The following is a 72,089-nucleotide window of genomic DNA, read 5'->3' on the forward strand; positions in this document are numbered from 1 at the left end:
AGGTCTCTCCACATCAGGAAACTCCATCCTCTCTAAGGTGCTGCCCGCGGTGGTAGGTTGATTCTGCTAAAGGATGCTTCCGTCAGTCTAGGGCAACTCCCTTGGACCAGCCAGAACTACCGACCTAACGTCGTCAGCTGCACCCCAAAGACTTTTAATCAACCGCGGCCCTAGCAGCGGAACCCGGATGGCGGTTCGAAAAACAAAAATAAGCAAGTTTCCTAAATGGGAGAGCTGCACTTTCAAAAAGAGTATTGGGAGGAAAAAAAAAAGACTTTATTTGTCCATAGGTCTTGGTCTCAAATCAAAAAAAAAAGGATCACTCTTATCAGTTCGTTTTTCTCGGTCTCAGATTGTAACGTCTTTTTCCTGGTACTGTCTGGTCCTGAAACAGGAGTTCAGGCTCCAAAGAGTTCAATCGTTCTGATGGTGGCACAGTCTCTTGAAAAATGTTCTCGCTTTCACATTCAGGGTTAGTTTCTTTTACACGGTCATCGCTGAAAGGTATGACACGTGGCACAGTTGTAAGTTCTGGGTCAGTGACACCCTTCTGGACCCACTGGTCATGTGGCGGAGGTGAAGGGATTCTTTTGCAATGGACCCCGTGGATCCAGTTGGCCTTCCCCTCCACTCGAACGGCTGACCTCGTGGAAAGAAGGACGAGGTGTGGCCCGGTCCACCTGGGCTGGTCGTTCTTGGTTCTCTGGAAGTTCTTCACGAGTATCCAGGAGCCAGGGAGGATGGAATGGCCTGGAGTCTCAGAGACCGGAAGCAGGGTGTTGTGGACCTGTTGATGCAAAACACGCAATTTAGCCATCAATTCATACAGGTAATCAAGCAAAATAGGGTGTTCTAGCTCACTGAACTTCATGGGCCTAGGCACTCCCCATATGTTGGCTGGCCGGCCAAAGACAATTTCGTAAGGGCTGAGTTTCACTCGCGAATGCACAGTCATTCTGGTGGATAGGAGTGCTAAGGGTAGAGCTTCAGGCCATTTAAGACCTGTGCTCGCTTGGATTTTGGCCAAATTAAGTTTTAAAGTGCCATTGTAACATTCTACTAATCCAGCTGATTGGGGGTGATTTGCAGCGTGGAACTTCTGCCTAATGCCTAGCCCTTCACACACTCTTTTCATCACACGACCCACAAATTCACTTCCGTTGTCAGACCAGACCATTCTAGGCATTCCGAACCTGGGGAAGTACTCTTTTACAAGGGCTTTTGCTGTGGACAAGGCAGTATTGTCTTTTAGGGGATAGGCTTCTATCCATCTTGAGAAGGCACAAACAACAACGAGCACGTATTTTAAGTTGTTGCACCTCTCCATGTGTATGAAATCTAGCTGCAAAACCTCGAACGGATACGTAGGAGGTGCAAAATGACCAGCTGGAGTTGGGGTTCCCCTACCAGGATTGTGTTTCAGACATACCATGCAATTCTTGACAACATTCTCTGCACACTTGGGAATCCCTGAATTCTTCCACACTGGGGCCAACAACTCGCAAATCCCTTTCACGCGGATATGAGCCATTCCATGAGCCATTGTAACCACTGCAAGCACATATGCATCGGGTAACAACCATCTCTGGTGATCTGCAACTTCAATCCAACAACCATTTGCATCCATTCTACCCGTACTCTCTCTCCACGTGCTCAACTCTTTCTCTGTGGCCTCAGCTTGGATGGACTTCACACTCTCTATCGTGTCCTCACATATTCCAACATCACCAGTCCATCTTTCAGGGCCTGCAACATACATTCGGCTCATCACATTCTTTACCGTTTCTCTCGCGATCTCATCAGCAAATGCATTTCCACGACCTACATCATCAGTCACCTTCTTGTGAGCACTAAATTTCACAATCGCCATTTGCAGAGGCAAGGTCAGTGATTCAAGAAGCTCATTCACCAACTGACCATGCTGAATCTTAGCTCCATGCGAAGTCAGGAACCCACGTTCTCTCCACAATCGTCCGAAACTGTGAGCCACGCCAAAAGCATACTGGCTGTCGGTGTAGACATTCACTCTCATTCCTTTAGACAATACACATGCTCTCGTGAGTGCGACTAGTTCTGCAGCTTGAGCTGAACCATGTGGTACTCGTGCAGTTTCGACAACTGTGTGCAAAGGTGTGACAGCATATGCTGCAGTCACGTTCCCATTTGGGTGCTTAAAGCATTAACCATCCACCCATAATGTACCATCACATTCAGCAAGAGGGGTGTCAAAAAGATCAACTCTCCCTTTCGTCTCTTCCTCTGTTCTAAGAAAACAATCGTGCTGTTCTGAAGCATCTGATTCCTCTGCAATTGGTAACAACGTGGCTAGATTTAAGGTACTGCACCTTTTTATGTGCACATGACTTGCTAACAGTGTTAATTCGTAACTTGACAGTCGAGCACTAGTTAAGTGCTGTGTCTTGGTTCTATTTAACAACGTGTCTACTGCATGTGGGACCATCACGATTAGTGTATTATTCATTACTAAACCAGCAGACTGTTGAATAGAAACAGCTGCTGTGGCTCTTAAGCAACTTGGCAATGCTTTAGCTACCAGATCCAAAGTGGACGAAAAATAGGCGCATGGCCGCTGTCTACCTCCAAAGAACTGAGTCATTACAGACAATGCACAGCCCTCCTTCTCGTGGACATACAATGTGAAAGGCTTACTGTAGTTGGGGGTACCTAACACAGGAGCCGAACATAATGCTGTTCGTAATTCGAGAAAACTTTTCTGACACTCATCAGACCAAGGAATGGGATTGGGTGTACTCTTACACGTTAATGCCACCAAGGGTTTGGCCAATAACGAAAAATTTGGGATCCACTGTCTACAGTACGATGTAATGCCCAAGAAAGCACGCACTTCTCTCTGTGTTCTTGGCACATTCAATTTCGCTATTGCCTGAATTTTTTCTGGGGTCAGTTTCCTTCCCTCCTTCGATAAGAGGTGACCTAGGTAGGTCACTTCTTGTCGGCAATATTGAAGCTTGGAAAGTGACACCTTGTGATGTAAATCACATAGATGACGCAATAATGACAAAGTTGCCTTTTTACAAATTTCCTCAGTATCTGCAGCGATGAGCAAATCATCCACATACTGCACAAGAGTAGCACCTGTAGGTAAAACAATCGTATCAAGCTGTGTTTTTAGAGCTTGACTGTATATTGATGGACTTTCGCAGTAGCCCTGAGGAGCGCATTTAAAGCGGAAGCTGCGGCCTCCTAACCTGAAGGAAAAAATATCCCTGCTTTCCTCAGCAATCGGGATACTGAAGAAAGCATTCTTCAGGTCAATCACCGAAAACCAGGAGGCAGAGGCTGGAATCATAGTCAATAATGTGGTAATGTCGGGGACAACTGGGAACTGTGGCACAACTATTTTATTCACCTCTCTAAGGTCAATCACGAATCTGTACACAGGTGGCTGAGAAGGGTCAGTTTGTTTTAAAACAGGCAGAACAGGACTATTGCAAACATTGCCTCGTGTTTCTTCAATTACATCTTTTTTAATCAATTCGTAAACGATCGCTAGCAAAGCTTTTTCACCCTCATTAGATATTTTGTATTGGGGAATTCGTGGCATTTTGACATTGGACTTTAATGTTACAACATATGGTGGAATTTCTAGAAGACCTACATCATTAGGACCAGTGGCCCAAAGAATATCTGGGAGAAGTGACAATTCTGCTGGAAGTGCATCTCTCGACAAATACATAGGAGAAACTACTTTCTTACCTAAAGTAAGTTGTACTCCTGAAGGAGAACAGTACAACGTCGCATACAATCTTTTCAGCAAATCCAAACCTAACAAATTTTCACCACAACCCGTTGTCAGAATAAGGGGTGCTTCGGATTCGCAGGGACCAACAGAAAGAGACAAAGGGTCAGAAATTGGATTTCTAACTGGGGCGCCAGAAAAACCTACAGAAACGTTCATTTCGCCAGACAAAGGTGCGCCAGGGAGTTTGGAGTGCATAATAGAACTCTTTGTAGCACCAGTATCCAACAGAAAAGGCTCTGACACACCTGATGTAATCACCTCAACATAAGGTCCACTCTGATCTACTGGAACTGAAACAACTCCCTCTCTTTGTCTAAGGCTGTCCTAGCAATCATTACCTTCCCAATGCTCATCTTCTGTGTAATAATCATCAACGTAGTATTGAGCTGTCCTGTCAGATACGTTATTTTGCTGATCAAATCTGTTCATAGAGTTTTGTGGTGGAAGAGGACGTGTGTTCTGAGGGGCGTTTCCACGCCCTCTACCTCTAGGTGCTTGCTGACCGCCACGACCTTTCACACCAGAAACTCCATTTGCACGTTGTAATAGAATAGGACAATTATACTTGAAATGACCCTCTTGTTTGCAATATAAACACTGGTTGGGGCCTACAGATACACGGGGTTGGGTATACTCGACTCTCTGCGAGTTCCTCTGATACTGTTGAGGCTGCTGAAAAGTATTTTGGTAGTGATTCTGACCAATATTATTTTGATTGCCACCACCACGTGGCGGATAGGCTTGCTGTAGCAAAACCTTCGTTTTCAGTTCTTTAGTTTTCTTTTCTGCTCTATCTTTCTCGTCTTGGGGCCCGATTCACAGAATGAACTTAAGACTAAATCCTAAACTTACTACTATTTGGTATTCACAGAATGCACTTACTACTTTCGGGATTCACAGAGTGAACTTACTACTTTCGGGATTCACAGAATAAACTTACTACTTTCGGTATTCACAGAATAGATTTAAGACTACTAACTCTAAGTCCGAAATCGGGGAGTAAATTACGGCTCGGGGGCGGAGCTTGCGGCCCGGAGGCGGAGCTTGCGGCCCGGAGGCGGAGCTTGCGGCCCAGAGGCGGAGCTTCCGGCCCGGAGTCGGAGCTTGCGGCCCAGAGTTGGAGATTTCAGCATGGCAAACATCCCCACCTCCGAGTCGGAAGCTCCGCCTCCGGGCCGGAAGCTCCGCCTCCGGGCCGGAAGCTCCGCCCCCAAGCCGGAAGCTCCGCCTCCGGGCCGGAAGCTCCGCCTCCGGGCCGTAATTTACTCCCCGATTTCGGACTTAGAGTTAGTAGTCTTAAATCTATTCTGTGAATACCGAAAGTAGTAAGTTTATTCTGTGAATCCCGAAAGTAGTAAGTTCACTCTGTGAATCCCGAAAGTAGTAAGTGCATTCTGTGAATACCAAATAGTAGTAAGTTTAGGATATAGTCTTAAGTTCATTCTGTGAATCGGGCCCTTTGTCTCTATTTTCATAATATTGTGCAGTAGCCAATATCTGGGCTGAAGATGAGACTGCCCAAGAACTTTCTGAATCTTTTAATTTTTTACACAATTCTGGAAGCAGATTGTGCACGAATTTATCGACAAACAACCTCTGACCACCTTCTGTGGTCATATCTTGACCGCTGTGGTCGACAAACGTTTCTTCAAATCTGGTGAAGAAATCTGAGACTGTTTCTTATTTCTTCTGCTTACATGCAGACAACTTATCCCAATTTACGCGTATTGCAGGCATTATCGTTTTCATGTAATCTACTATTTTACCAGGGAGTTCTGCTATCAAAGGCTCAGGCTTGGCACCACCAACTTGTCGGGCATCTGCAGCAGTAATATTAGCCCATGTGTCACCTAATTCCTGGTCATGATCTATATGACGAATTTTACCCCATAAAGGCTGTGGAACAACATTTCCAAATAACATATCGATGTCAGCTAAATTCATTATACATGACCCAGCAGTTTGCGACAACTCTTTATAGTACCCTGCAGGATTTTTACGCGGATCGGGTAATGTTTGTTTGAGTGCTAAAACTTCAGCTCGCTTCCATGGGACATGTACCCATACACGTTGGAAATGTGGCAGAATAGGTGGGACAGCAGTTGTGTCACCCTCTCTCCATTGTGGGGGAACTTCTCTCATAGGGTATTGTCGCGCCTTTTTCCTACTAGATGCACTAGGCTCAGACTGTGACTCAGAACTGCTCCCCTTACTCCGATATGATAACAATAGTTCAACTGCTTTCTCCACATCTGGACCTACAATCATACCCTCTCCGAACTTAAAACGCACACGACACATCTCTTGTGGGATGCATTCCTGATCATTGTCTTCTAAATCCTCGCAAAGGAAAACACACATCTGTTCGAAAACATATCTCTGGGTCGCTGCTTCCCATTGATGGAAGACTTCCATGACAGACTCTACATCATATTTTACCGTGTCCATGACCCATTTCCGTGCTAAACTATTCAATGAATCTCTTGATAATCAGGCAGTCGACTTCGCAATTGTCTTCTTCCCATGTTAGGGGTCGTAGTAGGCGACCCGAAAAGAGGTAAAAGAAGGTTAGTAACAGTGTTGGCCATTTTCTGCCGAATGGAAGGTGAAACTGAAGGGAGAACGGATGGAAAAACGGGGTGAGATAAGGCAGGGGCAGAGATGGCAGAAGAGGTATCAGGGGAAATAGAGGGGGCACTAGGCAAAATCGTAGAAGGAGCATTAGGCGACGTGGAAAATACAGTAGGCAAAATCGTAGAAAACACAGGTGAAACAGAGGTGGTCGGTGGGCCTGGAGAAGGCTGCACCGAAGAAGTAGGAGCCAGCTGAAGAACAGCTGGTGGGTGCTGTTGAGGAGCAGGAGGCGTAGTTTGCGCAACTAAAGGTTGCGGGGGTGCTGTGGCATTCTGCGCATAGGGGGGTGGTGAATTTAGTAAATGCGACATTAATGGGTCTTTTTCATGCTCTTTTGCTGCCTCTTGCTGAAGAGACGGCAAAACTGGATAACACTTATCTATTGCCATTTTACGTTGCCTGTGCAACTGCTCATTCATCTGCTCTTCTTCATTGTCTTTAAACTGCACAGCAGCTTGCATTACTGAAAGTCCCCCTTCTCTCTTATTTTTCTTAGCTAATTTGATTTCCTTTTGTTTGGCTTCTTTATGCCATAAGCGGAAAGAGTCAAACATCGCCGACCGGGCTTTCTTTTTAAAGAGTTTTACTTCAAGGTTGTCTAAGATTTCGGAATCAAAGCTACCATATTGGGGCCATTTTAGAACACCATCTTTTCTGGTGTATTTAATCCATACTTCATTGTAGGTGATGGGGCCTACCCCGTGTTTCACATATAGCTCGTAAGTCGGAGTTCCAACTGGAGGAACCGGACATGTGTCCTCCAATCGGGAGTCCCTATTATTACCACCAAGACAAAACAAATTCCCAAGTCTGAGACCAGGCATCTTCGCTCTCTAGTCTAGTTCCAAACTTCAAAGGATTATCGATTACGATATTTCTCGTGAATACACGAGTCCTTCGGTTTTGGTGCTTGCAAGTACCAACACAAAACTTTTATATCCCAAGGATACCAAAAGTAAGACCAACTAAGGTCTGGGAGACGCTCCACTTATACTTAACTGAAATATCGTTGACGTCACCAGAAGACTCGTCTTAGTGTTTCGCTCTACCAAACTTCAAGGGTCCAAATCAGGGCGATAGCCAGGGCAGCAGTCCTTGTAGCCGTCGGGAAGCGGGGAACCTCGCAGCAAAGACCTTCGGACCACGTCGACATGCAGGGGTCGATGAGGTGGTTGGCCGTCCTCTGGAATTTCCACACGAAGCTCCTCACGATCTTCTGGCTGACTGGTACCACTGGAATCGCCCCACGTTGGGCGCCAGCTGAGGTACTGGGTTTTTAAGAACCGGCACAGAACCGGTAACCCAGCGGTGTCAGGGTACACCCAGAGACCTCGGGTTCCTCCTGATCCAGACCAACAGAAACTCAGAGTCTTCTAGGTGAAGTCAAGGATCGATTTTATTGGCTGCAACCAAGGTAACAAGTGTCCTAGAATACAACACACGGGGAAGTATATTCTCAGGAGACTGCTGGCCTTTGCAAAATCAGGCGTCTCTTCTTATACACAATTTTGGGCTTCAGGCAAAACATTCTTGGTTGTAAAGTAAATCGTTAACATATTTTTAGTACAAAGAAAAAGCAGAGTCATGATGACATGTCCATATTTCACTTCGTGCTGCCTACAACAAATCATTTGGCAAGGCCCAACATTTCATCAGATATCACTGGACCCCTAATAAAAACGGGCACCTCCCCACCATAAAGTAAGTGAAGCAAAAGAGTGGAGATAGATGCGAGTCGAGATATGGCAGGTGTGCGTGCTGAAATGGTTTTATGGTTTGTTGAGCCTAGATGCTATCTTGCTCGGCCACTGGGAGGGGAACTGACCTAACGAGTTCGGCCTGGGGCAATGGTTCCAACTTGTACAGGTCATGGAAAAGTCGATTAAGGAGTATGTGTCCTTGTGGAATTGAATTCAGCTGGATTAAGGCCTATGTAAAGGGCAACACATAAATGGGAGCCAAGGGTTTAGAAGAATGACGATTTCGAGGTGAAATCGTCACTCGAATATGCTGAAAATATAGGTACATGATGTGCTCGTCATTCTCGGTCTTTTGATACCAAATTCGTCATGTTTCGACGAAGTTTTATTTCTCGAGTCCAGAACTATTATATGAATCCAGATTTTCAGAACCACACATGGTGACGTAACCATGGGCCAACTATACTGCAACATGATACACCCGTGATGACAACGGCCTTGTATCCCATTATTATTTTGATTCTGCGTCATTTTGGCATCTCATTCATCTGCACCTGACAGGTGCTCATGTGCATTAAACATTTGCAAACCAGAACATGTTGTGATGGTTAATTCATACCTGTCTCAGAAGTGATGTTGTGTGATGTATGTCCGCCTCCTTTGTCCCTCAGCGGTGTTAGGCACGTATGCCTGTTGGTGTTGGGGGGGTTGCTGTCCATGTAAGTCATCCTCTCCGTCCACCTCTATTGGTATCCCCCTTCTTGTGGCAATGTTGTGCAGCATGGCGCAGACTGCTATTATCCGGCAGCAGGTAACTGGGTCATACTGCAAGGCTCCTCCTGTCTTGTGTAGCATCTGGAAGCGACTCTTGAGGATGCCAAAGGTTCGCTCTACCACATTCCTGGTGCTGATGTGTGCTGTGTTGTAGCGCTACTCCTGAGGTGTTGCAGGGTTGAGGTAGGGAGTGAGGAGATATTCACGCAAGGCGAAGGCGCTGTCACCTGCAGGGTGGGGAGCAAAGGGTTAGCTGCATGAATACATTTACAAATGTGAGGATGGAGTTAATTTTGAGGCATTTATATGTACCTAGTAAGTGTCCCTCTCCAAATTTACCGTTGATCAGACGCCTGTGGATGACACTGTGTCTGAATATGTATACGTCGTGTGTGCTTCCTGGAAATTGGGCTACGATGTCCGTTATTATGTGCTTGGCATCACACACGACCTGCACGTTGATGGAATGGTGTGACTTCCAGTTGCGGAAGATGTATTTGTTGGCTGAGGGGGGACAGATGGGGACATGGGTGCAGTCAACGCATCCTCTCACATGTGGAAATTGTGCCACCTGGTAGAACTCCTGTTTGGTGCGGTTCAACTGCTGTGGTGTTGTGGGGAAGGTGATGTGGTGATGTATCATTGTCAGCATGGCATCTAAGAATTTGTGGAAGAAGCGTGAAAGTGCACTTTGCGACACGCCTCCAGCTTCTGCTATGACCCCCTGCAAGCTTCCTGACCCAAGCATGTTCAGGCTGCATAGGACCTGGACATGGGCTGGGATGGCGTTGGTCCTACGGGTCTGGTGCTGCAGTAGTGGTTCCAGGTCGGCAATGAGGTGCATGATCATAGCCGCGCTCAGCCTATACTTGTGGTAGATCAGTTCCTCTGTCTGGCCCAGCAATGTGATGCGCACCCTGAAGACTCTGTCCTGGATCATCCTCCTGCGCTGTGCAAGAGCGTTGATTCTCCTACTACTAACAAGCACGTAGGGGGCAGCCATTTTAGTAGACATACAGGGTCTCCAGAGGCATATTTGAAGGGTTTCTGATTATCTGCACCTGTGTTAAAAAAAAATTTCTTCCTTCCAATAACTTTACCTCCAGTTTGTGATTTCCCTTATTTTGCTCCTGCTAAATAGCGATTTTGGGCATTTTCGGTATTTGCGAGATTTGATGCATTTTGTTGTGATTCTTTAATAGTGATTCGGTATTTCCGGAGGCTGATTTCCCTCTCGGTATTACCGATTGGCTATTTTGCTAATCGGTAATTTACCGCGGGGGTTATTTAGCGATTCTTTATTTTTAAAGGGATTTGGGTTGATGCATTGCATTTTCAGGTTTTGCGTTCCGTATCGGCCTGTTTTACCGAATCGCTAAATTACCGGGAGGTATTTTGCTTGATGCATCTGCCAGATAGCTGCTCACAAAGAGTAAGTAATTAATAGGATGCCGATAACTACTGACACAATGAAAACTGATAGTGCTTAATTCAATCAATAGGACATGGAAAAAAGAAAAAGAAGAAGGTGCAGCACCCCAGTGTCCTGCAGAATTGGACTGAAAAATAAGTCCTAAGATACCCCCTGAACATTAGGTATGCATCATTAACCGACCAAAGGGGATTTTTTACAAGAACCATGTAATAATGGGTAAACACCAAACCCCCTTCATTTATTATTTTCTCACTAAATACAGATCACGAAATTCTACATTTACAGCACCAGCCCTGAGTAAGACCTTCCTAGAAATCCTTCAGGTCCCCTGCACGAAGGTCGAAATGCGTCAACATCAACACAATAGCACCACCCTTGTTAAGTGACTCAGAATACTATCAGAAAAGATTGGGACTTCGTAAATGATTTATAAGTTTAGTAAAAACAATATGGTCTAAACTTTAAAGAGTCTTTTTGAACTTTACTCTGAGCACCTTTCTGTTTTAGGACCCCCCAGTGATAACTTATGGAGGACAATTTGAGTCCCAAATATCCCAATACATATGTAAAAATAGTAGGATGTACACAACTCATGTTTTGGTGAACAAGAATGAATCTGTGTTAATGTACACGTGTTTTGTACTGGTTTTTTATATGTATTTAAACATCACAGAAAAACAATTGAATGTGTATGTATAGATTTTTTGCAAAATAATAATTGTAATCCTGTTTCTAAAAAATTCAAAGATATGAAGTAAATTCTTCATTTATTGAATACGGAAAAATACAACTGGGTGTGATGATTATTGCAGCAAAAGTAGAGAGCTGAGCTTGTCTACCTACCCTATGCCAAATAGATAAAAGTATTTTTCAGTTAGAAAATTAGACGTAGGGAAGTAAATATACCTAGATCTTGAGAAGTATTGGAAATTGATGGTCCCAGAGGTATATTTTGTTTGTTTTGGGATCAGAAAGGGGGCACCCCCCTTGATGAGAAGTGAGCGCTTAGATCTGCAGTGTGGATGCCCTGATAGGCATGAGGGGGGAGCTGTGCACTGGGACAGATCGGCCAGGGGGGGGGCGTTCCACTGGACATACCGGCCAGACTGAACCTCTGAAGCATGGGTCTACAGCGGAGAGAAGGCCTGCCTCGTTGTGTCATAGTGCAACTAGATACAGCCTACTCTTGGCTCCCTGCGCCCTGCCGTATGCCGTGAACTCACAGTAGTTAGAGAGGGCTACCCCCCTCCGTACCCAGTCTGGACTTTACGGCAGGTGGCACACCCCGAGTCATGGGCCGAAACAGACTAACAGGCCCGGGTCAGTCCAACCAGATAGATAAGCACACGGTGGCCATGGGGAGAGAGGAAGGAGCTCCGGGCGGGAGCCAGCAGGAGGACTCTGTTGACAGTGGCCCAGACCCCTCATTGAGAGACATTATGGCGGCCATTCGAGACTCGAGAGCTCCGCGGAACCCAAACTGGATTCAGTGACTGAGGAGGTTAACCTATTGCGGGCAGACTTCAGGAAAATATTGCAGAAGATGGCAGTGGCCGAAAGAGGCATCGGGAGTCTCCAATCCAAAACAAAAAGACTCGAAGAACAGGTCGCCGCCCTAACTAAAAATCAAACGAACATCTACGCCCGGCTCGAGGACCAAGAGGGGCGAGCCAGATGAAATAACTTCCACGTGGTGGGGGTCCCGGAGGGAATGGTGGGCCATCCACAGACTGGTTCATTGAAGATCTGGAATTGAACCACCTGAAACTCAAGCGCCTGCCTAACTTCTTCTCAGTCGAACGGGCCCACAGAGCGCTTGGAGCAAGCCTTAGCCCGGGGCACCCGCGTACTATGATTGCCCGCATCCTGAATTTCCGAGACCGGGATGCCATCCAGCAAGCGGCGCGGATGTCTGGCGATCTCCAGCTTGAAAATGCCACAATCCGCTTTTTTCCGGACGTTACTCTTCATGTCCAGCGAAAGAGATGGTCCTTCAATGGTGTTAAGAGAGCCCTTCGCGAGCAAGGGTTGAAACACATGATCCTCTTCCCTGCCCGACTCAAGATCCTAGACGGTGGCAAGGCGTACTTCTTTGAGACGCCGAAAGAGGCCAGAGACTGGTTGGAGGGTTGGCGGAATGTGGGCAGGAAAGGTGGCCCACACAGATCTGAACAGCACCATAACAAGCAGGACACTGTGAGCGAAGAGAGACCTATGTCTGGCAGCCAGGGACATGAACGGAGAGTAATTAAGTGATCTGGGGATGGGTTTGTTACTGAGTTATTTTCCTCCCTTAGTTTTTGTTTAGGAGCTGACAGAGTTCTGACTTATGGGCGGGGGTCACTGTCCCGAGGAGTTTCTTATGACATGGAAATCAAACTTCCTCGCACTGATCTGCAATAATGTAATGTTCAAAATGTGGTTTGAATTAGCAGGGAATGTATTGGGGGGGGCAAGACCTAGGGGGCTGACATTGGGTTGCCCTAGTACAGCTATTAAAGTGGGTGGGACATTCATCAGTTATGTGTAATTCTTCTGGCTAACTACATGTTCATGTTTCCTCGCCAATTTTGATTGTTGGGTTGATGGGGAGACAGGCACTCTGCAAGTTTGGAAGGTGGGAGGTTGGGGACCCACCGGGCAGGGAGTCAGGGAGGGGGGAGTTGGGAGGAGTTTTTTTTTTTCAGGGGTTAGTATGTTCTGCTCTAGACCAACTTAGTCCTTTTACATGTGGGAATTCGCATGGAGACACAGTGGGGCCTTGCGATTATCCGGGAAAGGTGAGCCTCTCAGACACGTATTGGTGTTTCAGCTAATATAACAATATGGATATGGAATGTAAATGGGCGTGGTACTAAGATCAAACGTACATTGGTACGACAGCACCTTAAAAGGCATTCACCCGATGTGGTCTTAATTCAGGAAACGTACCTGCGTGGCAATAGGTGCAGGGCCCTGGATCGTTTTGGGTACAAAATGGTGGCCCATTTGGGGTTCACTTCTGGCTTACGGGGGTGGGCATCTTAGTCCGCAACACCGTACCCTTTGTTATTTTGGGTAAATGGACTGATGATGCGAGTTGCTTGGCTGCGACAGTGGGTAAATTGGAGGGGCGCGCTATGGTCTTCTGCTCCTGCTATATTCCGCCAGGCCAACACTCCTCGGCTATGCGGCGACTTGGCTCTTTCCTGGCGAATCTTCCTCCAGGGGTACTACTGATAGGTAGTGACACTAATGCAGCTATGGACGCAGACCTGGACCATTCTAGTGCTGGGTTGGGATGCAGGGGGATCAGGCCTAGATGGCTTTGTCACAACCATGGGACTTAGAGACCTGTGGCGCACTCACAACCCTTCACATAGGCAATACACGTTTTATTCAGCCCAACAGGGTTCTTCTCACGACTTGACCACTTCTTCACCCACACTGATCAGGTGGACGACTTTGCTGAACCCCAGATTATGGCCCTTGGGATCTCTGATCACTCCCCAGCCAGTGCCATATTTAGGGGCCCAGTGATCAACAGGGCGTCTTGTCCAAGGATAGAACCGTGGCGTCTCCGAGACCAGATCATGGGGGATAAACTCCGGGAGGGTTCTCAGCTCTACTTTGAGGAAAACGGGCTCAGTTGAGTCCCATATAACATTATGGGAAGCATACAAAACGGTGCTGAGAGGGCAGGCTCAGGCACTGATAGGTGCCCCGAAAAAGAAGGAATCCATACAGATCAGTCGACCAGAAAACGAAATCGAGCAGCTGGAACGTGATGTTAGCATCGCCTCCTCTGTTGACCTTCGCCATAGATTGACACTCAAACAGAGGGAACTTCGAGCCCTGGCTGAGGGGAAGGCACAAGCCTACGCTCTCGCCACGCAACTCCAGATCCACGACGTAGGTGACAAGTCCCTGAAGCTGCTTGCGTGGCTTGAACAGCGAGATAGTGACCGTTCCTGGGTAGCCATAGCGGAAGCGTTCGTGACCCACTTCGAAAGGGTATATTCTACGGTCGGCACCAGGATGGAAAACGATTGCGCAGAGTTCCTACGAGATTTTGCGTTGCCCATGTTATCCCAAGACCAAAGAGACCGCCATGACGCAGACTTCACGGGGGAAGAAATTGGGAATGCCCTCAACTCCCTACAATCTGGAAAAGCGCCTGGACCCATCGGGCTTCCAGTGGAGATATACAAACGACAGCCGAATGCCATTATCAACCCCCTTCTTCTGATGTATTTCGGAGGCGCGCAAGTTAGGTAGGCTCCCCACTGATCAATGTGAAGCCACGATCGTGGTCATTCATAAAGCATGGAAGCCGGCGGACCAATGCTCCTTGTATGGCCCCATCTCACTCATTAATGTTGAGGCCAAACTTCTGGCCAAGGCTCTGGGGACAGACTGGTATCTGTTATTCCTGACTTGGTGCATGTTGCCCAATCAAGATTTATGCCTCGTAGGAGCACCCCCCACGTGGGGAGTGGAGAGCACACAGGTGGCATCGATTGTGTTAGATGCCTCAATGGCGTTCAATTTTTTACAAAAGAACAAGGGAACCCACTAGGTAAGCAAGGACCTGGGGTATCAATTAAATTAAAGACAGAGGTCCTTGACAAGAAAAATTACCAATACAGTAATTATAGGCCACAATCTGCACTATAATAAAGAAAAAAGTCCAGCCGGACTTCCGAATTTATTCAATGGTTGAATATATTAAATCAGACGAACTCACAATTAAACAGTGGGACACAATCCTGCATCCACAATGCTCCACACTTATTTAGACAATACAAACAACTGGGGTATTTCAGGCATATAGAAAAAAGGAGCAAAACATGAATTCACAGTACAGTTGCTTCACATATGTGGGAAACACAAACTTTTGGCACATAATATTACACTAATGTTTAAACCACATATTGTGTCGACGGCGTTTCGATCCAATTATTAATAATGGATCATCATCAGGACTTCCATTGTTAGCCTGAATTAAAAGCCTGTATCGGACAAGGGGAGGGAACATATAACAGAACATTAATCAACTGTGTTACTCATAGGAAACTACAAATGCAGCCTCATGCCACGTATTTGGGTGCTACCCGTCATCCAAGTGCAAGGTGTCAGGCAGTCAGTGCCAGTCAACCACGGCGCGGTCGTGAGCAAACCATGCCACACTCGAAGTCTATGTTGTGTACAGCATGTGTACAATTGGTGTCTATAGCATGCGAAGGTGGTATATAACAGAATGGTGAAAGGTAAAACGCCGTTAGTGCACGTGTCATCTAAATGCAACAATCATTTGGACTGATATGTAAAGGAATTTAATTACTTGGGCGTTGGGTCTATCGGAGTAGGAACTGGTCCGGCGTACAGTTTAAGGCCTTGGATTAATTGGTTCCTAAGGAATTTAAAAGCGGAACCAGTTAATAATTGCATTTGTCCGCCTAGGTGCTAGTAGAATTACAAGGGAGTAGTAGGATCAGCTTACCTCGTGGGTTATAGTTAACACTTGACCACGAAGGGAGAATTTTACAGCAAGTTGGGGGTGAAGGGAGGAATGGTTGGCGCGGTTACCGTAATCTGTAAAAGGAGTAACCCAAATCAATGCAAATGGTGGTGATAGCCCTCCTTGCTCGGTAAGGTCGCTATTATGTGTAACGCTTACCTCACAATGGAGTTAATCAAGGTCCTGGTGGAGCTTGGGGGAAGGAGCAATCCAATTAAATATTATAGCAGGGTTAGTATGGGACCTGTAGTCAGAGTCGTTACATAATACCCAGGGTTGCCGCGAATCGGTGCGGGATGGTTAGCCACGGATAAGGAATATGACAAGCCTGTGGTGCGGCTCCTGAAGGGGCAAGAAACGGAACCAATTAATTTTCTATATTCCACATAGTTGTACGGGGAATCGTAAACTATAAGCAGTGCTTACCTCGATTAACAGACCCTCGGTTCAGTGTCCTAGAGGGAGAGATAGGGGCCAATTAATTATCTATTGTCTAGCTGTTTGAGCTAATACCAGGGGTAAAGGAGTTACGCTTACCTATGGTTCACAATGGAACTCTGTACGATATCCAGGTGCACAATCACGCCGTGGAACTACTGGGTATGGCCGTGCTTAGAGGAAATAGGCGCGGCGGCCATGTTGAGAGGGCATTGACTCAATGTAGCGGCCATGTTGAGAAGGGCATGGCACAGGAGGCGGCTGACATATTGGAATGGTGAAGGCGGGCATATACTAACAGTGGGAATATAATTAATCTGGCTAATTACGAGAGTTGGCAAGTGGCATTTCCAATTGGAACATAATACGGTCGGGAGCAATTTACAGATATACAAAACCGCCGTCGAACAGCTGAATACGATTTCCTAAGATAGTTAGGTGTAGCGGCCATGATACATTAGGCACGCTGTGGGGTCATATTGATAATGGTGATTAGGGGGTTGTTGCTAATAATGTTAGTGAAGGTGAGCGCTTGCTATAGGCGAAGTGGTACATTTAAAGAGCATGCAAGTGACATGACAGATTTGGAGGCATAGATGACATTTCCGGTTATCGAATTACCAATTAGGAATTTTCATATTCACAAACAATTGGTCGGTAAGCATTAATACATGAGTGAGGTCAAAGCATTAATTCAGAGGCAAGATTCTAATATTCACAAAAGTGAAGTCCAATCCTCGTTACGGTTGAGGCCATTTCGTATACTGTCTAGGAGTAGGATCATTTTGAGTTCTTCTTTGTTGAGCAAAAGTCCAATATCACCTCCACGTGGTGGTAGCTTCACGGATTTTAGGACAGTCCATTTCAAATCATTGTCTGTGTGTCCTTTATTGGTGAAATGATCCACTAATGGGGCATTGGGAGTTTTGCAGCGAATCCGACTGCGATGTTGACAGATCCTAGTCTTGACCTTTTGTCTTGTTTGTCCCACGTATATTAGTTGACAAGGACAGTGGATCAAGTAAATCACGTCACTACTGTTGCAATTGGTGAAGCTTTTATATTGGATTGTGACTTTATTAAATACAAGAGACTTGCCTTCAATTGTAAAATCACAAATGTTACATGAACCACACTTCGCATGTCCCACTAATGGTGTTTGGGTCCATAGGGAATCTATTGTGTTCAAGGCTGGAGGATTCGGGAGGGCAGCTCGGACCAAATGGTCTTTCAAGTTGGAGCTTTTTTTAAAAGCAAAGAGTGGGCGATCAAAATGCAGTCTACCTGCATTCAGAGTCGGCCAATGTCTAAGAATGCATTTTTTCAGTTGGTTAGACACAGGTGAGAACGTTGTCACACAAGCTAGTCTTGTGTTGGGCTCTTTTTCTTTGGGACAGAGAAGTGCTTCCCTAGGGCAATACCAGGCACGTTTCGCTGCTGTTCTTACTAGCCTATTCGGGTAACCCCTTTGTTTTAATTTATCTGACAATACTGCAGCCTCCCTGAAGTAGTCTACTTTGGCATAGCAGTTCCGTCTAATACGAAGGAACTGCGAGTAGGGCAAGGAATCTCTCAAAGCTCTGGGATGATTACTATTGTAGGATAACAATGTGTTTCTCTCAGTTGGCTTACGATGTAACCTTGTGTGTAGATGTCCATCAGAGTGATATATATTTAAGTCCAGAAATGGGACGGATTCAGTATCAATAGAACTGGTAAATGTGAGCCCACAACAGTGGTTGTTCAGCCAATGGATGAATGAGTTCAAGGTACCTTCATCACTATTCCAAATTAAAAAAATATATCATCGATGTAACGCTTCCAACTGATGATATGTGATGAAAAGGGGTTGGCGGTTGTTAAGATGGAATTCGTCTCTATTTGATCCATGAAGAGTATAGCTAAATTGGGGGCAAAAACAGCCCCCATGGAAGTCCCTTTAACTTGTTGGAAATATTGTTGGTCAAAGGAGAAGAAATTTTTCGTTAGGCAAATTTCCAACAGTTGGAGTATAAAGATTGTGGGGACACGATGTGGTCTAGGTCTGGTGTCTAGAATGTCACGTATGACCAGTAGGGCAGCAGTTTGGGGAATGTTTGTGTATAAGGACTCAATGTCCATTGTACACAACAGCTGATTACCTATACTAAAAGGTGTCTCCTCAATGAAATTGACCATGGCCATGCTGTCTCTAACATAGCATTGGGTTTCCGGTACAAAATCTTTGATGAAAAAATTGACATATTTAGCTAAAGGTTCAAGAATTGAACCACAACCAGAGACAATCGGCCGTCCTGGTGGGGCAGTCATACTCTTATGCATTTTGGGTAAAGTATAGATTACAGGCATGCGTGGAGATTTGGTATTGAGAAATTGATGTTCTTTTTGATTAATGATCCCCAGTTCAAGAGCTTCTATAGTGATTTTAAGAATTGTTGTTTGTAATTCTTTGGTGGGATTAGTGGGGAGTCTCATATAGTGCTCAGTGTTAGAAAGCTGTCTTTTAATTTCAGCAGTGTAATCATCTCTGTTTTGTAGGACAATACCACCGCCCTTATCCGCACTTTTAATGACAAGAGTTTCAAGATTTTTAAGTGAGCTAATAGCGTTTTTCTCTACTAAAGGGAGGTTATAGGGAATGAATCCCTTTCTTTCCTTAAGTGTACTTAAATCCTTGGTGACCAATTTCTCAAAGGTGATGACCTCTGGTGGTACCATACCTGCCGTAGGTGAGAAGGAGGATGGTGGTCTGAAGGGAGTGTTAGATGACACCAATGGTGTGGGATTCAATTGGAAAAAGGCGTCCAAGCGAACCTTCCGATAGAATCTGAGGAGTTCAGTTTGGAGCTCTAGGAAGTCAGTGCGAATTGTAGGCACGAATGAGAGACCTTTACTGAGGAGTGAAGACTCCACAGTAGAGAGAGTATGTGCAGACAGATTAAAAATAGGAATGGCTTGAGGTACAGTCATATTGTGATCTACCATTTGTAAAACTTCTGTCTCGTTTGGCGTTCGCCCGGTGGGTTGTGCCAACGGGCAGCCCTCTTCCCTCTCCCTCTGGCTGGTGTGTTGGATTGTCCTCTGTCTAAAAAATTGTTCCTATTTTGGACAGGGTTTCTATTTGAGGGGCCTGAGTTATCGCTGGAGTCTGAATTCTCAGATTGATCTGCTGAAGAGTCAGAGAAGCCAACAAGAGTTTGGCGTTGGTTAAACCGTCCCCAGGGTCTTGAGTTACGGGGGTTGGAGTAGGAATGATTTAAATAAAAATCCTTCTGGAGATATGGGTATGCTGACTCAATGTGAAAAGACTTGATGTATTTTTTGACTTTATTAGTCTTTTTGTTCTGCTCAATTCGTTGGAACTCGTCAACTGTTTTTTGAACCTGTTATAGGAGTTTTTTGGAGTCAGGAACTAGACTATCATCTTTAATCTTTTTTTCAATATCTTCAATCTCTACTAGTAGAGTACTGAGTGTCTCTGTAGCTATTTCGATGCCCAGGACAAGCCAATGTCGTGAGCAAGTTGTACCGATATGGCTGAACCCCTTGACGTATTTCGGGTTATCTGTGAATATTCCAGGGATATTTCTTACTATTAGGCCTATTGGTATAATTTCTGCTTTTAAGTACTGTCTCAACATAAGAGTCATTAATTCCAAACGTACATATTTTTTCTTTAACTTTTCCAACTGGTCAGGTAGGTCTGATGGTATGGATGAGGGGTTGTTATCAGTGGTATCAGAGAATAGGGAGGGACCTTCACAAATCTTCTGAATGTATTCTAGTGAGTACACAGGTGGGGGAGCAGACATGTTAGGGATATTGACAACACAGGAATTTATACAGGGGACAAGGGGGTACAGAAAAGGCCCACTTCAAAAGGAAGTAGATAGGATTTGATCCCTTGCAATCCAGCGATTGCGCAACATATTTTACAAAAGAACAAGGGAACCCCCAGGTCCTTGCTTACCTAGTGGGTTCCCTTGTTCTTTTGTAAAATATGTTGCGCAATCGCTGGATGGGGCAGTGAGCTAAATAACGGTGATGGATCAAGCCCTGATCTTTGGACTGGGTAAGAGTGGTCTGCTTAATTCAGACACTCTGTTCATCACCACCCCCTTTTCTGAATCGTTTTTGGCCACTATAGGTGTGGCAGGGTATACTCAGACATGAGTCCCTTGCTCACTGCTCCATCAGGATTCAAGCAAGCCGGGCCGAAGAGGCTGAAATGCCAGAAACCGGTCCCCGGTAGCTTGTATCCTTTCTGGTGAAGAATTGGCTTGGTAGTTTGGTCTGCCCTGTTCCCATGATGCACTGGGCCAGGGACAGACTAATTTGCATATAGCCAGGTTCTGAGCTGGGATGGGGCAGTGAGCTAAATAACGGTGATGGATCAAGCCCTGATCTTTGGACTGGGTAAGAGTGGTCTGCTTAATTCAGACACTCTGTTCATCACCACCCCCTTTTCTGAATCGTTTTTGGCCACTATAGGTGTGGCAGGGTATACTCAGACATGAGTCCCTTGCTCACTGCTCCATCAGGATTCAAGCAAGCCGGGCCGAAGAGGCTGAAATGCCAGAAACCGGTCCCCGGTAGCTTGTATCCTTTCTGGTGAAGAATTGGCTTGGTAGTTTGGTCTGCCCTGTTCCCATGATGCACTGGGCCAGGGACAGACTAATTTGCATATAGCCAGGTTCTGAGCTGGGATGGGGCAGTGAGCTAAATAACGGTGATGGATCAAGCCCTGATCTTTGGACTGGGTAAGAGTGGTCTGCTTAATTCAGACACTCTGTTCATCACCACCCCCTTTTCTGAATCGTTTTTGGCCACTATAGGTGTGGCAGGGTATACTCAGACATGAGTCCCTTGCTCACTGCTCCATCAGGATTCAAGCAAGCCGGGCCGAAGAGGCTGAAATGCCAGAAACCGGTCCCCGGTAGCTTGTATCCTTTCTGGTGAAGAATTGGCTTGGTAGTTTGGTCTGCCCTGTTCCCATGATGCACTGGGCCAGGGACAGACTAATTTGCATATAGCCAGGTTCTGAGCTGGGATGGGGCAGTGAGCTAAATAACGGTGATGGATCAAGCCCTGATCTTTGGACTGGGTAAGAGTGGTCTGCTTAATTCAGACACTCTGTTCATCACCACCCCCTTTTCTGAATCGTTTTTGGCCACTATAGGTGTGGCAGGGTATACTCAGACATGAGTCCCTTGCTCACTGCTCCATCAGGATTCAAGCAAGCCGGGCCGAAGAGGCTGAAATGCCAGAAACCGGTCCCCGGTAGCTTGTATCCTTTCTGGTGAAGAATTGGCTTGGTAGTTTGGTCTGCCCTGTTCCCATGATGCACTGGGCCAGGGACAGACTAATTTGCATATAGCCAGGTTCTGAGCTGGGATGGGGCAGTGAGCTAAATAACGGTGATGGATCAAGCCCTGATCTTTGGACTGGGTAAGAGTGGTCTGCTTAATTCAGACACTCTGTTCATCACCACCCCCTTTTCTGAATCGTTTTTGGCCACTATAGGTGTGGCAGGGTATACTCAGACATGAGTCCCTTGCTCACTGCTCCATCAGGATTCAAGCAAGCCGGGCCGAAGAGGCTGAAATGCCAGAAACCGGTCCCCGGTAGCTTGTATCCTTTCTGGTGAAGAATTGGCTTGGTAGTTTGGTCTGCCCTGTTCCCATGATGCACTGGGCCAGGGACAGACTAATTTGCATATAGCCAGGTTCTGAGCTGGGATGGGGCAGTGAGCTAAATAACGGTGATGGATCAAGCCCTGATCTTTGGACTGGGTAAGAGTGGTCTGCTTAATTCAGACACTCTGTTCATCACCACCCCCTTTTCTGAATCGTTTTTGGCCACTATAGGTGTGGCAGGGTATACTCAGACATGAGTCCCTTGCTCACTGCTCCATCAGGATTCAAGCAAGCCGGGCCGAAGAGGCTGAAATGCCAGAAACCGGTCCCCGGTAGCTTGTATCCTTTCTGGTGAAGAATTGGCTTGGTAGTTTGGTCTGCCCTGTTCCCATGATGCACTGGGCCAGGGACAGACTAATTTGCATATAGCCAGGTTCTGAGCTGGGATGGGGCAGTGAGCTAAATAACGGTGATGGATCAAGCCCTGATCTTTGGACTGGGTAAGAGTGGTCTGCTTAATTCAGACACTCTGTTCATCACCACCCCCTTTTCTGAATCGTTTTTGGCCACTATAGGTGTGGCAGGGTATACTCAGACATGAGTCCCTTGCTCACTGCTCCATCAGGATTCAAGCAAGCCGGGCCGAAGAGGCTGAAATGCCAGAAACCGGTCCCCGGTAGCTTGTATCCTTTCTGGTGAAGAATTGGCTTGGTAGTTTGGTCTGCCCTGTTCCCATGATGCACTGGGCCAGGGACAGACTAATTTGCATATAGCCAGGTTCTGAGCTGGGATGGGGCAGTGAGCTAAATAACGGTGATGGATCAAGCCCTGATCTTTGGACTGGGTAAGAGTGGTCTGCTTAATTCAGACACTCTGTTCATCACCACCCCCTTTTCTGAATCGTTTTTGGCCACTACAGGTGTGGCAGGGTATACTCAGACATGAGTCCCTTGCTCACTGCTCCATCAGGATTCAAGCAAGCCGGGCCGAAGAGGCTGAAATGCCAGAAACCGGTCCCCGGTAGCTTGTATCCTTTCTGGTGAAGAATTGGCTTGGTAGTTTGGTCTGCCCTGTTCCCATGATGCACTGGGCCAGGGACAGACTAATTTGCATATAGCCAGGTTCTGAGCTGGGATGGGGCAGTGAGCTAAATAACGGTGATGGATCAAGCCCTGATCTTTGGACTGGGTAAGAGTGGTCTGCTTAATTCAGACACTCTGTTCATCACCACCCCCTTTTCTGAATCGTTTTTGGCCACTATAGGTGTGGCAGGGTATACTCAGACATGAGTCCCTTGCTCACTGCTCCATCAGGATTCAAGCAAGCCGGGCCGAAGAGGCTGAAATGCCAGAAACCGGTCCCCGGTAGCTTGTATCCTTTCTGGTGAAGAATTGGCTTGGTAGTTTGGTCTGCCCTGTTCCCATGATGCACTGGGCCAGGGACAGACTAATTTGCATATAGCCAGGTTCTGAGCTGGGATGGGGCAGTGAGCTAAATAACGGTGATGGATCAAGCCCTGATCTTTGGACTGGGTAAGAGTGGTCTGCTTAATTCAGACACTCTGTTCATCACCACCCCCTTTTCTGAATCGTTTTTGGCCACTATAGGTGTGGCAGGGTATACTCAGACATGAGTCCCTTGCTCACTGCTCCATCAGGATTCAAGCAAGCCGGGCCGAAGAGGCTGAAATGCCAGAAACCGGTCCCCGGTAGCTTGTATCCTTTCTGGTGAAGAATTGGCTTGGTAGTTTGGTCTGCCCTGTTCCCATGATGCACTGGGCCAGGGACAGACTAATTTGCATATAGCCAGGTTCTGAGCTGGGATGGGGCAGTGAGCTAAATAACGGTGATGGATCAAGCCCTGATCTTTGGACTGGGTAAGAGTGGTCTGCTTAATTCAGACACTCTGTTCATCACCACCCCCTTTTCTGAATCGTTTTTGGCCACTATAGGTGTGGCAGGGTATACTCAGACATGAGTCCCTTGCTCACTGCTCCATCAGGATTCAAGCAAGCCGGGCCGAAGAGGCTGAAATGCCAGAAACCGGTCCCCGGTAGCTTGTATCCTTTCTGGTGAAGAATTGGCTTGGTAGTTTGGTCTGCCCTGTTCCCATGATGCACTGGGCCAGGGACAGACTAATTTGCATATAGCCAGGTTCTGAGCTGGGATGGGGCAGTGAGCTAAATAACGGTGATGGATCAAGCCCTGATCTTTGGACTGGGTAAGAGTGGTCTGCTTAATTCAGACACTCTGTTCATCACCACCCCCTTTTCTGAATCGTTTTTGGCCACTATAGGTGTGGCAGGGTATACTCAGACATGAGTCCCTTGCTCACTGCTCCATCAGGATTCAAGCAAGCCGGGCCGAAGAGGCTGAAATGCCAGAAACCGGTCCCCGGTAGCTTGTATCCTTTCTGGTGAAGAATTGGCTTGGTAGTTTGGTCTGCCCTGTTCCCATGATGCACTGGGCCAGGGACAGACTAATTTGCATATAGCCAGGTTCTGAGCTGGGATGGGGCAGTGAGCTAAATAACGGTGATGGATCAAGCCCTGATCTTTGGACTGGGTAAGAGTGGTCTGCTTAATTCAGACACTCTGTTCATCACCACCCCCTTTTCTGAATCGTTTTTGGCCACTATAGGTGTGGCAGGGTATACTCAGACATGAGTCCCTTGCTCACTGCTCCATCAGGATTCAAGCAAGCCGGGCCGAAGAGGCTGAAATGCCAGAAACCGGTCCCCGGTAGCTTGTATCCTTTCTGGTGAAGAATTGGCTTGGTAGTTTGGTCTGCCCTGTTCCCATGATGCACTGGGCCAGGGACAGACTAATTTGCATATAGCCAGGTTCTGAGCTGGGATGGGGCAGTGAGCTAAATAACGGTGATGGATCAAGCCCTGATCTTTGGACTGGGTAAGAGTGGTCTGCTTAATTCAGACACTCTGTTCATCACCACCCCCTTTTCTGAATCGTTTTTGGCCACTATAGGTGTGGCAGGGTATACTCAGACATGAGTCCCTTGCTCACTGCTCCATCAGGATTCAAGCAAGCCGGGCCGAAGAGGCTGAAATGCCAGAAACCGGTCCCCGGTAGCTTGTATCCTTTCTGGTGAAGAATTGGCTTGGTAGTTTGGTCTGCCCTGTTCCCATGATGCACTGGGCCAGGGACAGACTAATTTGCATATAGCCAGGTTCTGAGCTGGGATGGGGCAGTGAGCTAAATAACGGTGATGGATCAAGCCCTGATCTTTGGACTGGGTAAGAGTGGTCTGCTTAATTCAGACACTCTGTTCATCACCACCCCCTTTTCTGAATCGAGACAGTACTTAAAAGCAGAAATTATACCAATAGGCCTAATAGTAAGAAATATCCCTGGAATATTCACAGATAACCCGAAATACGTCAAGGGGTTCAGCCATTTCGGTACGACTTGCTCACAACATTGGCTTGTCCTGGGCATCGAAATAGCTACAGAGACACTCAGTACTCTACTAGTAGAGATTGAAGATATTGAAAAAAAGATTAAAGATGATAGTCTAGTTCCTGACTCCAAAAAACTCCTAGAACAGGTTCAAAAAACAGTTGACGAGTTCCAACGAATTGAGCAGAACAAAAAGACTAATAAAGTAAAAAAATACATCAAGTCTTTTCACATTGAGTCAGCATACCCATATCTCCAGAAGGATTTTTATTTAAATCATTCCTACTCCAACCCCCGTAACTCAAGACCCTGGGGACGGTTTAACCAACGCCAAACTCTTGTTGGCTTCTCTGACTCTTCAGCAGATCAATCTGAGAATTCAGACTCCAGCGATAACTCAGGCCCCTCAAATAGAAACCCTGTCCAAAATAGGAACAATTTTTTAGACAGAGGACAATCCAACACACCAGCCAGAGGGAGAGGGAAGAGGGCTGCCCGTTGGCACAACCCACCGGGCGAACGCCAAACGAGACAGAAGTTTTACAAATGGTAGATCACAATATGACTGTACCTCAAGCCATTCCTATTTTTAATCTGTCTGCACATACTCTCTCTACTGTGGAGTCTTCACTCCTCAGTAAAGGTCTCTCATTCGTGCCTACAATTCGCACTGACTTCCTAGAGCTCCAAACTGAACTCCTCAGATTCTCTCGGAAGGTTCGCTTGGACGCCTTTTTCCAATTGAATCCCACACCATTGGTGTCATCTAACACTCCCTTCAGACCACCATCCTCCTTCTCACCTACGGCAGGTATGGTACCACCAGAGGTCATCATCTTTGAGAAATTGGTCACCAAGGATTTAAGTACACCTAAGGAAAGAAAGGGATTCATTCCCTATAACCTCCCTTTAGTAGAGAAAAACGCTATTAGCTCACTTAAAAATCTTGAAACTCTTGTCATTAAAAGTGCGGATAAGGGCGGTGGTATTGTCCTACAAAACAGAGATGATTACACTGCTGAAATTAAAAGACAGCTTTCTAACACTGAGCACTATATGAGACTCCCCACTAATCCCACCAAAGAATTACAAACAACAATTCTTAAAATCACTACAGAAGCTCTTGAACTGGGGATCATTAATCAAAAAGAACATCAGTTTCTCAATACCAAATCTCCACGCATGCCTGTAATCTATACTTTACCCAAAATGCATAAGAGTATGACTGCCTCACCAGGACGGCCGATTGTCTCTGGTTGTGGTTCAATTCTTGAACCTTTGGCTAAATATGTCAATTTTTTCATCAAAGATTTTGTACCGGAAACCCAATGCTATGTTAGAGACAGCATGGCCATGGTCAATTTCATTGAGGAGACACCTTTGAGTATAGGTAATCAGCTGTTGTGTACAATAGACATTGAGTCCTTATACACAAACATTCCCCAAACTGCTGCCCTACTGGTCATACGTGACATTCTAGACACCAGACCTAGACCACATCGTGTCCCCACAATCTTTATACTCCAACTGTTGGAAATTTGCCTAACAAAAAATGTCTTCTCCTTTGACCAACAATATTTCCAACAAGTTAAAGGGACTTCCATGGGGGCTGTTTTTGCCCCCAATTTAGCTATACTCTTCATGGATCAAATAGAGACGAATTCCATCTTAACAACCGCCAACCCCTTTTCATCACATATCATCAGTTGGAAGCGTTACATCGATGATATTTTTTTAATTTGGAATAGTGATGAAGGTACCTTGAACTCATTCATCCATTGGCTGAACAACCACTGTTGTGGGCTCACATTTACCAGTTCTATTGATACTGAATCCGTCCAATTTCTGGACTTAAATATATATCACTCTGATGGACATCTACACACAAGGTTACATCGTAAGCCAACTGAGAGAAACACATTGTTATCCTACAATAGTAATCATCCCAGAGCTTTGAGAGATTCCTTGCCCTACTCGCAGTTCCTTCGTATTAGACGGAACTGCTATGCCAAAGTAGACTACTTCAGGGAGGCTGCAGTATTGTCAGATAAATTAAAACAAAGGGGTTACCCGAATAGGCTAGTAAGAACAGCAGCGAAACGTGCCTGGTATTGCCCTAGGGAAGCACTTCTCTGTCCCAAAGAAAAAGAGCCCAACACAAGACTAGCTTGTGTGACAACTTTCTCACCTGTGTCTAACCAACTGAAAAAATGCATTCTTAGACATTGGCCAACTCTGAATGCAGGTAGTCTGCATTTTGATCGCCCACTCTTTGCTTTTAAAAAAAGCTCCAACTTGAAAGACCATTTCGTCCGAGCTGCCTTCCCGAATCCTCCAGCCTTGAACACAATAGATTCCCTATGGACCCAAACACCATTAGTGGGACATGCGAAGTGTGGTTCATGTAACATTTGTGATTTTACAATTGAAGGCAAGTCTTTTGTATTTAATAAAGTCACAATCCAATGTAAAAGCTTCACCAATTGCAACAGTAGTGACGTGATTTACTTGATCCACTGTCCTTGTCAACTAATATACGTGGGACAAACAAGACAAAAGGTCAAGACTAGGATCTGTCAACATCGCAGTTGGATTCGCTGCAAAACTCCCAACGCCCCATTAGTGGATCATTTCACCGATAAAGGACACACAGACAATGATTTGAAATGGACTGTCCTAAAATCCGTGAAGCTACCACCACGTGGAGGTGATATTGGACTTTTGCTCAACAAAGAAGAACTCAAAATGATCTTACTCCTAGACAGTATACGAAATGGCCTCAACCGTAACGAGGATTGGACTTCACTTTTGTGAATATTAGAATCTTGCCTCTGAATTAATGCTTTGACCTCACTCATGTATTAATGCTTACCGACCAATTGTTTGTGAATATGAAAATTCCTAATTGGTAATTCGATAACCGGAAATGTCATCTATGCCTCCAAATCTGTCATGTCACTTGCATGCTCTTTAAATGTACCACTTCGTCTATAGCAAGCGCTCACCTTCACTAACATTATTAGCAACAACCCCCTAATCACCATTATCAATATGACCCCACAGCGTGCCTAATGTATCATGGCCGCTACACCTAACTATCTTAGGAAATCGTAATCAGCTGTTCGACGGCGGTTTTGTATATCTGTAAATTGCTCCCGACCGTATTATATTCCAATTGGAAATGCCACTTGCCAACTCTCGTAATTAGCCAGATTAATTATATTCCCACTGTTAGTATATGCCCGCCTTCACCATTCCAATATGTCAGCCGCCTCCTGTGCCATGCCCTTCTCAACATGGCCGCTACATTGAGTCAATGCCCTCTCAACATGGCCACCGCGCCTATTTCCTCTAAGCACGGCCATACCCAGTAGTTCCACGGCGTGATTGTGCACCTGGATATCGTACAGAGTTCCATTGTGAACCATAGGTGAGCGTAACTCCTTTACCCCTGGTATTAGCGCAAACAGCTAGACAATAGATAATTAATTGGCCCCTATCTCTCCCTCTAGGACACTGAACCGAGGGTCTGTTAATCGAGGTAAGCACTGCTTATAGTTTACGATTTCCCGTACAACTATGTGGAATATAGAAAATTAATTGGTTCCGTTTCTTGCCCCTTCAGGAGCCGCACCACAGGCTTGTCATATTCCTTATCCGTGGCTAAGCATCCCGCAACGATTCGCGGCAACCCTGGGTATTATGTAACGACTCTGACTACAGGTCCCATACTAACCCTGCTATAATATTTAATTGGATTGCTCCTTCCCCCAAGCTCCACCAGGACCTTGATTAACTCCATTGTGAGGTAAGCGTTACACATAATAGCGACCTTACCGAGCAAGGAGGGCTATCACCTCCATTTGCATTGATTTGGGTTACTCCTTTTACAGATTACGGTAACCGCGCCAACCATTCCTCCCTTCACCCCCAACTTGCTGTAAAATTCTCCCTTCGTGGTCAAGTGTTAACTATAACCCACGAGGTAAGCTGATCCTACTACTCCCTTGTAATTCTACTAGCACCTAGGCGGACAAATGCAATTATTAACTGGTTCCGCTTTTAAATTCCTTAGGAACCAATTAACCCAAGGCCTTAAACTGTACGCCGGACCAGTTCCTACTCCGATAGACCCAACGCCCAAGTAATTAAATTCCTTTACATATCAGTCCAAATGATTGTTGCATTTAGATGACACGTGCACTAACGGCGTTTTACCTTTCACCATTCTGTTATATACCACCTTCGCATGCTATAGACACCAATTGTACACATGCTGAACACAACATAGACTTCGAGTGTGGCATGGTTTGCTCACGACCGCGCTGTGGTTGACTGGCACTGACTGCCTGACACCTTGCACTTGGATGAAGGGTAGCACCCAAATACGTGGCATGAGGCTGCATTTGTAGTTTCCTATGAGTAACACAGTTGATTAATGTTCTGTTATATGTCCCCTCCCTTTGTCCAATACAGGCTTTTAATTCAGGCTAACAATGGAAGTCCTGATGATGATCCATTATTAATAATTGGATCGAAACGCCGTCGACACAATATGTGGTTTAAACATTAGTGTAATATTATGTGCCAAAAGTTTGTGTTTCCCACATATGTGAAGCAACTGTACTGTGAATTCATGTTTTGCTCCTTTTTTCTATATGCCTGAAATACCCCAGTTGTTTGTATTGTCTAAATAAGTGTGGAGCATTGTGGATGCAGGATTGTGTCCCACTGTTTAATTGTGAGTTCGTCTGATTTAATATATTCAACCATTGAATAAATTCGGAAGTCCGGCTGGACTTTTTTCTTTATTATAGTGCAGATTGTGGCCTATAATTACTGTATTGGTAATTTTTCTTGTCAAGGACCTCTGTCTTTAATTCAATGGCGTTCAATAGCATTGAATGGCCCTACTTCTTCATGGTGCTCCAGAAACTGGGCTTTGGCCCGATCTTCTGTAGTTGAGTGTGCCTTCTATATGAGCAACCTACGGCTCCTGTGAGGGTCAATGGTGCCATGTCCAGGATCTTCCCACTTAGGAGGGGCACCAGGTAGGGCTACCCCCTGTCCCCCCTCCTTTTTGCCCTGGCTCTGGAGACGTTGGCTCACTGGATCAGGAGAGACAGGTCATTTTGGGGCCTGGTGCTCAGTAGGAAGAGTGTAATACCTTATACGCCAATGAAACAGGATTCTTTGTTTTAATAGATTTGAAAACATCAAGATAGTACCCTTTCTAGTTGTACTTTTTAATGTTCATAGTATTTATATTTTTTCATAAAATATATGCTTAGTAATTTTTCTTTTTTGGGAAAATATTTTACTTAAAGGCATTGCACTTTATATTCTGAATTGTATTTTTTGTGATTAATTGGCAATTGCACTTTAGTACGGATCTTGCATATTTGCACAAATGTTGTTCCCTATGAATTAGTAATTTTATACCCGTGTATATTATTATAATGGATTCTATGAATGTGTTCTTGCATGTACAGAATGGATTGCTACCCAAACCTGTTTTCTATTTGTGTACAAACGTAATATTGCACAAACCGGTATTTTATAATCGAGAATGTACTTTAAGTTGGATTTGCTGGAATATTTTACGATTTGTCTCTTTTATGATTCTTTGAATCGAATAAAGATATTTTGATGATGATATTGTGCTATATATGGCAAGACCATGCCATTCGATAGCGCAGGTGCTACACCTCTTTGAGTTATTCAGCAGCTACTCTGGCTACATAATTAATTGGGCGAAGTCAGTGACCTTCCCTCTGTCGGGTCCTCCCCCTCGGATCCCCACTAGGTGTCCCGCTTCCGTGGCAACCAACTGTTTCAAGAACATGGGAATTTACGTCACGAGAGACAAGTAGGAATTCTTTGCTAGAAACCTCGAGCCCCAACTGGCTTGCCTCAGAGCCGACGTAAGTCACTGGCGTTCACTGCCTTTTCCCCTCATGGGCCAGGCAGCATTATTTAAGATGCTAGCGCTGCCGCGGCTCTTATACATTCTACAGAATACACCGTATCCCGTCCCCCGGGTGTATTTAAGCGAATATCACAGGCGCTACGGACGCTGCTGTGGGATGGTGGTAATCCGAGGATATTGCTACACAAGCTTACCAGAAGGGTATACAATGGTGGACTGGCGCTTCCAGACATCAAACTGTACTACTGGGCCTCACAGCTCCAAGTAGTGAACAATTGGATATACAGGGACAGTTCTGAACCTGCTTATAGAGTTGATAGGATGATCATGCCCGGGGGAAACTGCGAGGCCTTCCTCTATGCCAGGAGAACGCGAAAGGAGTGGCCGGCACACACGAGGGTGGTTGTTCAATGTTGGAGAGAGGCAAACAAGTTCCTGGGATGGACAGATACGCTGACTGGCAGAACCCCTCTGTGGCTCGCAGATCAGTTGAGAGAGGTCACACACTTGACCGGTTTCAGAGGGTGGAAGGTAATTGGCATTGAATATTTAAGTGATGTCTGGAAAGGAAATGCCCCCCAATCCTTTGCATATCTTAAGAAGGAATATGACCTCTATGACTCACAACACTACCACTACATATGCCTCATACACGCCATACGCTCACACATACGCAGTGGCGCATCACTCCCTCATGGAATAATAGACTGCTCCTGGACCCCATACTAGAAAAGCCCACATCCACCATTTACCCCAAGCTCATAAACATGCCTAATCCTTTGGTCACACTTTGGGCGGCATGGGCCCGGGTCATTGGTACCCTAGACGACGACGACTGGCAAGACGCCATACTGAGTCCGCGTGAAATAGCAATCCCCTCAAGGTTCAGGTTGATGCAGTTAAATATCCTACTCCCCATAATATACCCTTGCACACACCTATATTCCTGGGGCAGGAGTCAGTCGGCCCTCTGCAAGAGAGGTTGTGAAGGAGAGGGCTCCTTTTACCACATGCTATGAGAGTGCCCTGAGATTGTTCCCTTCTGGACCAGGGTCACAGACACAAGTCTGCTGTAGTGGGCGACACGGTTTCGATGGAGCCAAAGTGGCTGTTGCTGATGATTAAAGGTGACGCTGACTGGTCCAGATATACGGAGATATACGGAGATCTGGCTAGCATTGGCAGCGGGGGTAGTGAAAAGAAACATTGCCAGTGGGTGGGTGTCACAGGCACCTCCGCAATGGAAGCAGTAGAGGCGGGACCTTGATTGGTGTTGCAAGTTATGTTGTTTTATCCTGTTATGGCATGTGTCCACTTCATATCTAGCGTCCACTTTGAAACCCAAACCAATACATTAATATCAGTCCAGTCCATATCCATTTCTGAGGTTAGTGTATGAAAAAGTCATTAGGGACAAAGGACATGACAGGGTGAAACAGTATACCATGCAGAAAATCCTTATGGTTTACATGGTTGTTTTTCGAGTTATGGATTACGGAGCTAATGATGACCTCCAAATTTCAGTGGCTTTTAGGCTTTGTTTGTTGTGTAACCATAAGTTCACTTTAACTGTGTTTTACGTGAATATATGTATGAAGAAACACAGAAACACATGCACACATATGGATATGAATCAGACACACATAGGTGTAGCATGTCTGCAAAGCTGCTTATGTAGTTTTGTGAGCACATTATCATGCAATGGTATACTATTCACATGGTTTGCTTTCTACCACTGAATACTCCTTAGTTCTGGGTTTCAAATATTGTGTTGGTTTGTTTGATTACCTGTTATGAAATGTACTAATGTGGCTACCAGTGACATAACTGGTGTAAAAACAAGTATAGCATATAAAGAATACGCTCAATGTACAAATGACACATTTAGGGGCCGATTCTGATTCGGTAAAATGCCCTCCAAATAGCCATACGGAGCTTTTTTCCCATACAAATCGTATGCAGAACCGTACCCGTACGTACGATGTAGTAAGATGTGTATCCAAAGCAGTTTTCCGTACGAATCGTACCGAAGACTATACAACTCACTAATCCGTACGAATCGCATTCGGAACGTGCAGTACGTGATGTCCGTATGGATCGAAGCTGCATTTTCCAACCCAGCAAGTACGAATCGTATCGACAACACTCCTTACAACTCTTTATCTACGGGAGCTTAAAACGTCCGTAAAAGCAGATTTTGCCTCAAAATGCATACAAAATGGACCCCCCAGAGTACGGTGCATACACCCCATGATTACAGGGGTACGGTGCATCGGGATACGGTGCGCACACCCCTGGATTTCAGGGGTACGGTGTGTATGTCCCTGTGCATACACCCCATGATCGTAGATCGTAGATGTATGGACCGTAGGGGTACGGCTTGTACACCCTAAGGTCCTAGTTGTACGGTGCATACACAGCGTGCATACACCCCTTGACTTTAGGGGTACGGTGCGTATGTGATAGTATTGCCCTCCGTACGAATTGCTGATACGCGACAGTTACCGTACAAATCGCGTACTCATTCCCCGGTCTGGATCGTACTTGACGGGTCATACGGCATTTTTACGAATCGTACGGTTCACTGTGCGGGTAGATGTCGTACGGATTTACTCTTAATTTTCAAAGGATTCGCAATGATTCGGACGTATTTTCTCGCAACTGATCGTACTACGCGATTTGGACGGATTTGTACGATTCGTATGGAAACAGCTAGGAATACGAATCGTCGTACGGATTCGTTTCCCGAATCGGAATCGACCCCTTAGTTACAAATCACTCTCATTATGCTTTTTTTGACAACTCATGCACCTAATGTTATATACTTCAGAGGAGGTGAAAGTTTACCTTCATGATTTATGTAGACCTATTATGTACTTCTACTTGACTTATAGAGTACTTGTAGCCCAGAAGAAGGTGTAAGTTTGCCTTGATGTTCTACTTGGGTCTACCATATGCTTCTACTTCATTTATTAGATAGTATTTTAGATCCATCATATTCTAAGGAGATGGTAAGGATATTTTGTCCATTATATGGTTTTACAGAATTGTCAGAGCATTAGTAATATATTAGCACTTTTCAGATACAATGTTTGGGACAGTTACTTTGGCTCAATGAACTTTGTTGTTAACAGTGAGCGCTTCGGTCTCTTTTCTGTGAAATTCTAACATCCTATTCTCATGCTACATGTCTATGTATTGCGGTATTTATAATTCAATGTTTATATATGTTTGTGTTTTACCTTCGTATTTTATATGTTGCGTATATATTTATGATTGTGTTTCATTCCAACATTATAATTTTCATACAATAGTAATTGGATTTTTATTGCATTTTATGCAACCTAAATTGCACATAATTGTTACAAATTGCTTTGCGGATTGTTGTGATTTCATAGTAACTTAAAACTTTTGTAATTAACTTGAAGCAACATGTGCTTTGTATTTCTCTTTTCTCTGTGTTTCTTAGTGATAATATCCTCTTTGCATTTACACTTATGAGTACTGAGAAATATACCATTCTTACTATTCATAATAACTTCTTATCATGCCTATTTTATACTTTCTGGCACGTTTGTGTTACAGCTATGTTCATATGGGATTTAGGATCAGTCACTGACATAGTTTCAGGTGGGTTTCAACATTAGGAATATGCTGTATTTTCCTTTAAAATAGTAGCATTTCAAAGCTTGGTCTTTTCAATTGTTTAATTCCAGCCCTAAAGAAATTCCGTATGTTGAACAAAACGCATTGGCTGAACCCTTGACGTCATTGTGTGGCAAGTGTCAATTAAATAAAAACCACAAGTTTGGAATAAAGACGTTATGTAATCAACAACTTGGAGTCAAGTACAACTTAATTTGCTATGAAGTACTTATAAAATATACCGAGTGGAGTGCCCCCCAAGCTTTAATTTATAATTGTGAATTCTATTCTGGTTCAGAATAAGGGTACCTCGTGGGAGGGTTCTAGGGATTTCTTGCACCGCACTAATCTTGTACACTCAGGAGAATGTGTTAGGTGTATGATGATTTAAGTCACAACTGTTTTTTGTCAATCTCGTTTTCCTTGTTAAATTGGTCAGAAGGAGTGGATACCCTAAACTTGATGTTAACAAGAAACGTGTGTTATATTATTAACAAATCAAGGTTGTGGGCTCCTGGGAAATGCTTCTCCATTAAGGAATAACCAAGAGATAAAAAAAAAAAACAATAAGAATCTTTGCTGGAAGAAACTATCTTTCCCAGTTCTCAAGAAGATCTTTAACTACAGGAAGTAAAGAGAGAAAGAATGGTTCTGGAAGAGTTGTCATTGTTCAAATGGATGTGTTTGAGCAATGATAACACTGGAACTATTTACGTGGGGAACAAGAACATGCGCCAATGGAGGTTTTATGAAGTACAGATTGGATTGGTTAATTTAGCTGAAGGTATAAATATCACATGAAGACTGGAAAAGAGTGCTGTCATCAATTTTCAATTTCTAAAGTTTTTCTATATATTTATTTTTTAGGCTTTTGGTTAAACATCAAATTCATACAAATGTGCGATACATATTTGCACTGGAAACGTAGATAAGATGGGGCTTAGATACAGTAAACCAATCTCAACAATACATTGGTCTTATATAGCAATTCAATAATGGGCTGCACCATGTTACAGACATCATTGGTAATGGTCAGCATAGTGTGTTCATTGTCGTCAACAAACATTAATTTCCCAGCAGATGCAGTGTATCATAGTAGAACTCTAATCTCAACATCGCTGCAGGGTTATTCCCCCCTCCCATCACTGGTCAGGCCACACCTTCAGTTACTGTTCAAATGAAGCCCAGATCTCTCTCGGTCTGCTTGCATCTGTCATCAGTAACCAGTACTCTGTCAGCTGATCCTGGCAAAATGAAACATCAGCGATCCAGCAGTGAATTTGGGGCATCGAGGCATGCCTCCAATTCATTGCACACATCTGTATGCCAGCTGTAATATCATGGCATTGAGTTTGGACACACTGGATGGGATGAATGTCTGACAAAATATAAAAACACAAAATATCGAGATACAAAAATATTGGAGCAATAATATCGATGTCAACAATATCAACATCCTATCTACAACAAGGTAAGTACAAAAATATCGAGAAAAAAATATCAGTCAAAAATATCGTAAAAAAATATTGTTTTTTTAATTAAGAAATACGTGTAAAATTAATAAAAAATACTTTAAAATATAATACATAGTAAAAAATATTTTACATTATTTAAAATTAATAAGTAATATACACAATTTGATAAAAAAATCATTAAACATATACATATAATATATATACTTAGGGGCCCATTACGATGTCGGGCGGATTGCCTCCGCCAGGCTGGCGGTAGCCACCGCCGGCCTGGCGGAGGCAATCCGCCCGACATCCACACTAGTTTTCCCCCCCGCCGTATTAGTATGGCGGGGGGGACCTCGGTGGACGGAAAGACCGTCCGCAGCTTTTCCGCCCGGTCGCCTTGCGGCCGTGGCGGAAAAGGAATAATATGGTGTCGGTGTCTATCAGACACCACCAGCCATATTATGATGTGCATTTTTCAATGCCGTTCCGTGGCGGCAATGCCGCCATGGAAAGGCATGCAGAGAATCCCTGCGGGGGCCCGTTGCGGGCCCCCAGGGACTCCGGGGGGGGTGCACATGGGGGTACCCCCCAGCAATTCCATGCACAGCATGGCAGGCACCGCGCGGTGCCTGCCATGCTGTGCATGGAAGTGCACAGCATGCTTTCCTGCCATTGTGGTGGGCGGTGCTGAGTGCACCGCCCGCTACAATGGTAGGAATGTGGGATGCGCCCACCACTGTGGCGGGCGCATCCTAATGCCTGTGATGGACCCTTGCCCTTACGGCGGCCGGTCCCTATTACCACAAGGATGGTGGGCGGGCAAAGTCCGCCCGCCATCCTAATGACCCCCTTAGTAATCAGTTTTAATATTTATTGCAATAACTTACAAATGATTAAAAATATTACAAATTACAAATTCATCTATACACATAAAATAATAACATAAATAAAAATTTAATAATTATGCAAAACAAATTTAAAAAAATGAATTTACTTTTAATATTTAAAAAATTAATTATATACTACATCAACTAAAACAACACAAAAATTATTAAGGAACAGAGGGAATAAAATACTATTTCAACTCCAAAAAAAAAACAGTAAGGAAAATGTTGGATAGCGTAGGTGTAAAAATTACTATTCCCACTCCAGAGAGTGCAACAGTAGGGAAAGTATTTGATAGTGTAGGGGTAAAAATTACTATTCCAACTCCAGAGAGGGCAACAGTAGGGAAAGTGTTGGATAGCGTAGGGGTAAAAATTACTATTCCAACTCCAGAGAGTGCAACAGTAGGAAAAGTGTTGGATAGCGTAGGGGTAAAAATTACTATTCCCAATCCAGAGAGTGCAACAGTAGGGAAAATGTTGGATAGCGTAGGGGTAAAAATTACTATTCCCACTCCAGAGAGTGCAACAGTAGGGAAAGTGTTGGATAGCGTAGGGGTAAAAATGCATATTCCCACTCCAGAGAGTGCAACAGTAGGGAAAGTGTTGGATAGCGTAGGGGTAAACATTAGTATTCCCACTCCAGAGAGTGCAACAGTAGGGAAAGTGTTGGATAACGTAGGGGTAAAAATTACTATTCCCACTCCGGAGAGTGCAACAGTAGGGAAAGTGTTGGATAGTGTAGAAGTTAAAAATAGCATACTTGTAAATAAAAAATATTTATTAAATTAATCTAAACTATTTACAAGTACCAATAAATAATTTTTAAAAAAAGAATTACCAATTAATAAATTAATATTCAAAAAATGTATTATCAATACCTAACTATAATTGTAATAACTACTTAATTACTTAATTACAAAAAATGACTTTACACTCAATTCCCCTATTAACGCAAAACAAACGCCAATAATAAAATAATACACTTAACATCAATATCAATTAATCAAGTAATTAAAACTAGTTACTAATTAATAAAAATAATTACCAACTAATTATTTATTAAAAATAATATAATTAGCAAAAACAATTAATGAAAATAAATTATTACTTAATTACATTTAAATTACTTCCCACCCTATTCCCCTACAAACCCATAACCCGCTATAGAACATAATTATCAATTAATCAATTAATTAAAATAAATTACCAATTCATAAAAATGAATTACCACTTAATTAAAATTAATTTATAATTCCTAAAAAATTAATAATTAATTTAGTATCATTAAATTACTTCCCACCCCATTCCCCTATAAACCCACAACCCGCTACAGAACACAATTATCAATTAATCAATTAATTAAAATAAATTACCAATTAATAAAAATGAATTAACAATTCATTAAAATTAATATATAATTCCTAGAAAATTTAATAATTCATTTACTATAATTAAATTACTTCCCACCCTATTCCCCTATAAACCCACAACCCGCTACAGAACATAATTATCAATTAACCAAAATAAATTACCAATCAATAAAAGTAATTAACAATGAATTCAAATTAATTTATAATTCCTAAAAAAATTAATAATTAATTTAGTATAATTAAACTACTTCCCACCCTATTCCCCTATAAACCCACAACCCGCTACAGTAATAAAATACAAAATGTACTTAAATTACATTAAAACAAAAGCACATTAAATACATAATAATATACATAAAAATCATGTAAAATCGATATTAGTAATATCGATATTACTAACATCGCTATTACTACTCCTAAATGCCTTGAATACTGAAAGTCATAAAGTTAGGACTTTTCCCAGTTTAGGAGTAGTAAAGTTACTAATCCTAACTCTTCTACTTGTAAATTCCTTTTGTGAATACTGAAAGTCGTAAAGTTAGGATTTTCTCAGTTTAGGAGTAGTAAAGTTAGGAATACTAACTTTGCTACTCCTAAATGCCTTTTGTGAATACCAAAAGTCGTAAAGTTAGGATTTTTCTCAGTTTAGTAGTAGTAAAGTTAGGAATCCTTACGTTGCTACTCCTAAATGCCTTTTGTGAATACCGAAAGTAGTAAAGTTAGGATGTTTCTCAGTTTAGGAGTAGTAACGTTAGGGATCCTAACTTTACTACTCCTAAATGCCTTTTGTGAATATCAAAATTTCTAAAGTTATGTTTTTCTCAGTTAAGGAGCAGTAAAGGTAGGAATCCTAACTTTACCTCTCCTAAATGCCTTTTGTGAATACCGACAGTCGTGTAGTTAGGATTTTGTCTCAGATTACTTTTGTGAATCAGGCCCCTTGTATTTGTGGTTAACTACCTCCGCAGGTAATCGACAATTAAGAAAGCCCTCATCAGTGGTATGGGGATGTTAACAAAGAGATAAAGAAACATAGGCAGAATCACCCTTTTGGCAATTGCCACTCTCCTAGCCATTGATAAGTTGTAGTCTGGACCAGCGCTGGATCTGCTCTTCCAGCCAGGCCACAGTCCTGCTGTAATTCTCCCGCGATACTTCAATCACATCTCTTCTGATGCATATCCCAAGGTATTTGACCATGGAACCGACCCACCACAAGGGAAAAGTCTATCTCGAAATGCAAGGTGGCTGACATCAAGGAAAGGATTACAGACTTAGCCCAGTTGATAATAATCCCATCCATTCAGCCACATCTCATGAATTCCCACAGAATGTGTGCCAGATTGAGCTCAGGTTCTTTTCTCGTACATAGATTGTGACATCGTCAGCTTACAATGAGACTACAAGTCTCTGAGATGTAAAGTACAGTCTATGCTTAGCATAATGTTGCCACAGTTGGGTTGCGAGAGGCTCCATAGTGATCGTAAACAGTGCCAGGGGCAATGTATATCCCTGTTATGTCTCTGTTGATCAGGAATGCAGGTGAGACTATTGACACAGATACATGTAATGGGCCCGACATGAATCAATCTTATCCACTGTAGGGAGCCGGGCTAAATTCCATGGAGTCAAAGACCGTAGTATTGTCTAGGATGACAACTATGACCCGAAGGTCAGGGGAAAAAGAGTGGAGTACGGCAAAAAGGCACCTAAGTTGTGATCAGTGGATCTTCCCTTGGAGAACCCAGATTAGTCCAGCCGAATGATATAGAAGAGGAGTGGGAGCAGTCTATCAGCAATAAACCTGACCATTGTCAATGTTAATCATCGACAATGTTCGATAGGGATCATCAATCAATTTCTAAAGTTCACCTCAATAAGACTGGTATATTAAAACAACAAAATGTGTTTTAGATTACAATATACCCCATAGGAAATGAAAAGATTAACGTTTTGTGACATATGGAAATATAAAATTTGGACTTACATGCATATGATGTGGACATATCGTAGAAGTTCGGATTTCAATAAAATGGTGACAGGAAAGATGAGAATGATTTTAAGAGAGTATGGGGTGAGGATGTGGCCTAACGGCTAGGGTGGTTGATCTCAAATCTGGGGAACTGGGTTTGACGCTCAAAATCCTGGGATTTTGGGCAAATCACTTAAAATCTCTGTGCATAACAAAAAAGAATGTGTCCTTGTGTAATGCAAATGGTGCTCTTGTAAAGTGCTCTGACACATGATACTTTCGGGTCAAATGTGCGCTTTATAAAACTCACCCAAAAAAAAGTATTCTTCATTTCTTTTTTTTCAGACTCTGATGGAAATAGATGCTGGCAAAAGATAAGTTTAAACCAGAATCATTTGGAATTCTACAGTCTTACTTGCTATTTTAAACAAATGGCGATGGCCTTATTAGGGTACCTTATATCTATGCACTTTACAGCATCACATTAAATACAATGGTATGGAAAATGTTACAAAAAATGTGCAAATGTTATGGGACATTATCTGAGATCACAAAGGTAATTTATTATTCTTTCGCCTTCATAGATTTGAGAGCGGCATTTGATTTGGTCCCAAGGGAAAACCTCTGGAGGGTACTTGATTCATGTGGATTCCCAGATGATCTTTTAAGAATTCTAAAGATTCTACACACTGATACATATGCACATGTCAGGTGGAATTCTGGTGGGGCTCTCACACCTAGGATAAATATAAATTGTGGAGTCAGGCAAGGAAGCGTGTTGGCCCCCACGCTGCTCAGTTTGTATATTAATGGCACAGGAGAGTGACTGACCCAGTGCATACATGATGCCTCCAACTCTGCAGGGATCAGCAGCCCAATATCCTTAAAAAGCTGATGCAAGCCTTCTGGAAATTTGTTTTGCTGCAAATCTGGAATGAGCAAAAAGTGGGGAGTAAAAATGAAAAACATACATTCTTTCATTCATCCATATTAAACTAATATCCATATATCGACTATGATGGTTATTGGAGGATGCTAAGAAGAGGAGTGCATGCCAGTCGATACAGCCTCTTGTGCAGAAGTAAAACATATGAATTGGGTGTGCTACGGCAGAAGATTGAGTGGGCACATAATTGCGATATCCCTGCAAGGGGTTGATGTCTGAAGTGAATTTAAGAAATTGCGCGTGTACCCCAAACTTGATCAGGAGGAATAGTAATTTGTGGAGTCTAAGACACCTCTGTGCCACAGTTTGACTGACGGAAAAACTAGCAATATATCTATTATCCAGATGAGGGTGTGAGAAAATAATATAGGCAAAATTATGAATTCATAGTCTATATATGGATAATCGCTGAGAGATAAGGAGTTGGGTGAAGACTTATTGCTACAGATTCTACTGATGGCAGAAAAAGAGACTACTGAACTCTGATTTGGACTCCCTCTATTATATATTATGTATTTTGAAATGGTTTAAAATGGATGAATAAAAGAATGTGTATTTTCAATGTTAGGAGGGTAGTTGTGGGAATCAGCTGTTTCAAAATTGTACATGATTGCGGATAAGGTCCCATACCATTTGCACATTCAGTGTGACAGTTTCTATACCATTGTTGTTTAATGCGATGCAATGGTTTTAAAGATGATTAGATGTAAGAAGAATATCAAATTTAGATTTTTGATGATGTAAATATGTCTGTATTTTATGATACATTTCTTAGCAGTGGTGATTATTGTTGAATGTTTTTAAATTCTAAGTATGACTTTTATATGCCTAACCAACTTTGTAACTTGCAAACAGTAACTGCATTTTATATATATGATTTTTGCTTTTATGGTTTCCACTGACCAAATCAAATAAAGCTTATTCAACTGATGTGATGTGATGCAGTCTTACTCCCTGTGAAGTGTCAGGGTCAAATCTTAGGTTTCTAGAAGACACGAGGAAGGCATGATAATGGTTTGGAAATTTTCATAAGTTTACTACCCCTGATGAGGGATTAAATTGCTTTCCAATGAGTTCATATGCAGGGCAAATTTAATATTAATTATGGCCATGGCTATTGGATATATGTGATTCCGTAGTTATGGAATTTTTCGATATAGTTATGGATTTACTGCACTTGCCACATCATTCACCATCTGCTGAATAATTAGCAGATTCCAAGTGTTGTATTTCTTTATTTCTCAGGTGAGAAAAAAAACCTGTCAAAAAACCTGTTCTCCCACTAACTCCAGTTATAATGAATTACTATTGATTTTGGCATTTCTTGGTACATTGGTCATGGTCTGCATTGCTTCCTCTTTGATGACATCTGCAGGTGACAATTTGCACCAAGCCATGTTGCATTAGGGTGGTCATCTCAGACTTCCCAACTGAGGGAACTCTTGTCCATGCATGATCCCCTACTGTGCTACTCTGCTGTAAATTATTTAGAGTAGACTCATTTATAAATACATTGTTTTCATGTAAAACATAAGAAGAATGTAATTTGCACCAGGCACACTGGTTACTTTCAATATAGTTTTAAAATGTCAGAAACGAAAGTTACTGGTCGGGAATGAATCTGTTTGAAGCCAGCCTGGTGCCTCCTTGAAGTATGTATTTACATCTCTAGGACTGGCAGTCCTCTCTGGTTCTGGCATTCAATGCAGAATGCGCTGTGAATTTAGATCAGCTGAAATGTCGCATATTTCTCTGATGATGTCATTTTTCCAGCAGACCGGTTTTCCAGACAAGAAGAGCTGCCTGTTCAACAAAGAATGATCCACTGGGCAGAGCTGAACATCCTACAAAGGGCAGATTGATTAATAGGCTCTTGGCAGATGTAAAAAGCCTGCAAACTCCACATGTACAAACTACAACATGCCCCCCCCCATTCTGTTCACCCTGTGGTAGTGAATTAGCAATAGAGAATATACAGCTTCAGGCTGCTGTTTAATTTAATGCTTTTTTTCAAGTGGACTGGAAAGTATTCATAGACTGTATTAACGGAAAATCGAGGTTGTGGATATTGCGATCGAAGAATATCATGGACAAAATATCAAAGACCAAAATATCAAATATTGAGGATGTATAGATTTTCTATTCCTAACTTCACATCTACAGACCTTGACAATATGTATATATCCTAAAGGCACATATGTGTGGATTTACATATAGAAAATCTATACACACGTGCCTTTTAAAACGTTGGTTTCAATATTTTGGCCAAAATATTCCTATAACACGATATATATCTTCGCTATTCAGGGGGACCATAAGGTGGATGGTTTCAGGACAATGTCTGTTGCTGAGCTGTAATGACTAAACATTTCTATACAGGTGATTAAGGGCCTGATTACGAGTTCAGTAGTCTTACCGGCGCGGTGACGGTACCAAGAAGACTGTGAATGTGTTTTCTTATTTTTCGATGCATGTGTGGATATTTTGACTGCACAAATGTCGAATGCACACATATGCATGACACGTGAAAAAATACCTACTACCCATGGCTGGAGTATGGACCATATGTGCCAAGTCCAGACAATGGGTAAATAGTACAAAATGGATTTACCTGGATAACGTCGCCAACAGGGTAGTTTTCTTTGGGGGTCAAGATGCTGCTATGAAAAGGGGACCTGGAGAAAGGGATCCTCGTCGGAGACTGAAGGGAAGAAAAGGTAATGGGTGAGAATGCACCTCAAAATCCTTCGATTTTGACGACTCCAAGTAGGCGGTCTTCCCGCCGCGGTCGGCTCGTTGGAAAGCCAACTCGTTATTCTGACTGCGGTGAAACTTCTCTGTACCACCCTATGATAGCTGCTTTCCCGTGATCGATGCCGCAGCGGTCTGCGAATGGCTGTCTGTGTTGGCAGTTGACAACATCGTAATACAGCGGTAGGACCGCCAACTTTGCAGTGGTGAATCCAACACTGAACTGATGGTGGAGGTGTGGCCACCAAACTCGTAATCAGTCCCTAAGTCTGCGCTGAATAAAATACAACTTATGTGTTCCTTTTCACAAATAGATAGGATATAGCAAAGACACATTGCAAAATACAAGGGGTAAAAGTGCCACAACAAGGTTCGCAGGGCAGATTGGATTTTTAACAGAACAGAGTTTGGCCAAAGTCTTTGCATGACACACAGGAATACTCAACCAATGGCAGGGTGCAAAAGAGAAGCCAGCAATCTAATTTTTAATAGGTTACCTTTTTGGATCCAGTATTTCTTGTAAAAAAAAAATATTATAAATTCACTGTATCTCCTCGCAATAATTAAATATGCATCATAATATACACATTCGGACAGCACAACACATCACCTAAACTTTTATGCACTAGATAATGGTGAATGACAACAAGATGAACGGGTGTCAATAACAAAACTTGCAGCTCTGAGGTCAGACTCCATGTCGTAAATTTCTTTCCTAGCCTTTGCCAAACCCCATGAAATATGATGGAATATGATTATAGGACTTGCTAACCTTGAGACAATTCAATTTTGCTCCATAGATATTGAGGTATGATTGACTTAATGCAGTTATATTGCGTGGACTTTAAAGTGTATCTCTTGGTGTGCAGATGTGCCATGTTTACTAAAAGTATTAAGCGCCTGAGAAACACAAACATAAACAGAATAAATCATATATTGGACTAGTCGGGTATCATCATTTGATAAGGAGCATTTTCACTAAGGACCAAAACCTGATGGTTGATAGTTTCACCTAGAAGAGCATTCCAGTATTTTGGTGCTAGGAATACTACACTTCTCCCATCCATTGATTGTCACAGGCATCTCATGGTATCTTTTCCTGCAGGTCTCTATGCTCTAAAATCAGTCAAAGGATGCGGTTACATGACCGGCTCCTTTTGTCCTTCCCATGTAGGTGCTGCTGGAACCGATGGGAGAACATTACATAAAATGCGATCCTCCGCTCTTAACCAATGGAGGATTTTGCACCCCTCCAATACGGATGTATGACGTTACAACGCATACTTTTACTCCGCATACCATTACAACGCGGTATTTACAACGAATACCGTTACAACGCATAGCGCTTAGAGGTGCTGGATAGTGGTAAGTATAATTTTCTATTCCAACTCCAGTCCCCGTGGACACTAGGGAAGGTGTTGGATAGAAAATTAAACTTATTCCCTATCCTAGAGCGCCCCCCAGCGCAATGCGTTGTAATAGTATGCGGAGTAATGGTCGCGTTGTAGTGGTAGTGCGGAGTAAAAAATGCGTTGTAACAGGTGTATACCCTCCAATACATGACCCTGTCGATCATCATAAACATACATCTTTAAAATTACTTTGAATTAAAAGCTGAGTGTTGTCTGTACATGATTGATACTGCAAATTCCACCACAATAAACAGCTCAATCTTGCTTGGTTGAACACTATATAAAAGACAGGAAATAGTGGTAAATCATGGAGGACCTCACAGATTAATTGTGAAGGGGCTGAAGAAAGACCCCTGTTGAGTTATGCCCTGAAGTCAATGAGTGAATCCATGAGAGTGGGGACTTCATCACACACACCTGTTCTGTTAAATAGGCCAAGATGACACCGTGATCTGGTCAATAGCGAAATAGCAACCAAAAGATTCAGAATGGTCTAGAAGGGTAGGTCGTTCATGGCAGCAACAAATAAAAGTCAGCCTGTGCTCTATCTAGAATACCAAGTTCTTTCTTTAAGTGGCCAAAGTAATTGCAAAGTGTGGAAGAGTTTGATATGGGCATATATGTTTTCTTGGGATTAAGGAAGGTCTTTTTAAAAAGCAATGAGGTTATGATGTATTTTTACATCCTCAGCTGAACCTACCTTCCATAACAAACTCATTCATCAAGTTTCTAATACTAGGTTCGAACAGATTTGGCTCTCCCGTCAGGACCCTCCCAAGTATTGCATTATAATCCTTTTGACTTTAACCTTTTTTAGCGAGGCTTGTGATTTTCTCAAGCTTCACCACCAGCTCAAAATAGAATTTGGGGATGGACTGCTCACTTTTGGCTGATATGGTAGCCTATAGATTTTACTCCTACCCTGACAGAGTCTAATTGTTCTTCATCTTTTAACAGCACATTTGAGAAGACATTGGTGTTAGCAGTCAACCATAGTGAATTCCTTAACAAGCCCTCTACTGGCACATACCTCATCAATACTTTCACACACAAGTTGTTGCCAAGATTCCCTATTGTTGTAGGAAGGCGGTGAGATTGGCTTTGCAAATGTTCTGAAAAATGTTAAACTACTGATTCTAACCTTCTCAATAATGGAACTCCAGTATTTGTTTTTTTCTTCCTTCATAGATTTTTTTCTATATGCCTGTCGTTTCTTTGTGTGTAGCTTTTCTTTAAGGTCATATTTCTTTTGCCTTCCTTGACTATTGGCCATGATCCATTTCTTTTCACTAGGTCAAGGAAATACCAGGGGGTAAAACAGGAATGCATCTGTTTTTTTTCTTCTTAGAGAAAGTTATTTATACTGGCAGCCTCTTTGTTAATTCTGTTCTTATACCGCTGTGTAAAAAGGTTATTTACAAGATAAAGAGTCTTATTTGAAAAGATATCAAGCAATGGTATGACCCATACCAATAGCCAAATTGACTATACTCCACCCAGGGCTCCATTTTAGATAATCAACAGGACTAAACTGTGCCCTACATGAATGGTGATGCTTGGATCAGCTGTCTTACCCCATTGCTTTCATGAGGTCCTTGATGTTGGTGAGTGAGGTGAACAGATGCTACGTTTGTGGAAAATAAAAACACCCAGAGCCAGCATGTTTCTAGAGGAGCTTACTGCCCTATTTAGGAAGTCTGTAAATTGGCTAATGAGTTCTCCCTCGCATCCTGGTGTACAATGTGTCGCCTTGGCGAGATTCTGTACATAGAGTACCACTGACTTGTGTCCTTTTCCACGTTCAAGGCAGGTGTGAGTGGAGAAACTATTAGTTATGTGGCCAAAACACGAGCTATACCCAGGGAGAAAACCCAGGAATTAATGCAAAGATTGAAGGTAGCAGAGGACGAGCACTCACTTTTCATTAGGCAGGGAAAAGAGACAACGCCCAGGTACAGATTCAGACTCTTAAGGCAGAGATTAATGGGTGTATTGCACAAAAATCAGCAGAGGAGTTTCAGTCCCACCGTAATTATTCATATGAAAGCAGAGAGTTAGTTGGGAAGAGACTAGCTCTTAGCACTAGGCAAAAGTCAGTGCAGAATCAAATCTTAGCTATCAATAGGGAGGGAGTGGAATATACTGAACCGGACGACATTGTTAAAACTTTCCAAGACTACTATCAAGTGTTATATTCGGAAGAAGGCGATAGGGAGGAAAGTATTACATTAGATGATATTAGGCAGCTGGTGACAAAGGAGGAGTTGGGGGATGTTCTAAATGAAGATTTAAAAGACGAACTGGAATTAGTGATCACACAAGGAGACTGAAATAGCAGTGGAGAGCCTGGCTGCAGGAAAGGCCACAGGCCCCGACCAAATACCCCTTGAACTATACAAAATATTGGGCATGACAATAATACCCCTCTTGTTAGATCTGTTTAAAGGGATTCAATATAATGGGAACATTCTGGAGTCATGGAAAGAAACCAGAATTGTTGTCTTTCCAAAAAAGGGGGAACCTCCAGATAACCCAGGGTCATATAGACCAATCTCTCTAATTAATACGGATATAAAAATATACTCTAAGATCTTGGTGACTCAGTTAGGAAGGTCATTGGTCGTCTGGTCTCCCCGTGGCAACATGGTTTTATACCAGGGAGGCAAACAACTGACCATATCCGAAGAGCAATTTCATTGTTTGATATTATGTCTGAGACGGGGGGCCAGATGGCCATGATCCTTCTGGACGCCGAGAAGGCTTTTGATCGTGTAACATGGGAATTTTTGTGGGGGTTCCTGGAGTTAAAGGGGTTTGGTCAGGGATTAATAAGAGCGATTAGAGCAATGTATCGTGACCCAAAAGCTCGGATACAGGTAATGAGCAAAGAGTCAGGGGAGGTCTCAATATCAAGAGGAACCCGGCAGGGGTGCCCCTGCTCACCCATTTTATTCAGTCTATATATTAACCCACTTGTGGAGAAGTTGTAAATGTAAATGTAAATGTTTTTGTACTTGTATAGCGCGCAGCTACCCAGACCAGGTCTCCCGGCGCTTGTACTCATACCGCTAAGGAACCCTTCCTGGTTTTCCTTGTGAAGTGTCCACTCCTGGGCACCCCCATGGTGAAACCAGGCATCCTCGCGCTGTTGGAGCTGTTGTGGAGATTAAGCAAGCTATTGCCCAGACTTGCAGCGTGGGACCCATGATTAGATTAGGCACTGAGGCGAGAATATCCGGTCAGAGGAATTTGAGCCCAAAACCCACCGAGGCGGGAATCGAACCCTGGTCCCGGGCCAGAGCTCTGCACAAGGTCTGCCACTCTAACCATTGAGCCACACTTCTCCACACTTCTCTGCAGGTAGCTAAAATTAAACCTATATGCACCAGGGGATATAAGACTAAAATTCTGGCCTAGGCTGAGGACGTGGTAATTGTAACAACAGACCCTGCGGAGGCCCTAGATGAGATCACCTTTATAACGGGGAGGTTTGGTAGGCTATCAGGATATAGCCTGAATAGGGAAAAAACTATTGTAGTCTGCACACAGAACTTGGAATTCGAGGACGCAAGGCGAGCAGAATCAGCAGTCTATCTAGGTGTGCGTATCACGGCAAAAGTGGACAAGATAATTAAAGCAAAATTTGACCCACTAATTAAAACTATAGCTATGGAATTAAGAGGGTTAATGGGTTTCATTTGTCAATCATAGGGAGGGGACATTTTCTGAAAATGAGTATCTTGCCGAAATTTCTATACCTGTTCAGGTCAATTCCATTAGTTCTGGATGATCTTATACTTAAAAACATCAATTCTATGTTTTCTAATTTTGTTTGGCAGTACGGTGTGGAATTTTAGTTCGTGTACTGAACATCATCTACGCCATCTTGCAGACTCACGTATGAGCATACACGACAGCCATTTTAGGTACCATGGTCTCCCTGTTCACGATCGCCCGTCAGCACACTTCCCTGAACCTTGCAAGCCTTCCCCGTGCCTCCTGGCTGCCCCCGCGCTCACATGCACAAGCCATGAAACCCCCCCCATGACTCTGTCTCAGGGAATCACACCCCGCGCCTGACCAACACCTCCTTTCCGCCCATGAATACCCCTCCTTTGATGACCCCTTCCTCTGAGCCCGACTGCCTGTATGAACCGCTGGTCATCCCTTAGCCCGAGGATACAGTTTATTGCCCACTACTGCATGCACTCGCTTCTCCTGAAAGGGGTCACTATTGATCATGACGTCCCCACCCCCTGAGATTCGATCAGGCGCACACATTCCAAAGGAATCGGCAGAACACTCAGCTGCGTGATGGCCCCTCCCAAATCATATGAGGGGAAAGGGCCTCTACTGTTGTCATGTGTTGGAATGGGCCGGAACTGGGGGGGTGCCGGGGATGTCGTTCTCATACTTCACAATGTCCTTGCTGTAATAAAGAATGTTCACATGTCTTAGACCAGTGTATAAAAGACCAGGTCTCAGAGAGGTTGGGAGAGCACCTCGAGACGATACCTTGTTGTCTGATCTGATGTGTTCTACTCCGACGGAATAAACTTGTTTCCTGTCTTCCTGTCTCCAGCGCCTGCCTCTTTATTGAATAACTTCGTATGGTATTAGAGGCGTTTTACGCCGGGCAAATTTAACTTAGGAAACATCTACTGAAATCGCCTGACCATTTTGAATTGATCTTTAACAATTGGCGTCCCAAACGCGGGGCCCATCAGCGACACGTGGATCCAGTGGGAGAGGTCCCGACGACAGAGTGAACAACTGCAACGATCGGAAAGAGCTCCTGTCCGATAGACCCTCGTCTGACAGCCGATCATCTGAACTTCACTGATTCCGAGCTGACCTCTCCCGAGTGATCTACGGTCCTGACTGGGAACCACCAGGAGTGCCGCGATAGCAACAGAGAGTAGAGGACGATCGGGCGCTGGAAGCGGAAGACGAGAAACTGTCCATGCGGTCCGGGTAAGGTCGTGATACACGACAAATTGCGAAATTGATTGATTGATTGTTTGAAAATACTAGTATTACTTATTGACTGTTTCTGAGAAATTCTCTATTTGCAAACAAGCACAGAATCGCCATACTCTGTTTAGTCTTTACAGATAGTGAAGGGTAGGCAACGCAAGCCTTTAACACGTCGTGCCTACTTTTCTCCTCATTGATTGATTGATTGAATCGAGCATTGAATTGTTCGAAGTTGGTTCTCTTAAGGATCTTCTCTGTCTGCAAACGGGGAAGAATAGGAATATTCTCTCTCCCTTTGCCGATAGTGAAGGGTAGGTAACGCAAACCTTTAACACGTCGTGCCTATTTCGTTCCTCATTGATTGATTGTTTGCCCGAACATTGACTGTTTTGGGAATTGGTTCTTTTCGGAGGTATTCTCTATTTGCAAATAGCGTAGAATAGAATATTCTGTCCAGTCTTTGCAAGTAGTGAAAAGATAGGTAGTGCGGGCTTTTGCCCCCCATTGTAATCCGTCATGCCTATCTTCTCCCCATTGGTTCATAGTTGGGTCAACCCGGACCGCTTATTAGAGATGAACCATCCAGCTCCACTGGAAGGCACCCCTAATAAGGACATGTTTACTAAGCAAGGACTAGTCGCTATAGCTTATAGTAGGTTATGGCATAAATATACAAAAAAGGATCCTAAAAATCAGTGGCCACTGATAGGTTCTTTTGATAAAAATAAAATAAAAACACTAGAAGCAGCTGTAAAAATAAACAAGGCAACGCCCACTATGCTTGATAGTATTGGCATGTGGTGCAAAGAAGCAGAACATCGCAGGAAAAGAGAGGAAGCCAAAATAGTGAAAGAGTTACGAAAAACAGCCCATCTGGCCGCAAAAGAACTAGATGAAGAAATAAGAAGAAGAGAGGAAGTTAAACAAACGCAAGAATCAGGACTGGCAGGCCAATGCCCTGTCAGGACCACCTCTGCGCTCTACCCGGAGATGCCCTCCAAACAGCGGGCAAATGACTACTCGGTCCTCCAATTATCTACATGCCTCCTCCTTATGCTCCCAGCCAGCCTCTAGCACAACACTCACCAGAAGGGTCGATGTTGGAGATGGAACTGAGAGCGATGTGACGGACCTCTTCATGCAAACGCTTGAGGTCTTCCGCCACCTCACGGAACAGAAACCAGAGGTCAAGATCACAGTCCCTGAGACGATTGAGCCCTCAGTAGAAGCAGCCAACACGATGATGCCCATCAGAGAAGCCGCCCCCTATTGGGTTCCCCCAAGAGGTCAGGGAACAAACGATGATATCAACCACGCAGATGCAAAAGGGAGGGTTGTGTACAACTGGGTTTACCAACCATGGGATCGGCAAGATATTTTAACTTTTAGGCAAACCCTGCCCGATCTGCGAAAGAACCCTACGGCATTTTATACAGAACTAGGCACAGCCTTGGGCTCAACCATAATGACTCTAGCGGACATTGATTTGTTTTTTGGGTTGGGTCTGCCGGCTGATGTGTGGAAGCAAATCCGGAAAGCCGACCACACAGACCTGTTCGGACACACCTGGAAACAACTCGATGACCTAGATAGGCAACGAGAGCCCGGAAAGAAACCTGTAAAAGACATACTGGAACTCCCCGACAAAATAGTGCAGAAGCTAAAGACGTTGATCCCAGAAAAGAAGGTAGACTGGTCGGTAGTCACGGCTTGTCGCCAGAAACCTCAGGAAGATGTATCAGAATACTTCTCATGATTTGAAACAGTGTTCTCCGACTACAGTGGCCAAGATATGACCACCGCAACCGGACAACACCTATTCGTGCAAAACTACGTAAAGGGGCTATTGCAAGAGGTCTCCCAAAAGTTACAGACTAGCGAGCGTAGTTGGGGAGCCTCTAAACCTGCAGCTATCCTTCAGATGGCTCAGTATTACGAACACCAAAAGAACGAGAACGAAAGGGCAACTGAGAAAAAGAAAAAGGACTTAAAGGAACGAGTAATGATTGCTCAATTGCAGGGAGTGACTGCAGGAAGGGAACGGTATAGGGGAAACTACCAGTCGAATGCCCCTAGGAATTCGGCCCCTAGAGACCGCAACCCCACACCTGGCGCTCCACGAACCGACCTCGATGAGAACCAGTATGCATTTTGCAAAGAATTTGGGCATTGGAAGTCTCAATGCCTGGCCCTTCGGGAAATGATTAAAAATAAAGAAACAAGGGACATGACAAATGGCTCCAAAACTGGAGGGCAGGGACGAGGGCAGACCCGCGACACCACCAATGACACATTTGACCGCCCCCGACAGAATCAGTGCCAACAGTCCGACTGCAACAATGCTCACGACTCTGCATAGGACTGCCAGGGGCAAGGGAGGGATCCAGTCGAGCTCTGTGTTGACCAGCAAGGTCCTTATGTCACTGCTAAGGTCCTGGGTACAAGGTCTCCATTTTTGGTAGACACTGGAGCGACACGTAGTGTATTATCAAAACGACTGATTCCAAGGGCACCCTTGTCTGGCTCACACATTACCTCGATAGGTTTCGATGGAACGCCCTCCACTAATCCCCTGTCTGTACCTATCTCCTTTGACCTAGGAAACAATCCCACTGACACAACGTTTCTGCTCTCCTCCAACTCCCCTGACGCCATTATGGGTATTGATTTACTGAAACATTTCCGAGCTACTATTAGGTGTTCCCCGGATGGAGTCCGAGTCATCCTGTACGACAACCCGAGCATGTCCAGACCCCACCCCGCACGACATATGTACGCCATAACAGATGCTGACCTATCCTTGCTCGATACCCTACCCCTGTACCTCTGGGCCAGAAACGACTCGGATGTAGGACGAATGATGATCGATCCTGTACACATAACTGTTCGACCAGATGCAATACTCCCGAAACTCCCACAGTACCGGATATCGCCCGAAGGCGAGAAGGCATTGGTAGCGATTATTCAGTCCTTGGTAAATGCAGGAGTGGTAGAGGAAGTGGTAAGTAATGTCTGCAATAGCCCTATCCTACCCATTGTTAAGAAGCAAGGTGAGGGAGATGAGAAAGCGTACCGCTTCATCATCGACCTGCGAGAAGTCAACAAAGTGGTGGTTCCACAGTACCCCGTAGTCTCAGACATCGCCACCATTCTGACTCTCATCCCGTCCACTGCCACCACCTTCACCGTTATTGATCTTAAAAATGCATTCTTCTCTATCCCCATCCATCCAGACAGCCGTTATCTCTTCGGCTTCACTTTAAAAAACCGTTCGTACCGATTTTGTAGAGCTCCCCAGGGCTACACTGAAAGTCCCAGCATCTACAGCCAGGCCCTCAAAAGACAGCTGGACGCCGTCCAGCTACCAGATGGAGTGGTATTGATCCAATATGTCGATGATATCCTTCTGGCGGCCGACACCACTCCACTTGCAATCACAGCCACTATCCAACTCTTGCACTTTCTTGCGGAGAATGGCCACAAAGTCTCCAAAAAGAAACTGCAGTTCTTCCAGCCCCAAGTAACATACCTAGGCCATCTCCTGTCCAAAGAAGGGAGGAAACTTACGCCCGACCGAATCCAAACCATCCTAGACACCCCCATTCCAAAAACACAGAAGCAAGTCCGTTCATTAGTGGGCCTTACTTCTTTCTGCCGACAATGGTTACCAAATTTCAGTCTCATTATAAAACCCCTACTCTCCCTGTTGGCCAAAGATGTTCCGTTCCCACTCCCTTGGACTCCCGAATGCCAAGCATCCTTTAAGGAGTTGCGGGATGCCCTTTGCTCGGCACCCGTTCTAGGAACACCAGATTACTCCAAGCCCTTCTCCCTCTTCACTCACGAAAGGGAGGGATGCGCATTGTCTGTTCTAACTCAGCCCATCGGCGCCAAACAACGCCTTGTGCCTACTTCTCTGCCACTCTTGATCCAGTCACCAGAGCTCTACCTGCCTGCCTTCGAGCAGTAGCCGCTGCTGCTGTCTCTATCCGCCAGAGTGAGGGAATTGTGCTTTCAAACTCCCTCACGGTATTAGTGCCCCATGCAGTTGACACCCTTTTGAACCAGACTAAGACTCAACATCTGACTAGCGCACGACTAACAGGGTACGAATTGACTCTACTTGCACCCCACATCACCCTGAAGAGATGCACGACATTGAACCCTGCTACACTGTTACCCTTGCCCGAAAATGACCCCGATGTGCCCCCTATACATGACTGTGTGACCCTCACGGACGAACAGACTAGGAGTAGAGTTGACCTCCGAGACATTGCTCTTACAGATCCTGATGGAGAACTATGGGTAGATGGCTCTTGTATCAAACTCCCAGACGGCACCACTTCTGCTGCCTATGCGGTGACGACAGCTCGAACAGTAGTTGAAACCGCTCGCATCACACAACGATCCGCACAGGCAGCAGAACTAATTGCCCTCACACGAGCATGTATCATAGCAGCAGGAACCACAGCAAACATTTACACGGACAGCCAGTACGCCTTCGGGGTGGTTCATCATTTTGGGCTCCTGTGGAGGGAAAGGGGATTCCTGACGTCCCACGGTACACCCATCCTTCACGGAGATTTAGTCTCCGCCCTGATTGAAGCAGTTCTTCTCCCCAGACAATTAGCAGTGATCAAATGCCAGGCACACAAGAAGGTGACAGATTTAGTTGGACAGGGAAACGCACTAGCCGACACCACTGCCCGAACCACAGCTGAGAATAGGACAACGACACGCATGTATGTGACCAGGTCACAAGCAGAAAAATGGACCGACGCTAGGGAAACAATCAGGGACATCCAATCGGCCAGCACACCACACGAATTGACTGAGTGGGCGCGGGTGGGTCTAAGGGACGATGAAGGCTGCTGGCGGACAAAAGACACGAACAAATGGTTGCTGCCTGATGCATATTTGATCCCCATACTGACAATGGCACACTCCCCTGCACACATAGGCTCTGCCCCCATGATTGAACTCATTTCCAAAGTTTGGCACAACAACAAGATCCCCGACTCGGCCAAACGCCTAGTCCAGCAGTGCCTTATCTGCTTACAACACAACCCCGGGAAAGGAACTGTGGTACCCCGGGGAGGGTTTGGGATCCCCGACCACCCCTTTGAGGTCCTTCAGATGGATTACATCCAGCTAGAGAGGTGCCAAGGCTTGAAGTACGTATTGGTCATCGTATGTGCCTTCAGCAAATGGGTGGAAGCCTATCCGACCCGGATAACACTGCCATGACTACTGCCAAAGTACTACTGAAAGAGTTTTTCCCTCGCTACTGCCTTTGTCGAATTTTATGGAGCGACAATGGCCCCCACTTCGTAGCTGAAGTTATCCAACTAATCCTGAAGGGGTTGGGGGTAAAACAAAGATTCCACGCAGTCTTCCACCCCCAATCTGCTGGCCTGGTTGAACGACACAACGCTACACTGAAACTGAAACTGTCAAAAATAGTGGCCACCACAGGACTTAAGTGGCCAGATGCCCTTCCACTGGCATTACTATCGATGCGCTCCACTCCCACTAAGCACCACTTGACCCCCTACGAAGTTGTGTTTGGGCGGCCTATGAACCTCTGGACTGCCCCCAAACCGACCTCCATTCACGACGTCCCCGACGTCCTGCTGTCAGATTATTTGTACAAATTAACTAAAACATTGTCTGTCATTCATCAACAGGTGCAGCAGGCCATCCCCGATGCTTCCAGGGGTCCCGGTCACGATATCCAACCGGGGGACTACATCTTAATCCGGAACTTTCAACGAGCGAAGAGTCTGGAACCCCGGTGGACGGGCCCCTGGCAAGTACTGATCACCACTCGGACGGCTCTTCGAGTGGAGGGGAAAAAGAACTGGCTGCATGCACACCACTGCAAGAAAGTTCCCTCGACCCTGGCCACGACAGACAACGTCAGCACCCAAGAAGAGCTCCTGAACAAAGACCGACCATCACTGAACTGCTATCCTGATACCGAGGCACTTGAACTTGCAAAACACTCTGATCCCACTGTGCCATCTCGAGAAGGGTATTTCCTGCGTCGAAAGGAGGGAGCTTCGGCTAAGTAGGCCACTGACTAAGTTAAAAATCTCAGAACGGTGACCCAAAGCAACCAAGGGTTACCCGGAGAGAAGCTAAACGAAGTCTGTGGTTCTGCCCACTACCGAGCACCTTGAAGATGAAGATGATGGAAGCGCCAGACAAGAAGATGATGGAAGCGCCAGATAAGAAGACGTCGGAAGCAACAGGAAATACCCACTACAGGAACCCAAAGACTGACAACTTGCACAAATCAAAGACAATCGCTCTCTTCATTGTCTTCCTCTTTTGCCTCCTCCTCATGACCTCCTTCTGGATCTTGGAGGAAAGCACACCCGCTCACCAGATGTTGCCAACCACTGTCCAGCCAACCACCATGAAAGAGCAGCACCTGATCACCCTTTCACCTCAGCTCCGAGAAAGGCGTAGGGAGTTCTGGAACAATTCCTTCGTACAACTGTTGCACCAGCACAACCTTGCTGCAAATACCACGAACTGCTGGATCTGTGGGTTGCTCCCACATGCTACCGGACACTCCATCCCCTTCATCCCTTCTCCTTTCTCAGTTCACGGCTCCTGCCTCGCCTGGTTGATCCTCATGCAGGAAAGCCACAAGGACAACGCCACTTCTGGTCAAACCGTGTCACACTTCTACTATGGGTTCTGGCTGAACAAGACAGGAAAGCCCTTTTGTCCTGCAATTTCAGGTTCAACCTTCCTTACGAACATCCCTGCCAAAGAAAGGGTCGAAATGCAAGTGCTCCACAATCCAGCCAGACCCACCTTCTCCCACCTACGGAAACAAACGGCTGCCACCCTGACCGTGGCCCTGTCTGTCATCAATGTCACAGGACTCGTATGCCTCGAAGGACAAGGAACGCAGCTGGTGGGTCACAGTTCTTGTCGCATCACCACAACATTGGTCTCAGCTGACCCCCCCACCTTTGTTGCTTCCCCGAATATGTACTTTGTTTGTGGCACCAAAGCTTACACTTGGCTCCCAAGAGGCTGAAGGGGTACGTGCTACATCGCCTTCATTCTTCCTCCCACGTATGTGGCTTCCGCCAACCACCACCGGCAAAAGCGTGCCGGAGATGTTGAACAAGCCGACTCCACCGGAGCACAGTTCCTGGATGCAGCAAAGGGACTTGTTCCTCTGTGGGGACCAATGGCAAATAGCCGCGCTATCCGACACCTGACTCAGGCATTAGAAACAACCATTAACATCACCGCTGGCATCCTCGCCAACAACACGGCTGAGCTTCAGGCCGTCCGCTTGGTGGCTCTTCAAAACCGTCTTGTTCTAGATGTGGTTCTGGCCGACCGCGGAGGTGCATGCCGCATCATCGGCTCCAGCTGTTGCACCTACGTGCCAGATAACTCACCTTCAGTCTACAAAGCAATCGAACACCTCCACAGACTGTCCTCGGAGGTTCACCAGGAGCAGGAAGGATGGTCGCTTGGAGGCTGGTTCTGGGACACTTTGAAGAACTGGGGGTGGAGATTGTTCACATTTTTATTGGTTTTATCCACACTATGTGTGGGAGGGTATACTCAGACGTGAGTCCCTTGCTCATTGCACCATCAGGATTCAAGCAAACCGGGCCGAAGAAGGCTGTGATGCCAGAAACCGGTCCCCGGAAGCTTGTTTCCTTCCCAGTATAAGATTTGGCTTGGTAGTTTGGTTTGCCCTGTTCCCATCATGCACTGGGACAGGAACAGACTAATTTGCATATAGCCAAGTTCTGAGCTGGGATGGTGCAGTGAGCTAAAAAACGGTGATGGATTAAAACCATGATCTCTTGACTTGGTAAGAGTATTCTGCATCATTCAGAAACTCTGTCCATCACCACCCCCCTTTTCCAAAATCGGTTTTATCCACACTATGTGTGGGAGGGTATACTCAGACGTGAGTCCCTTGCTCATTGCACCATCAGGATTCAAGCAAACCGGGCCGAAGAAGGCTGTGATGCCAGAAACCGGTCCCCGGAAGCTTGTTTCCTTCCCAGTATAAGATTTGGCTTGGTAGTTTGGTTTGCCCTGTTCCCATCATGCACTGGGACAGGAACAGACTAATTTGCATATAGCCAAGTTCTGAGCTGGGATGGTGCAGTGAGCTAAAAAACGGTGATGGATTAAAACCATGATCTCTTGACTTGGTAAGAGTATTCTGCATCATTCAGAAACTCTGTCCATCACCACCCCCCTTTTCCAAAATCGGTTTTATCCACACTATGTGTGGGAGGGTATACTCAGACGTGAGTCCCTTGCTCATTGCACCATCAGGATTCAAGCAAACCGGGCCGAAGAAGGCTGTGATGCCAGAAACCGGTCCCCGGAAGCTTGTTTCCTTCCCAGTATAAGATTTGGCTTGGTAGTTTGGTTTGCCCTGTTCCCATCATGCACTGGGACAGGAACAGACTAATTTGCATATAGCCAAGTTCTGAGCTGGGATGGTGCAGTGAGCTAAAAAACGGTGATGGATTAAAACCATGATCTCTTGACTTGGTAAGAGTATTCTGCATCATTCAGAAACTCTGTCCATCACCACCCCCCTTTTCCAAAATCGGTTTTATCCACACTATGTGTGGGAGGGTATACTCAGAAGTGAGTCCCTTGCTCATTGCACCATCAGGATTCAAGCAAACCGGGCCGAAGAAGGCTGTGATGCCAGAAACCGGTCCCCGGAAGCTTGTTTCCTTCCCAGTATAAGATTTGGCTTGGTAGTTTGGTTTGCCCTGTTCCCATCATGCACTGGGACAGGAACAGACTAATTTGCATATAGCCAAGTTCTGAGCTGGGATGGTGCAGTGAGCTAAAAAACGGTGATGGATTAAAACCATGATCTCTTGACTTGGTAAGAGTATTCTGCATCATTCAGAAACTCTGTCCATCACCACCCCCCTTTTCCAAAATCGGTTTTATCCACACTATGTGTGGGAGGGTATACTCAGACGTGAGTCCCTTGCTCATTGCACCATCAGGATTCAAGCAAACCGGGCCGAAGAAGGCTGTGATGCCAGAAACCGGTCCCCGGAAGCTTGTTTCCTTCCCAGTATAAGATTTGGCTTGGTAGTTTGGTTTGCCCTGTTCCCATCATGCACTGGGACAGGAACAGACTAATTTGCATATAGCCAAGTTCTGAGCTGGGATGGTGCAGTGAGCTAAAAAACGGTGATGGATTAAAACCATGATCTCTTGACTTGGTAAGAGTATTCTGCATCATTCAGAAACTCTGTCCATCACCACCCCCCTTTTCCAAAATCGGTTTTATCCACACTATGTGTGGGAGGGTATACTCAGACGTGAGTCCCTTGCTCATTGCACCATCAGGATTCAAGCAAACCGGGCCGAAGAAGGCTGTGATGCCAGAAACCGGTCCCCGGAAGCTTGTTTCCTTCCCAGTATAAGATTTGGCTTCGTAGTTTGGTTTGCCCTGTTCCCATCATGCACTGGGACAGGAACAGACTAATTTGCATATAGCCAAGTTCTGAGCTGGGATGGTGCAGTGAGCTAAAAAACGGTGATGGATTAAAACCATGATCTCTTGACTTGGTAAGAGTATTCTGCATCATTCAGAAACTCTGTCCATCACCACCCCCCTTTTCCAAAATCGGTTTTATCCACACTATGTGTGGGAGGGTATACTCAGACGTGAGTCCCTTGCTCATTGCACCATCAGGATTCAAGCAAACCGGGCCGAAGAAGGCTGTGATGCCAGAAACCGGTCCCCGGAAGCTTGTTTCCTTCCCAGTATAAGATTTGGCTTGGTAGTTTGGTTTGCCCTGTTCCCATCATGCACTGGGACAGGAACAGACTAATTTGCATATAGCCAAGTTCTGAGCTGGGATGGTGCAGTGAGCTAAAAAACGGTGATGGATTAAAACCATGATCTCTTGACTTGGTAAGAGTATTCTGCATCATTCAGAAACTCTGTCCATCACCACCCCCCTTTTCCAAAATCGGTTTTATCCACACTATGTGTGGGAGGGTATACTCAGACGTGAGTCCCTTGCTCATTGCACCATCAGGATTCAAGCAAACCGGGCCGAAGAAGGCTGTGATGCCAGAAACCGGTCCCCGGAAGCTTGTTTCCTTCCCAGTATAAGATTTGGCTTGGTAGTTTGGTTTGCCCTGTTCCCATCATGCACTGGGACAGGAACAGACTAATTTGCATATAGCCAAGTTCTGAGCTGGGATGGTGCAGTGAGCTAAAAAACGGTGATGGATTAAAACCATGATCTCTTGACTTGGTAAGAGTATTCTGCATCATTCAGAAACTCTGTCCATCACCACCCCCCTTTTCCAAAATCGGTTTTATCCACACTATGTGTGGGAGGGTATACTCAGACGTGAGTCCCTTGCTCATTGCACCATCAGGATTCAAGCAAACCGGGCCGAAGAAGGTTGTGATGCCAGAAACCGGTCCCCGGAAGCTTGTTTCCTTCCCAGTATAAGATTTGGCTTGGTAGTTTGGTTTGCCCTGTTCCCATCATGCACTGGGACAGGAACAGACTAATTTGCATATAGCCAAGTTCTGAGCTGGGATGGTGCAGTGAGCTAAAAAACGGTGATGGATTAAAACCATGATCTCTTGACTTGGTAAGAGTATTCTGCATCATTCAGAAACTCTGTCCATCACCACCCCCCTTTTCCAAAATCGGTTTTATCCACACTATGTGTGGGAGGGTATACTCAGACGTGAGTCCCTTGCTCATTGCACCATCAGGATTCAAGCAAACCGGGCCGAAGAAGGCTGTGATGCCAGAAACCGGTCCCCGGAAGCTTGTTTCCTTCCCAGTATAAGATTTGGCTTGGTAGTTTGGTTTGCCCTGTTCCCATCATGCACTGGGACAGGAACAGACTAATTTGCATATAGCCAAGTTCTGAGCTGGGATGGTGCAGTGAGCTAAAAAACGGTGATGGATTAAAACCATGATCTCTTGACTTGGTAAGAGTATTCTGCATCATTCAGAAACTCTGTCCATCACCACCCCCCTTTTCCAAAATCGGTTTTATCCACACTATGTGTGGGAGGGTATACTCAGACGTGAGTCCCTTGCTCATTGCACCATCAGGATTCAAGCAAACCGGGCCGAAGAAGGCTGTGATGCCAGAAACCGGTCCCCGGAAGCTTGTTTCCTTCCCAGTATAAGATTTGGCTTGGTAGTTTGGTTTGCCCTGTTCCCATCATGCACTGGGACAGGAACAGACTAATTTGCATATAGCCAAGTTCTGAGCTGGGATGGTGCAGTGAGCTAAAAAACGGTGATGGATTAAAACCATGATCTCTTGACTTGGTAAGAGTATTCTGCATCATTCAGAAACTCTGTCCATCACCACCCCCCTTTTCCAAAATCGGTTTTATCCACACTATGTGTGGGAGGGTATACTCAGACGTGAGTCCCTTGCTCATTGCACCATCAGGATTCAAGCAAACCGGGCCGAAGAAGGCTGTGATGCCAGAAACCGGTCCCCGGAAGCTTGTTTCCTTCCCAGTATAAGATTTGGCTTGGTAGTTTGGTTTGCCCTGTTCCCATCATGCACTGGGACAGGAACAGACTAATTTGCATATAGCCAAGTTCTGAGCTGGGATGGTGCAGTGAGCTAAAAAACGGTGATGGATTAAAACCATGATCTCTTGACTTGGTAAGAGTATTCTGCATCATTCAGAAACTCTGTCCATCACCACCCCCCTTTTCCAAAATCGGTTTTATCCACACTATGTGTGGGAGGGTATACTCAGACGTGAGTCCCTTGCTCATTGCACCATCAGGATTCAAGCAAACCGGGCCGAAGAAGGCTGTGATGCCAGAAACCGGTCCCCGGAAGCTTGTTTCCTTCCCAGTATAAGATTTGGCTTGGTAGTTTGGTTTGCCCTGTTCCCATCATGCACTGGGACAGGAACAGACTAATTTGCATATAGCCAAGTTCTGAGCTGGGATGGTGCAGTGAGCTAAAAAACGGTGATGGATTAAAACCATGATCTCTTGACTTGGTAAGAGTATTCTGCATCATTCAGAAACTCTGTCCATCACCACCCCCCTTTTCCAAAATCGGTTTTATCCACACTATGTGTGGGAGGGTATACTCAGACGTGAGTCCCTTGCTCATTGCACCATCAGGATTCAAGCAAACCGGGCCGAAGAAGGCTGTGATGCCAGAAACCGGTCCCCGGAAGCTTGTTTCCTTCCCAGTATAAGATTTGGCTTGGTAGTTTGGTTTGCCCTGTTCCCATCATGCACTGGGACAGGAACAGACTAATTTGCATATAGCCAAGTTCTGAGCTGGGATGGTGCAGTGAGCTAAAAAACGGTGATGGATTAAAACCATGATCTCTTGACTTGGTAAGAGTATTCTGCATCATTCAGAAACTCTGTCCATCACCACCCCCCTTTTCCAAAATCGGTTTTATCCACACTATGTGTGGGAGGGTATACTCAGACGTGAGTCCCTTGCTCATTGCACCATCAGGATTCAAGCAAACCGGGCCGAAGAAGGCTGTGATGCCAGAAACCGGTCCCCGGAAGCTTGTTTCCTTCCCAGTATAAGATTTGGCTTGGTAGTTTGGTTTGCCCTGTTCCCATCATGCACTGGGACAGGAACAGACTAATTTGCATATAGCCAAGTTCTGAGCTGGGATGGTGCAGTGAGCTAAAAAACGGTGATGGATTAAAACCATGATCTCTTGACTTGGTAAGAGTATTCTGCATCATTCAGAAACTCTGTCCATCACCACCCCCCTTTTCCAAAATCGGTTTTATCCACACTATGTGTGGGAGGGTATACTCAGACGTGAGTCCCTTGCTCATTGCACCATCAGGATTCAAGCAAACCGGGCCGAAGAAGGCTGTGATGCCAGAAACCGGTCCCCGGAAGCTTGTTTCCTTCCCAGTATAAGATTTGGCTTGGTAGTTTGGTTTGCCCTGTTCCCATCATGCACTGGGACAGGAACAGACTAATTTGCATATAGCCAAGTTCTGAGCTGGGATGGTGCAGTGAGCTAAAAAACGGTGATGGATTAAAACCATGATCTCTTGACTTGGTAAGAGTATTCTGCATCATTCAGAAACTCTGTCCATCACCACCCCCCTTTTCCAAAATCGGTTTTATCCACACTATGTGTGGGAGGGTATACTCAGACGTGAGTCCCTTGCTCATTGCACCATCAGGATTCAAGCAAACCGGGCCGAAGAAGGCTGTGATGCCAGAAACCGGTCCCCGGAAGCTTGTTTCCTTCCCAGTATAAGATTTGGCTTGGTAGTTTGGTTTGCCCTGTTCCCATCATGCACTGGGACAGGAACAGACTAATTTGCATATAGCCAAGTTCTGAGCTGGGATGGTGCAGTGAGCTAAAAAACGGTGATGGATTAAAACCATGATCTCTTGACTTGGTAAGAGTATTCTGCATCATTCAGAAACTCTGTCCATCACCACCCCCCTTTTCCAAAATCGGTTTTATCCACACTATGTGTGGGAGGGTATACTCAGACGTGAGTCCCTTGCTCATTGCACCATCAGGATTCAAGCAAACCGGGCCGAAGAAGGCTGTGATGCCAGAAACCGGTCCCCGGAAGCTTGTTTCCTTCCCAGTATAAGATTTGGCTTGGTAGTTTGGTTTGCCCTGTTCCCATCATGCACTGGGACAGGAACAGACTAATTTGCATATAGCCAAGTTCTGAGCTGGGATGGTGCAGTGAGCTAAAAAACGGTGATGGATTAAAACCATGATCTCTTGACTTGGTAAGAGTATTCTGCATCATTCAGAAACTCTGTCCATCACCACCCCCCTTTTCCAAAATCGGTTTTATCCACACTATGTGTGGGAGGGTATACTCAGACGTGAGTCCCTTGCTCATTGCACCATCAGGATTCAAGCAAACCGGGCCGAAGAAGGCTGTGATGCCAGAAACCGGTCCCCGGAAGCTTGTTTCCTTCCCAGTATAAGATTTGGCTTGGTAGTTTGGTTTGCCCTGTTCCCATCATGCACTGGGACAGGAACAGACTAATTTGCATATAGCCAAGTTCTGAGCTGGGATGGTGCAGTGAGCTAAAAAACGGTGATGGATTAAAACCATGATCTCTTGACTTGGTAAGAGTATTCTGCATCATTCAGAAACTCTGTCCATCACCACCCCCCTTTTCCAAAATCGGTTTTATCCACACTATGTGTGGGAGGGTATACTCAGACGTGAGTCCCTTGCTCATTGCACCATCAGGATTCAAGCAAACCGGGCCGAAGAAGGCTGTGATGCCAGAAACCGGTCCCCGGAAGCTTGTTTCCTTCCCAGTATAAGATTTGGCTTGGTAGTTTGGTTTGCCCTGTTCCCATCATGCACTGGGACAGGAACAGACTAATTTGCATATAGCCAAGTTCTGAGCTGGGATGGTGCAGTGAGCTAAAAAACGGTGATGGATTAAAACCATGATCTCTTGACTTGGTAAGAGTATTCTGCATCATTCAGAAACTCTGTCCATCACCACCCCCCTTTTCCAAAATCGCTTCCGCCAACCACCACCGGCAAAAGCGTGCCGGAGATGTTGAACAAGCCGACTCCACCGGAGCACAGTTCCTGGATGCAGCAAAGGGACTTGTTCCTCTGTGGGGACCAATGGCAAATAGCCGCGCTATCCGACACCTGACTCAGGCATTAGAAACAACCATTAACATCACCGCTGGCATCCTCGCCAACAACACGGCTGAGCTTCAGGCCGTCCGCTTGGTGGCTCTTCAAAACCGTCTTGTTCTAGATGTGGTTCTGGCCGACCGCGGAGGTGCATGCCGCATCATCGGCTCCAGCTGTTGCACCTACGTGCAAGATAACTCACCTTCAGTCTACAAAGCAATCGAACACCTCCACAGACTGTCCTCGGAGGTTCACCAGGAGCAGGAAGGATGGTCCCTTGGAGGCTGGTTCTGGGACACTTTGAAGAACTGGGGGTGGAGATTGTTCACATTTTTATTGATACCAATCATGATACTATGTGGGTGTTGCTTAGGTATTCAATGTTTACCACCTTTATGTGCACTCATTTCCAACTGTATGTGCCCAAAGACTTTGAACTTTAAACCTGAGCACATGAGTCCCCTATACGAGATAGAGGTGCGTGGTCTCATGGGGATTGATCCGAACTGACAAGCTGGCGAGACATGTTAAAGGGAGGACTGTGGAATTTTAGTTCGTGTACTGAACATCATCTACGCCATCTTGCAGACTCACGTATGAGCATACACGACAGCCATTTTAGGTACCATGGTCTCCCTGTTCACGATCGCCCGTCAGCACACTTCCCTGAACCTTGCAAGCCTTCCCCGCGCCTCCTGGCTGCCCCCGCGCTCACATGCACAAGCCATGAAACCCCCCCCATGACTCTGTCTCAGGGAATCACACCCCGCGCCTGACTAACACCTCCTTTCCGCCCATGAATACCCCTCCTTTGATGACCCCTTCCTCTGAGCCCGACTGCCTGTACGAACCGCTGGTCATCCCTTAGCCCGAGGATACAGTTTATTGCCCACTACTGCATGCACTCGCTTCTCCTGAAAGGGGTCACTATTGATCATGACGTCCCCACCCCCTGAGATTCGATCAGGCGCACACATTCCAAAGGAATCGACAGAACACTCAGCTGCGTGATGGCCCCTCCCAAATCATATGAGGGGAAAGGGCCTCTACTGTTGTCATGTGTTGGAATGGGCCGGAACTGGGGGGGTGCCGGGGATGTCGTTCTCATACTTCACAATGTCCTTGCTGTAATAAAGAATGTTCACATGTCTTAGACCAGTGTATAAAAGACCAGGTCTCAGAGAGGTTGGGAGAGCACCTCGAGACGATACCTTGTTGTCTGATCTGATGTGTTCTACTCCGACGGAATAAACTTGTTTCCTGTCTTCCTGTCTTCCTGTCTCCAGCGCCTGCCTCTTTATTGAATAACTTCGTATGGTATTAGAGGCGTTTTACTCCGGGCAAATTTAACTTAGGAAACATCTACTGAAATCGCCTGACCATTTTGAATTGATCTTTAACAACGGGAAGGTAAGGAGGTCAATGAAATTGCTGACATTGACACAAGATCGAGGGGTTTGGCAATCCCAAACATTACCCTACATTATTGGGCCGCTTTGCTACATCAAATATCATTCTTATTGAAGTTAGATAGAACAGATTGTATGAGTTTGAGTGAGAAAATTCCTACAATATTTGAATTAGCAATAGAAAAAGAAGCAGCGGGGCTTCTCTTAAAACAAGTGGAGCACAGCTATTACAACAAAGTTCAGTTTAAAATCATAAAAAGTGCATGGCGTATCTGGAAACAAATATCAAAATTTATGGGAATCCCTAGAGTCACACAATATACCCCTTTATGGCATGGGTCGCTCTTTTCAAAGGACACCTACGATATTATGGGACAGGAGTGGGAGAATAAGGGTATACCCACCATTGGAGAATTTTATGGTGGAAAACAGCAGCCGCAATTTTTGGATTTACAACAGGAGTTTGGGATACACCCTAATCAGTTTTTTAAATTTGAACAGGTTAAGAGTATCTTTACGGCATATAGACCCAGGGTGAAGATTGAGAAGATTCCCCTGTTGGATCTAATTAAAACTAAGTCTTGTAGAATTGGGGACTTATACAATCTCCTATTGGCAGCAATGCCGGACGATCTAGAAAAGAACAAGTCATCCTGGGTAGCAAAACTGAATAATCCTGATGTAGATATCTACAGGAGCCTAGAGTTATCTGCGGAAATTGTTTTAGCTTCTAACTTAAAAGCACAGCTATGCATGACTATATTTAATCTGTATTTTACGCCGGCAAAGATTTTTACATGGGGGAAAAGAGAGGATGATAGGTGTCCTAGGTGTGGGGTGGGCACGGCCACATTGATACATATGTTTTTCGATTGTGATGAATTGACCCTCTTCAAATCTGGAATTCTGGGCTTTTGGAGATCTTTATTTGGTAGTAATCTCGAGTTAACTGCTACATTGGCAGTCTTGGGGTACGACAGCTCTCTTAGTTGTAACAAGGAATACGAATATTGCTTGTTTCTAGGCACAGCTATATATCGAATAATGCTGGCAGCACGATGGAAGGACAGGAAACCACCGACCTTTCAGATGTGGTTAGCCAGACTTTTGGGAGTCTGGAAACAGGAGGCAGCCCTATATGCATGTAGAGGCAGGAAAGCTAGAAGTCGTGGAATAAAAATATGGGCCTGCATTGCAAAGTGAAATGGGGAGACTGGGGGGCGCAATAATGGAAAAATGTATAACGATGGGCAATATAAGTTCTCTGCATGAGTTTTGTATTTAGCTGTCTGCTTCTAACCTATACATCTGAATGAAATTTTCTTTTTTGATAATTTCTTGTATTTTGAGATAAGCAATATAAGCGATGTCTATCTTTTCGGGCCCTTTTTTTAAACACTGTATACTATATGTAGTAAATTATGTATATACTTCCTTTTCTTGTTGTTAATTCTCTTATTATGAAATTGTGTATTATGGGGTCGATTCCGATTCGGGAAACTAATCCGTATGACAATTCGAATTCATAGCCGTTTCCGTACGAATCGTACAAATCTGTCCAAATCGCGTAGTACGATCCGTAGGAAAAAAAAGTCAGAATCTTTGCGAACCGTACGAAAACCAAGGGAAAAGCCGTACGACACAGAACCCTCATGGTGAACCGTACGAATCGTAAACATGCTGTATGACCCGATTCGTACGGAGATCTGCTTTGGGTTTGGATCGTACTTCATCGTACGTACGGGGACGTTGAAGGTGTACGATTCGTATGGGAAAAATGCCCCGTACGGCTATTCGTAGGGGATTTTAACGAATCGGAATCGACCCCTATATATCTGTACTTTTAATCCTTATACTGTGAAATAATGTATTATATATATCTGATTCTCTGGAAAAATATCTTCTCTGGGTGCGAAGAGAAAAAAAAAAGATTTGTGTCCTTTCTTCCAGAATATCGCCATTTTAGCAAACAACGATTAATGTCTTGCACGGTGCATTAAAGGGCCAGTTGCACACCACCAGTAAAAAGCATGCTACCACCGTTCGGCACCAGAGGAATTTAGTCCTGAGTCTACTTGTCTCTCTCTCTGGACCTCAATAAGGAAGATTCAAAGACACAATGAAGGTATACATATCATTGTAAATACCAATTCAACGATGGCAACAATATCAACCTATTCCAAGCAAACTTTTTCACAATTTAGGCAAAAGAGATCCTAATTAATATAGGTCACTTTGATTCCATATACAGAGTGACACTGAATTTTGCCCATCTTTACATGGCAACAAATGACGTGATGAAAAGAATGCTTGAATTAATCCCAGTCACTGGTAATCGTTTGGAGCCACATTTCAGACCATCATTTTTTTTTGCTCACTTTGCCACTCTAGAGCCAGACATTGGTAAAGTGTCCAGACATCTGTAAATTGTCCAAAGTACTGCTCTTAAGGTTTCAGGAAGCCCGTAACTGATCCATATATTATATATGCATGTGCAGATGGGAAAGGGGGAGGAGCTGTTCAAGTGTTTCCATCTTGAAAGATATGCTAAAGTTGTGTCCTAATTTAAAGAGGAAGGCTAGACCCAGCTCTCATTCAGTGACTTCTATCATAGACTTCATTATCAACAGGTCTTGGATGCCTTCCAAAAGGGCTCTCGCTTGGCTCTATATTGAGAGCCTGATGTGTGACCTACACCTGATTCCCACAATCTCTGTCCCATTTACCTCAGACCACCAGCTCTTATTTCCTAACTCCATGGTTAATTATCCATCATATTCCATCTCACGCCTCTGCAAATGTAAACCACTCAAATTATAACTTATTGGGGTGCAGTTGTTATTCAACTGATCTACCAGCCACGTCTTCAACTCGACCATATGTGCAGAAGGACACCAGCGTTCTCCTTTAATCCTCCAATTTTAGCAATCATCTCCCCTTTTGGTATCTAGTCTCCCAGCAGTTTTCTGTTGGAAGAGATGCTGGCCATACTAAATCATCAAACGACCACCTTATGGCCTCCTTTTCAATCCTGCTGGAAATATTTGAATGTTCCTTAATAGCGATATACTGCAACAGCTCCTCCCTCAGAGCTCATCTAAATCCTTAATCCTGCAGTACCGAAAACTTTAGTCTACCTAGCAGCTGAAAAATAAAACAATATTTTATTTTTCAGCTGCTGGCTGAGCCAGTGTTTGTGGGGATGGGCGGGGCAGGGGCATGGGAGGGGGACAGAGTGATGTGTACAGCTAACTGTGCATGTCTGTTTGTCCGGCCGCCTTAGGTCGGCCAAACAGACATGCGCAGTTAGGTTTCTTCAGCTCAGATGTAATACACAGCTTGGTTTAAGAAACAGCACAGACTCTCTGTGCCTCAGCATGCTTCAAACAAGCCCGCTCAGGCCAATCCCCATGCTGCGCTCATGCAGCATGAGAGCAGCACAGGGATTGCACAGGGAGTCTCTGATGCTGTCCCAGGGGCTGCTGGGATTAGGAAGCAGAGGAGCACCAAGGCGCGAGGTGGCAGAAGCAGCATCAAGTCTGTTGTATTTTTATTTTTTATTTCCCCCACCCCCCCCCACTCCTCCCCTGCCACTTAACCAGCCCCATCACTGTTTATATGCATCAGTCACCACTGCGGCTGTATCACGTTCTGGGCAGAAACACTGTACATTAGTAAATAATTTTATTTAGTGCATGTGCCATATACATGCAAATATTAAGAAAACTCCCTGAAATTCGGGTGCTGCACCCTCCACACATCCAGTAAATCCAGGTCAAACATTTTCCTTTTCCAAATATCATCTTTTTAGGACAAGCTCCATGGGGCATCCTATCTCATTCCAATCTAATTTATAATTAAGATCTCCCATCCACAGGATAAGCGCTCTCACATACTGTACAAATAACTAATCCAAGTTAGGAAAAAAAACTATCATCATCAAAATTAGAAGCATACAGGCAACGTATGCAGACATCCAACCATTTAGCAAACCAGCTATTATGCTTTACAGATATATGTGAAGTTGCAACAAGATTAATATGTTACTTCTTGCATTTGATATTGCAGACCCCTAGTTTTCTCCTCATCCTTCGCGAAAGCCGATATCCAAACTGTTTCCTGTTTGGTTTTCCATTCTTATTCTGCACATTACAATGCTCTGGAGTTATTGCAACTTGACATGCAGCACTTTACTAAATAAATAAATTACATCACCACTACCCTGACAACCAACCCACCACCCTCGGTACATTATGAAGGGGACACTGGACTTGGCTTTCAGAACTCCAAAGTCTCGTTCTACAACATATTTCAGACTCGGAGATGTTATTGTTGCTAACTCGTCAGTTTTGACGACAGAGAACCCAAGAGCGCACCCACTATTTCTCCCTTTCAACATAATAAAAGTACCTTTGTTAGCTTCCAAATACATAGTATTTAAAAATGAACATTCACCAGGAGGAATGTAATGAATTACTACTTCCTCAGATGCAGGGGCAAAGGGGAAAATAAAAGAGGCGGGAAAGGCGTTGAGCATGCTTCAGTGTGTTCTAACCTTTTTCTCTAAAATGCATGCAAAAACGCTCATAAACTGCTCTTTGTGCTTCCAAAGAAGTGCTTTTTTACACTGTTGCTAAGATCCTTATTGTTTTCTGGCTTTGTTTTGCCTTTCCGAGGCAGCCCTTTCTCCAAGGCCCTTTTCAGGGCTTGGCTATATTGGCCGGCGGATAATTAGATCAGCGCTATCATTTCCACTGTCTCCTTTCTCGGGCGTCATTACCATAATAATGGCGGTTTAGGCCGTTGGTTCGGGTTGCCCATTCAGGCTTTCTGTTTTTTAACCAGACTAGACTCCCAATCACAAAATACTGTCTTCGAACCGGCCTCTAACAAAAATGTCAGAAATATTTTAAAACATCCATTAAACAAGTAATAGGTTGATAAACACTCAGGAGACGGAAACGGGGAAGATGTGTGTTGCAGTGAGGACTTATTGCACACGTGTTTGGGAGTCTTTTATTGCTGTCAGTTATTTAGCCCGATTCCTGTTACAATATATATTGATAGGCTTCTAAATTATTTTAGTTGATTGAAAAGTCCACGTACTTTACCATTTCGCTTTTTCTGAAATCTGTATATGGTTTAATAATGTTGACTAAAAATGTAAAGATGAATATGCGACTATGCAGTAATCATATATATATATATATATATATATATATATATATATATATATATATATATATATATATATATATATATATATATATATATATATATATATATATATATATATATATGAAATGTTATGTATGGCTTCCAAAATCATCTACCTTCAACTAC

Source organism: Lissotriton helveticus, chromosome 8, assembly GCF_964261635.1.
Source record: "Lissotriton helveticus chromosome 8, aLisHel1.1, whole genome shotgun sequence".
NCBI lineage: Eukaryota > Metazoa > Chordata > Amphibia > Caudata > Salamandridae > Lissotriton > Lissotriton helveticus.